The sequence below is a fragment of the Malania oleifera genome, chromosome 12, assembly GCF_029873635.1.
Source record: "Malania oleifera isolate guangnan ecotype guangnan chromosome 12, ASM2987363v1, whole genome shotgun sequence".
In the NCBI taxonomy this organism is placed as follows: domain Eukaryota; kingdom Viridiplantae; phylum Streptophyta; class Magnoliopsida; order Santalales; family Ximeniaceae; genus Malania; species Malania oleifera.
Genome location: NC_080428.1, coordinates 48,911,332 through 48,983,420, shown reverse-complemented (window position 1 = coordinate 48,983,420; position 72,089 = coordinate 48,911,332). Strand labels below are relative to the sequence as shown.

Here is a 72,089-nt window from a genome sequence, read left to right as displayed (position 1 = left end):
AAATCGGGGTTATCCTGGTTATCAGGATAATCAGTTTTACTTCATATGCTAGAAATATAACAAGAGGCATAGGGGTGAATGCTGGTTTGGGACTCCTAATTGTTTTAGGTGTGGTAAATTGGGGCATATCAAGAATAATTGTCAGGAACCATTGCCTGTTATATCTGTACCGAACCAGGACTGGGGGAAGCAGCAAAAACCACTAGGAAGAGGTGGTCCAACACGAGTTTACTCGTTGATTCAGCCTAAGCCTGATAATGCCAGGAACGTAGGTATGGATTTATGTTTAAGGATAATGATGATTTTACTTAGTTATGGATGATGCAAAAGCTTATTTGGTGATATTACTGAACTTTATGAGATATACTAAGTTATTAAATTGTACAAATGTAAACGGATGAATGATTAGTTAAATTTTGAGGACAAAATTTTTTGAAGGAGGGGAGAATGTAAAGACTCGAAAAATTATAATCATTAAATAATTAGGAAAAATAATAAATGGGATAGATAAATAAAGGATAAAAGGAAAAAGGGAAAATTTTGGAAAGAAAACAGCAGATTTTGTTGATTAATATCTTGTCCTCGTCGACAAATAGTTTACATAGGATCCTCGATGAAGTTCAGTCCCTCGTCGATGAAAAGATCCCAGGTGAGCAAATTTTAGATTTTAAGTTTCGTCGATGAATGCACCCTCTCATCAACAAAGTCATTTCTGTGACTTATCAATGAATCCTATCTTCTTGTTGATGAAGCCACATGGCAACATTGAGTATAGAAGATCCAAGGAAGCTTCTTGGCGAAGAAATATCATTTTTCCTCCGTTTTTCTCTCTCTAAAATGCCTCTCTGCCTTCTCTCTTCAAATCCGGCCCGAATTCAGCTCGAATTGACAAATGGAGACCGCTATGGTGTTCTAGGGAAGATTCTTTACACATCTAGTGGAGTAAATTTCTAAACTGGGGCTCTTTGGGAAACACACCAAAGTTGAGATAAGGGTTAAGATTCTTAGTTTTGAGATTTTAAGTATTTATTTTAGGTTTATAAGTTGAGGAAATTCAGAAATAGTAGGTTATTTTAGGTTTATCTGAATAAATTAAGGTTTTTGATTCAGGGTTTGGGTGAGCACCACAGGCATCATTTGGGGTTCTTGTTGGCATAGTTCAAGAAAGCAGGTAAAGGGGAATATATATTAAACCAGATTTTATGAATTAAATGGATAAATGGATTATGTTATGTATATGTGTATATGTTTCCAAATGGGTTTAAAATACCAACCGTTTCTGAGCCTAGGGTTGTTTTATTAGATATGTATTTTTGAAAATGGACTGATGAAAGTGAAAGATTTTGTCAAGATAATTGTGTAGGAAATTAAAGGTATACTTTCAGTATATGAACAATAAATAAGGGTTGGCTTATTTTAGAGAAAATGTTTGAAATATATTGCTAAATTGTGTGGCATGAGTAAAATGGAAATTTTGTGTTGAATTATGTTATATGTATGAAATGCAAGTTATACTGAAAATACAATGAGAATGAAAATGTGTTATGAATTATGTTGCATGTGATTGTTAATATAACCATGGAAACAATTAAACAGCTGAAAGGAGCTGTAGACTAACTGATGAACAGGTTAAAGGAGTTGTAGTAGCATAATAGTGCATATCTATATGGACTAACTGATGTATAGCTAAAAGAAGTTATAGTACGAATGTAGGAAATGAAATGGAAATGAGAATGAAATGAAATATGAATGAAATGGAAATGAAATATGAAATGTGAACAATGTAAAATGGGAAAGAGCCACATGAAGTGAAATGCCATGAAATGTCAAAGCTGAGAAGATATGTATTTATATGGGCGTAGCAAACTCTTCGCCCAAGAGCTTGCTGAGAAAGGCGAATGTCCTAGTCGGTATTAGATTTAGCAATAGGCTACATAATGTATTAGGATAGAGGGAAATTACTTGTATGGGCGGGCAAATTTTCTTAATCTCAGGAGCCTTTTTTGGTAAATCATTATATAAACTGTGTGAGTACGAGATTACTTTTTATCCTAAGGGCTTACTGAGTAAGGTAAATTCCCTCATATGCTTCAGTTGTGACCATTGGTTGCCTAAAGTATCAGAGCAGAGGGGTGCCACTTGTATGAGCAGGTAATCACTTCAATCCTTAGGTATTCTCATGGGTAAAATACCTTGCATGTGTTTGATCAAGTTCAGGAAAGGATTTTAGAAATTATGATAATGAATTGCAAATGATGAATACATATACATATGTTATTTTACAAACCTCATGTTGGCCACACGCTGATTTAATATATTGTTTCTTTCCTTACTAAAATGTGTCTCATTCGAATACAAATTTATCTTTTTCAGAACCTCCACGTGATCGAGCTTAGAGAGCTCAAGGTTGCTATAGCATTTTTGGATATAGAAAGGGAAAGGGTGTAAACTTTGATGATATTTTTGGGATGTATAAGTTTTATGTTTTATGTTTTAATTTTTCTGAGTTGTGAATACTGGAAGTTGTAGATTATGTTTTTGGAGATATGCATATATGTGGATACAAGTGGATGAATAGTTTATTTTGGAATGTAGATAGATGTAGAATACTCTGGTATTATATTGGTTAAAGATTGTAGTTATGTTTTCCACTGTGTAATTGTTAATGGAATAACAGGTACAGGAAAATGGATTACGTGGCACCCGAGTCGCACCAGGCGGGTTGGGGGCACCATGAAGCACGGTTTATTCAGGTATAACGCACAGGACCAAATTTTCGGGTTCGGGGTGTTACAAAGATGGAGTCAAAGAAAGACAAGCATGAAGACTTATGTGCTTAGAATTTCAAAGTCTTTAGAATTCTTTATGTAAGTACTTCAAAGAATTTCAATATGGATGAATGAAGCTCTTCAGTTAATTTCTAGGACCTAGATACCTTTTAAAATACTTGAAAAATATTTTTATAAGGTCAAAAATTATTTCGAAAAGGTTAAAATTATTTTTGGAATGAAAAGCATCAAAATAGGATTTTCCAAATTTTGTTATATTGTCTATATCTACAATAATGTGCATTTTTCTCTATCAAACACTCCTTATCTTAAAGCATGTTTGTTAGGTTTGGTGCAACCCCAGAGTGGGGGTGAATTGGGGATTTAGAAATTATCACCTTCGTCAATCGGTTTAACAATAGTATTACACACCTTAGGGTCAATCTATGCGATCAATAAATAAACATACATGTTCAGTAAAAGTAAAGTGCGGAAAAGTAAGCAATACACGCAATATGTTATCGAGATTCAGCCAAATTGCCTACATTCTCGCCTTGGCTAATAAGCATAAGGATTACCACTATAGGCTCACTTAATGGGTGGAGCGGCACCTAAACAATCAGGTCAATTAGCATAGGGTTGACCTCAACCTTTACAACCAGGTCAATTAACACAAGGCTGACCTCAACCTACACAATCCTTCTGGGCTAGATTACCACCCCTTCAGGCCACGTCTGGAATACAACAGATTTCTCAGTAAAATTTGTGTATAACAAATGTGCTTCTTAACTAAGTAGATATGTACTACAGTATGCACAGTATAATCAATGCACTACAAAAAAATAGGATTTGATAAGTTCAGTGTAGTCTAAGTGTCTACTCTCAAATATTTATGCAAATTATTACAATCACTATGTGAGAGTGTAAATGATATGATCTTTGTGTCAAAATGATAGTTTCAATCGCAATGCACAAACAAAGATCTCAAGCATGCTTCAAATATCCCCAACAAATATTTTTCTCCAAATAAACCACATAAGATATTTGAAATACTTTGTAAAAATTATTTGATCTTTTTGTCAGGATGATATTATCAATCAAAAGGTACAATAACAATGATCTTCACAAGAAAAATATCCCAAAAGCATTTTTCTCAAAAATAAGCACACGAGATATTTGAAAACAGTTCATAAAAAATTATTTCACAAACAAAAAGTAATACAAACTCTTGAGTATTACAATGATGATGCAAAACTCACAAGCTCTACGAAGTTTTCCTATGGAAGACTTATTAATGAAGTCTCCTAGAAAAACTCAAGCTTACTCTCGAATCAAAATGTATCTCAATCAACTAGAACTAACGAGAAGCTTAACCAAAAACTCACAATAGCACTTTTACTTAGCAAGTTTTGCAATGAGGATGAGAAAGAATGAAGAAATGAAGCTTGAATGTGAAAAATAGAGCTTTTGAAAATCAGAGAAAATTTGCTAATTGTTTTTGCTAATGATACACTAATTTTTGCAAATGAGGGGGTATATATAAAGTTCCCCAAAAATATAACTGTTCAGGATATGTAGGGTATTATTAGTATTGTTTTAAACCATTTTAACTCAATTAACCCTGTTTAAATATTTTAAATGTGGTAAAAATAATATGACAACCCAAGAGCACCGGTCAATCGAAGGTGAGATTTGGTTGATCAAGTGTCCAAGTTCGGTCGACCGGGTAGAATTTGAACTGGAAGTTCGGTCAACCGGACTAGGGTTCTTAAAGGCGATTTTTCATTTTAGCGCAGTTTGGTCGACTAGGATACTTTAAACTATGAAGTTCATTCGATCCATATAGTTGGGACATCTCTTGAGGACCTTCAGTCGACTAAGGCGTTGAAGTACTTTTCCTTGTCGGTCGACCGAAAGGTCAAAGTGTTGACTAGGGGAAGTTTGGTCAACTAGCATAATTGAACTAGTCTTGTTCAGTCAACCGAGCCATGGTCAAACTGTTTACCGCTTCCCAGTTCGATTAATCGATTGCTTTTCAAGCATTCAGGTTCGGTCGATCGAACATGCTTTTTTTATGCATATCAGTCCTACGTCCCTTATACCTTAACCCTATTCATATGAGGCTTATTTTTAATGCAATAGGAACATTTTTCATACAGATTTGTGGGTCCTAAGGCCAGTCTAAAACATTTGAGAATTAACCCAAAAATTTGGCATCGGTCGACCGAAGGGTGTTCCCTAAGGTCTAGCTATGGTCATTTGAGCTTATCAATCCTACCATGCAAGTAAGGCATTAATTATTACAGACCATATCCTATTTACTATTACAGACCCGAATAAAAATCAAATTAAATTATAACAAATAAAAGGTCTGGGTCTTTATCTTCTTCAAGCCCATGTGCGTGCACCATATGATACTTCCGATTGGTCCTGCACATAAACTCATCAACCATTAAATATCAAAGTATTTGTCATAATCAAAACAGGATATGACCAATAAGATCAACAGTGTTCAACATGAAAGTTGTGGTATTTTCTCTTAGAATTTTGTTGATACCAAGAACTTCTAATTTGGAGTTGTATAGAAAACTTGATGACCAAAATACTGAAGGGGGGTTGAAGCTGTCAGGCGACTGACCTTGTTTTTTTAAGCACCTAAACAGCAGATATAACAACTTTAGTCAACTGACCCTGTGAGTTCAGATGCCTGATCTTGCACTAACTTCAAAAATACACTGAATTTCAACTTCAGATGACTAACTCGATGAGTTCAGGCGCCTGAACCTCATAACTGCTATTTTTTAACAGCTGATAAAAGTTTTCAAATGTGATTGCTTGGGCACCAAACTTTCTATAAACTTGGGAAACACTCCAAGTCACTTGGGGAACATGAAATAGACTTGATTTCTCATCCATAAAAAACCCCCCAAGGCTAAGGATTAATTACATCAAGAAAATATAGGGATCAAGATTTCTTATTCTCAAAACTCCAAATTCTCTCAAAGCCCTCTTGTGCAATAAATTTTTGAGTTTTACTACTGAGGTTTGTTGTGAATTTCTCACAAAAATTTTAAGCCTACTCCTAATTCTTTCAACCTAGAAAGAAGATTTACAGTGATATCTTCTTGAGCTTCATCTTTCTATATTGTGATTTTGATTAAAGTATAGATTTTAATTATACTAATCTACTCTTTTGAGAGTGTCATTGCACACCAAATTGTTTCTTATTTCTTTTGTAGTTTTTGTCGGTTCAAGGTTTGTTGAATCATTGTACCGAGCATGGGTATCACTTAGAGAGGGGGCTCCACCCTAAAAGAGGGATTGTAATGGTTTGTTCCACCCATAAAGGAATGCTATAGTGGAATCCTTAGGTGGTCTTGCCTAAGGCAAGGACGTAAGCTGGGTGTAATTTGAACCTTGTAAAAACTCTCATCTCACTCTCTTCCCTACTCTCATTTAATTTCTTGTTTATATTAACTACATGGTTGGATTTTAATTTTTGATCATATGTACTACATGGATTGGAAATTAAATAAACCAATGTTTAATTTGGTTTTGGGATTATGGAAACCTGAAAGAGAGTACGTTGGTTAATCAATATAAATTATGGAAACCTTAAAGGGAGTACGTTGATTGGTTAACACCCAAGACTAATTAACTAAAAGTTTATTTAAAGTATGAGTTTTTGGAAAATTTTTGAATGTTTGAATTGTGGTTTACATTGAGAAAATAGGTCCATAAATACAGGGCTTATTATTAGCACGCATTCATTCACAAACTCAACTTTGAATTACTTAAGTGCTGAAACTTGGAAGCATTGCTGAGATTGTGTTATTGTGAATCTTATCTTGGTTACTTTGATTGAATTGGTTTGTTTGATAATTTCTGAAAGAATTCTTGACTAATCCATAAAGCATTCAAAGTAAGCATACTCATTTATTAAGGTTAATAACTAATTTAATCTTCCGATGTACTTATTATTGCAAATAAATTTAACATGTGTAATTGTTAACACTAAAGAGGGTTGAGAAAGAGTTTAATAAAAAGGATTTAAAGAAACTTTTAAAATCCTAATTCACCCCCCCTCTTGGGACTACACCTTAATTTTCATTACCTTTCAATGTTATACCACTCATCCATCTAAGCATTCTCATCTCAACAACTTTTACTTTTTGGATATTATGTTTCTTCATCGCCCAATAGTCCAATCCATATAGCATAGTCGGTATTATAGTTGTCATGTAAAACTTCCTTTTCAATTTTAAGGGTATTCTATGATCACATGGTACACTTGAAGCACTTCTCCATTTTACCCAACCTACTTTAACTCTATGCATTACATCATCTTCAATTTCTCTTTCAACTTGCATAATAGATCCAAGGTATCGAAATCTACACGTGCTATTTATTTCATCATCATCATCAAGTTTAACTTTGTCTTCAATATTCCTCCTATCGTTACTAAAATTACATTTCATATATTTTGTGTAACTTCCTCAAAATTTCTCCATTTTTTTTTAAATATCTATATAGCCATACCTAAGCAGCGGAGACATAAGTCATATAACCACATATACTATACAATATCAGAATTCTGTACATACAGACTATAGCCATAAACATTTCCCTCTGATATCATCTACCTCAAAAATACATCTCTGTGCAAAACTTACCCTACAACTAGGGCAACAAAGTAGTCACTCTATCTGCAAGTCTGCTCTGCTCGCCTAACTGGCTCACTTGAAAAATGGTAAAGTAATAAAGTGAGATGATGCTCAGTAAGTGAAAATATGCTATTACTAGTGTGTGGCGACCGAGTTGTAAAACTATAACATTAATATATAAAACTGCATAATCAGGAAAATCTGTAAAACACATGTATAGTAGTTTAAAACATTTGTATCATATGAACTTTCTATCATTCATATTGTTATATCATACTATATAGGACAAAAACTGTAAAACTATATACATATACATATAAATAACTGTGCTCTTTCCCTAGGACTCTTGTATGTCATGATTTGACCCCTCATGACAGGGTTGTGCGGTCCGTAGGTGGGATTTAACCTGGTCGGCCCTCCAGAAAAGTCACTATACTCTACACTACCTCAGCCCGGCCAAACTGCATACTTTCCTAGGAGCGGGATTGGCTGCTTCTTCTTCAAACTGGCCCCCTCAACCCAGCGAACTGGGGAGTTGCATACTCTCCGAGCACAATTGACAGTACCCACACACTATCTGAGATATGTGGTTGCACTCTATCTATATTAGCATTGGTACCGTGCTCTGTATTCTATATCTGTACTGTATCTGTCTGTAACATTTCCATAGGGATCTAATACTATATACTATACTCTTTATACTGTTTTCATTATGTTTCAAAATAACCATAACACTCTATTTCTGTACTATAAATATTGTAATATCTGTAGCATTTTGATGCTATAACTATGTAATCTATCTGTATACTCTGAGTGTTATGGCATTTAGGAAAACATAACTTTCTATATACACTGTATATACTGTTCTAAATAAATATCCATATACTGCTATATACATCTGTCTGTGTAATCATTTGAATAAAACTATATATGTACACATATTCTATCTGTATAAAATCTGCAAATATCTAACTATATCTGTATAACTTGAAATATTGAAAAACTGCATAAAATTCCATATCAATATCATGTACTTAGGCTACACATACTTTAAAAATTCATATTATGTATAACATCTAGTATGCATGCATATATATATACATAAAATTTCTGATAACATAAGTAAATCTCCTACCATAGCATATTTCCCTTACCTTAAATCTGAAAAGGCTCTCAGTGAACTCTAGCCCTACACCCGCAGGGTTCTTCACTTAACACCCTAAAAATAACGTCCCCCAAAACAAAATATCAGTATTTTCTTACCTATAACATTTCTTATAACTATAAGGAAGACATATTCTGAATAAAATATCTTACCCTGGATTTGGGATGAATTCCAAACCGCTTCCACCAACGATTAGCTCCAGTAGTTTGGCAGAGAACTTCGCTAGGAGCATCATGGTGGCCTCAAATCATCAATCCGGCGAGAAATGGGGCCAGGATCGAAGAGAGAAGGTGAGAGGTGCGTTTTAGAGAGAGAGAGAGAGAGAGAGAAAAAAAAAAAAGAGTTTGTGCTGAATTTTCATAAAAAAAAAAATCTGGGTTTCAACTATTTATAGGGTCTGATTCATCGACGAGTCCTTAAGTAATTTCGTTGACGAACCTAACCTCCTCGTCAACGAAATTCAGACTATCTAAAAACCCCTCTCAGTATCTTCTCATCAATGAGGAGTGGCTTCGTCGACGAGGCCTACTTAGGCGCTCGTCGACGAACTCCCTGTGTTCGTCGATGAGGACTTGTGTGAAAATCTTCTAGGTTATTACATTCAAAGTGCAATGTCGTCGACGAACGTGAAACTTGCCGCCTCCTTCTGTTTCTGTTTCCATTTCCCTCCCTCTTTATTATTTAAATACTATTATTCTTCGGATCGTTACATTCTCCCCTCCTTATAAAATTCCGTCCTCGAAATTTACTATTCATATAACTCATCATTCTTTAAAGGCAAAACAGTCTATTTATTTTATTACTTGCCCTCACTTATGGCGGAGAAATTGTAACGACCTGAAGAATAATGGTATTTAAATAATAAAATAAGGGGAAATGGAAACCAGAAACAGAAGGAGGCAACCGACTTGCGTTCGTCGACGACATTGCATTTTGAAAAGGATAAATCCTAAGAATTTTTTAGCTCCTCGTCGACGAATACAGGGGATTCATCGATGAAAATATAATTGGGCTCGTCGACGAGGAAATACCGAGAGGATGATTTTGGGGTTTTGAATTTCATCAACAAAGGAGAGAATTCATCGACGAATTTTGTATTGACTTCGTCGATGAGGTGACGTGGCTTGTTGATGAAGGCCACAATTTAAATAGGTCTAAAACCCAATTTTGAAATGTTTTGTGCAGATCATTTCTCTCTCCTACCCTTCGGCCCCTCCTCCTTTTCTCTTCCATTTCGGGCCGGATTTCCGCCGATTCAATGATCCGAAGTCACCATGACGCTCCTGGTAAAGTTCTCTACAAATTTACCGGAACGAATCGTCGGTGGGGCTGAAGTGGAAACCATCCCAAATCCAGGGTAAGACTTTCTACTCAATATTTGGATTTGTGACAGTTGTAGAAAGTGTTATAAGCATAGAAATACTAAACTTTAATTTTGGGGAATGTTATTTCCAGGGTGTTGAGTTGGGAACCCTACAGGTACGGGACAGATTTTCTTAGGGGCTTTTCAGGAATCAGGTAAGGGGATAAACTAAGCTAGCTCTTTTTGAGAAAATGTATGTATATATATAGCATTTGATTCCAGGAAAATAAATATGTTCATATATATGATTTATATTTGAGAAAATACTGTTGAAAATGATGGTATGTTGAATATGCGGAAAATCTGTTAGTGTGGCATGAGTATAAAATGTTATGAAATACTGTTTTCTAGAAATGTGATTATGACACAGATTTTTATAATGGAAAACCGGCGTACGGGCCAAGATTTTTATATATGTTTTGCCGGCGTACGGGTCGTGCTATGGATATGATTTGCCAGCGTACGGGTTGTGTTATGATATGATTTACCAGCGTATGGGCCAAGCTATGGGTGTAATTTTCTAGCGTATAGGCTGTACTATGATATGATTTTCCGGCGTACGAGCTGAGCTATGGATGTGATTTGCTAGCGTATGAGCTGTGCTATGATTTTTCGGCGTACAAGCCGAGCTATGATAAAATGTGTAATACCGGCGTACGGACCGATGATTTTCATGACATACATATATATATATATGCAAAATAATGTGATTGATTTGATAATTAATGATATGAGATATCCATGTATCACAGTTTCAGTATATGTTATATGATATCAAAACCTAGTTGGCTTCGTTTAGGCTAGCACTTGCACGGTACTGTTGCTATGTGTCCATGGTCTTCGTGATCATGATATCTGTGTTAACGCCGCTGTACAAAGTGGTGTAAGATTGAATGGTTGATGTGGCTTTTAAGAAGTGTGTGATCACCCCTGGTGTACGGACCAGGTCAAGCAGAACTATCAAACTTACAGACTGTACTTTTGACTTGACAGTGGTCGGCCAACCATTGTCAGGTCCTGCCTTTGGACCACACAACCCAATCATGTAGGGGTAATACATGACAACAGTCAGCTAACCTACCAGGAATGTTTTGTATTATTATGATATGAGATGAAATATGTTTATGAAAATGCAGTATATTCTGCCATGTTTTGATGATATATATATGTTCTCCCAGATTTGATATAACAGTTACTGATTATGTTCTATATGATATATGTATAACATAGAATACTCATGTTGCCACACACTGGTATTAGTTTATTTCCCTTATTAAGAGGTGTCTCACCCCAAATTTTATAAACTTTTCAGGAGCCCCTAATAATAAGCTCCGCTGGTCTAGTACGATAGAGTTGCCCTTCCAGAAGGGTAAGTATTTTGATAGGGTCGGATGTATTTTATGGAAATGGCCCTAAAACATATTTTTGGGTTGAGTATTGTGTTTATATATATACAGTGGTTGTAGTAACTCTGGTATTGTGATGTATGGAATAATGAGATGTATATGATTGATTGTTTCCTACTGCTTAGGCTTCCGCTTTGTGTTCTGATGTATCCTTGGTACCCATGGGTCCAGGTGGATCATGATCTGCTGAGCTGAGATTTGTGATATTGATTTTATTATTATATATTTAAAAAAAATATATGTGGAAATAAGCAGGTCGTCACAGGAATACCGTGGTTACATTTAATATTCTAGGAGATTACACAAATAAAATTAAGAAAAACTACTTACTAACTAAATAGTACATGTACCTACAAAAGAAACATTACCTAACTATTTACATTATCTGATTACTCTTGAAAAAAATGTGGGTATTTCTTTTTAATTTACTCCTCGAGTTCCCATGAGGTTTCTTCCATAGCATGGTTCCTCCACAAAATCTTCACTAGCTAAATTTTTTTAGTGCGCCGTTCTTGTGTCTTTATGTCTAAAATTTGTACTGGCCTCTTTTCATAAGCTAGTGAATCCTTGCGTTCTATCTCTGCATAGCTAATTATGTGGGACAGGTTTGGAACGTATTTCCTTAACATAGAAACATGAAATACGTCATGAATTCGAGCTAAAGCTAGCGGCAAAACTAGCCTATAGGCAATTGACCCTATTCTCTCTAGTATCTCAAAAAGGCCAATATACCTAGGGTTTCAACTTGCCCTTCTTTCCAAATCTTATAACTCCTTTTAGAGGAGCTATCTTCAAAAATACTCGATCTCCCACATCAAAATGTAGCTCTCGGCAACGAGTGTTTGCGTAGCTTTTCTGCCGACTCTGTGTGGTGTTGATTCTTTCCTTAATTAGTCGGACCTTATCACACGCATGCTGTATAATTTCTAGACCCAACACACGCCTTTCACCTACTTCATCCCAGAAGAGAGGAGAATGACATCTCTTGCCATACAGTGCCTCATATAGAGCCATGCCGATACTAGCCCGGTAGCTGTTATTATAGGCAAATTCAACTAATGGTAAAAACTGGGTCCCGCTACCCCTAAAATCCAGCATGCACCCATAGCCTCTTGAAAACTTTTCCAAAATCATGAAGTAAATCGAGGATTTTGGTCTGAGACTATGGATACTAGCACTCCATGAACATAAACTATCTCCTAAACATATATCTCTGCCAGTCTGTCCATGGAATAGGTTACTTTAATCGGAATAAAATGAGCGGTCTTCATCAAACGATCTACAATCGCCCAAATCGCATTCAACCCCTGTTGTGCTGGTGATAATCCCGTAATGAAATCCATCGAAATGTGATCTCATTTCCACTCGGGAATAAACAATGGTTGCAATTGCCCTGCTGGTCTTTAGTGTTCAGCTTTAACCTGCTGGCACGGCAAGTACTTCTTTACAAATTCAACTATCTCTCTCTTCATTCCACTCCATCAGAAGCACTCCCGCAGATCCCAATACATTTTAGTGCTACCTGAATGTACGGTGTATAGGGTTTTGTGAGCCTCCTCCAATACAGTTCTCCTTGTTGGAAGTCCCAACCCGGAGTATATAGTCTAGAGGGGGGGTGAATAGACTCTTTTCGAGGAATACGTATTTTTCTACAAAATAAAAAATCTTGGCAAGATACAAGAAATTATATCGCAATATAAATATAAATCATGCACAAGATATAAAATAAAGAGTGTAAGGGAGAGAAAAAATAACACCGGTATTTTTACGTGGTTCGGCACCAAACCTATGTCCACGCCTTAGCACCAAGCCAAGGATTCTATAATCCACTATAATCGCTCCTTCCACAGTGGAGCAAGCCTTACAAACTTGGGAACAAATCCCTACTGCTCACAAAGAGCCTTTACCGATTGGGTTTACAAAGAACCTTACAACTTGGTTCACAAAGAACCTTTCACAAGAAGATGGAAGATTACAAAGAATGCTCCTTACAATGAGCAAATATGATTTACAACTCAAACCTCACACTATTCTCTCAAGAATTGAATCAAACACAATAAGTGAGCAAGAGAGAATGAGCACATGTAATGAAGAAATAATATGCAATGTGCTAGGTTTTGTATAAAATGATGTTTTTTACTAACAATGATCAAAGACCTTCAAAACCTTGTTAATACAAGTCTAATAGCTTGTATTTATAGCCCAAGAACCTTAGGAGCAGTTAACTAGCTGTTATGGGGAAGAAAAAATATTTTATTTGGCAAACTAGCCGTTTTCCGCCCATTGGAGCGCTTCTGTCCAGAATTCGTCGACGAAATTTGAATTTCGTCAATGAGGTCCCTGAATCAGAAAAAGTCACCTAACTAAAAGTTGTGGAATTTTGTCTTAGATTTCTAGGGACACCAAGATCATCCCATTTGGAATTTTTTAGAAAAAGTTATGCCTAAAATACCGTAAGGTGTTCAGAACTCAAAACTGCACTACGGCAGAGACGATTACTTTGTTTTTCCTTATCAAAAAGTGTTTTAATGACTCAAATCATTCTTGGACAAAATTATATGAAATATATTAAGTCTAATGATGATTAAAACTTGTCCAAATGAGTTTATTTTTGAATATAAAATATTTTAATTAATAGAACACGTTTGAAAACCCATTTTGATATCTTATATGCTTAATATGTCCGTTTGTAAATATACTCTATTTTATTTGAACCTTTAGGACGTTAAACTTGTTTTAACACAATCGAGACTAAGTATAAAAATGTTCTTAAAACTAGGATGTTAAAAACTTGTCCCTTTGAAAACATATTTGAGTTTTAAGATTCATTTGACAAACTCTTGTTTTAACTTAGAAAGTTATGAAAGGTGAGTTTGTGTATATATCTTTAGTGCAATCCTATAAACTCATGTGTCCTAGTATGCTTATGCAAAGGCTCAACTATTACTCAGAAATCATGCAAGATACACATCACAAGAGTTATAATACACACTCACTCACACAACCCTTATTACAATTAATTTATACACTTAAGCTTTCTTTGGTTGTGCTTGGGTCATTCCGAGTACGTGTCCATTTGATCTTTCTTTCTTAACGTCTACTCGGTCTGATCTTTGCCTTTGATCCAATAATTCATGTACAAGTACCTGTACTAAACATGATCTGCAAAGATAGGAAAACACTAGGAACAACATGTAGGTTAATATCATCAAAACACATTAAACAATGATGGTGTAGCCACTAAGGGACACTCCTGATCTTAGTATCTATAGAAACATAGAGACTAGTACGGAACCGCAGGGCCTCGTCATCTGATATGCTGAACTCCTCTCCCTGACCATCCCGCACTCTAGCCATCACCTCTGCCAACTCCGCATCATCACCCTGAGCTACTTTAATCTTATTGTATAGCGTAGACTGAACCACTAGACTAACAATAACTACCCAAGGACACTCCTCTATCAATTCTATACCGAGCCTCTCTAAATCCATATGAATTGAGTGCTGAATCTCCTTAACTGCCAGTACGGGTCCCTTTGATTTCCTGCTTAAAGCATCTGCCACTACATTTGTTTTTCCTGTGTGGTAACTAATGGTGCAATCATAGTCTTTAATAAGCTCTAACCACCTTCTTTGCCTCATATTCAACTCTTTCTGGGTGAAGAAATATTTTAGGCTCTTGTGATCTATGAAAATCTCACACTTTTCACCATATAGGTAATGCCTCCAGATCTTGAGAGTATACACCACCGCAGCAAGCTCTAAATCTTGGACAAGATAATTCCTCTCATACTCTTTAAGCTGTCTAAATGCATACACAATAACCCCGATGTGCTGCATCAACACGCATCCAAGACCCTTTAAAGAGGCATCATTGTATATTACAAACTCACCTCCCCCTGATGGAATAGCTAATACTGGAGCTGAAACTAATTGCGACTTTAACTCCTGAAAACTCTGCTCACAGTCGTCGGTCCAATCAAACTTCACATTTTCCCCGTAAGTCGTGTTAACGGAACAGACAACCTGGAGAAGCCATCCACGAAGCGTCAGTAATAGCCTACCAATACCAGAATACTCCTGACTTCTTGAACATTTCCCGGCCTTTCCCAATTCAGTACTGCTTCTATTTTACTCAGATCAACTGATACTCCTACTTCAGAGATCACAAGGCTGAGAAAAGTAACCTGCCTTAACTAGAACTCACATTTCTTGAATTTTGCATACAATTTTATTTCTCTTAATACCTGCAACACTAGTCTTAAATGATGCTCGTATTCCTCAAAACTTCTCGAATAGACCAGTATATCAACGATGAACACAACCATAAACTGATCTAAGTATTGATGGAACACCCGATTCATCAAATCCATGAATACTGTTGGTGCGTTCGTTAACCCAAATGGCATCACCAAGAACTCGTAATGCCCATATCGGGTTCGAAATGCGATCTTCGAAATATCCTCTGCTCTAACCTTCACCTGATGGTAACCCGACCGCAAGTCAATTTTAGAGTAAACTTGGATCCCCTGCAGCTGATCAAATAAATCATTGATCCGATGGAGAGGATATTTATTCTTGACTGTCAGTTTATTTATCTCCCTATAATCAATACACAACCTCATGGTCCCGTCCTTCTTTTTCACGAACAGAACTAGCGCACCCCAAGGCGACACACTGGGCCTGATGAAACTTTTATCCAACAATTCGTGTAACTTTTCTTTCAATTCCTTTAACTCTACTGGGGCCATACGGTATAGTGCTTTAGATATTGGTACAAATCCCGGTAACAAATCTACAGTAAACTCAATTTCACGATCAGGTGGTAAACCAGAAAATTCTTCTGGAAAGATGTCTAGAAATTCCCTTACTACTGGTATGTCAGCTTGTTTCAATTCTTCTTTCAAAAATTCTTTTATGTATGCGACATACCCCTAGCAACCACCCTATAGCAGTCTCCTCACCTGAATAGCCGACACTAGCTGTGGTGAGGCACGTACACGTGAACCCATGAATTTGTATTCCTGCTTGCCCAGGGGTCTGAAAATAACTTCTTTTTTATGATAATTTATACTGGCATGATGAGTAGCTAGCCAGTCCATACCCAATATTACATCAAAACTCTTTATATCAAGAACCACTAGATCAGCTGATAATATCCTCTCCTAAATATTTATTGGAAAATTTCGAAGTATCCACCTGTATCTCACCGCAGACCCCATTAGCGTACCCACAGACAGTTCTATATCTAATGGTTGTGTCTCTATTCCAGCTATTTTCACATATCCGGCTGATATAAAGGAATGGGTGGCACCAGTATCAAAGAAAACAATAATTGTATATGGTAAAGCAGTAAGGATACTTGCATCCACATCTCCAGCTGTCTTGGCATTTCTCGGCGTCAACGCATATACCCTCGCCGGTGCACTCTTCCTCTGCTGGCCTCCGCGGGGTGCCTGATGACCACCTTGAAATGGCCTAGGAGTCGGTGTGTAATTCGACGGCATCTGACATGATCGAGCCATATAGTCAGGCCTCCCACGATGATAACAGACATTCTCCTCCAGCTGGCACTCACCAGGATGCCTCTTTCCGCATCTAGGACAAATTGCAGGAAGTTGTTTGCCCTAAAATCCCCCATGCTCTACCATTTTCCTCTGGCCTTCACTAGATCCACCTCCTTTCCAAGGGCCTTGACTAGGACCCACCTGAAAACTCAAGGGTGCAGTCCTCTTCTTCTGACTCTGTATCTCAGTCTCTCTCAGCAAACTTTCCTCTGCTATAATAGCCCTGACAACCAACTCTGAGAAATCTTGGATCCTCAGTACTGCCACATGCTTGTAAATATCTCGCCTCAGGTTCCTCTCAAACATTCTCGCCTTCTTCACTTCATCGGGACAATATATGGGCAGAAACGCGAGAGCTCGATAAGTCTCGCAGCATACTACTAGACAGTCACCAACCCCTGGGATAAACTTAGAAACTCCTGTACTCAAGCCTCTCTAATCGGGGCAGGATAATATCTATCGAAGAACACGTACCTGAGTCGTGCCCAGGTCATCGGCACTGGAATCGTCCTCTACTCCTCCAATAGTCTAATGGCTTTCCACCATCTCTCGGCCTCCCCTGCCAGTCTATATGTAGCATATAAAACTCTCTGCTCGTTCGTACAATGAAGTACTGTCAAGATCTTCTCCATTTCCTGCATCTAATTCTTTGCAACTGCAGGGTCAACTGCTCTAGAGAACGCTAACGGGTTCATCTTCATAAATTTTTCTATGGTACATCCCTGAGCTGGAGATGGACCTCCTTGCTCTCTAGAGCTCTGTGCTATCTCAACCATAACTTGCAGAGCCACACAGCGTAGCACAACATCTGAATCTGCACCTCCTACGTCAGAAGGACCTGCTCCATCATCACTACTGGCGTGAGCGCTACTGCCTCCTGGGTCCATCCTGCAAATATATAAAACACCGTTTCAAAATCCTATTTCCATTCAAACCAAACTTATTCAACTAAACTTCAAATCCTCTATTAATCATCCCTCCTAATCTTAATCCAAAATCCAATCCTGTAACCCAAACATACGACTCGTTGATAGTTTACTATGTCTTTCTTGAAATCGTCACCCCAGGAAAAACACAGAAACCACCACGAAATCCTGTATGTAGATCACATAACAAAACTTCAAATTCTTTTCCTATATTCTGGTATTGTTTCCGGCTGCACTCTAAAGTCTACAGAACCTAGCAACCTAGGCTCTGATACCAAAATGTAACATTCTTAAAATTTCTCCATTTTTTTTTTAAATATTTATATAACCATACATAAGCAGCAGAGACATAAGTCATACAATCACATATACTATACAATACCAGAATTCTGTACATACAGACTATAGCCATAAAACATTTCCCTCTGATATCATCTACCTCAAAAATGCATCTCTGTGCAAAACTTACCCTACAACTAGGGCAACAAAGTAGTCACTATATCTGCGAGTCTGCTCTGCTCACCTAGCTGGCTCACCTGAAAAATGGTAAAGTAATAGGGAGAGACGACACTCAGTAAATGGAAATATGCTATTACTAGTGTGTGGCGACCGAGTCGTAAAATTATAACATTAATATATAAAACTGCATAATCTGGCAAATATGTAAAACACATGTATAGTAGCTTATAACATTTATATCATCTAAACTTTCTATCATTCATACTACTATATCATACTATATACGACAAAAAAACTGTAAAATTGTATACATATACATATAAATAACTGTGCTCTTTCCCTGAGATTCTGTATATCATGATTTGACCCCTTATGACAAGGTTGTGCGGCTCGTAGGCGGGACTTAACCTGGTCGGCCCTCCATGAAAGTCATTATACTCTACACTACCTCAACCCGGCCAAACTGCATACTCTCCTAGGCGCGAGACTAACTGCTACCTCGTCAGATTCCAAAGCTTCTTTCCATAATTCTAACTTAGCTTCTACTTCGTTCCTAGTTTCGTCAATTAATACAATATCATCTACAAACAACATACATCACGGAACCTCTTTTTAAATACTCTTAGTCAATTGGTCCATCATTAAAGCAAAAAGATAAGAACTCAAAGCAAATCCTTGATGTACACTTATGGTGATTGGAAATTCTCTAATTTCTCCTTCTATAGTCATTACACTAGTCATTACTCCATCATACATATCCTTAATGACGTCGATATAATTATTACATACACCTTTTTTTTTCTAAAACCCATCATAGAACTTTCTTAGGTATCCTATCATATGCTTTCTCAAGGTCAATAAATATAATATGCAAGTCCCTCTTCTTTTTCCTAAACTTTTTCATTAATCTTTTTAAAAGATAAATAGCTTCCATGTTAGATCTCATAGTTATTAAACCAAATTGATTTTCAGAGACCTTCATTTCTAACCGTAATCTTTATTCAACTACTCTTTCCCATAGTTTTATTGTATGATTCATAAGTTTAATTTCACGATAGTTATTACAATTTTGAATATCTCCTTTATTTTTCTATCGATATTAAAGTGTTTTACCTCCATTCATCTGACATTTTCTAAATTTTTATAATTTATTAAATAAAATAGTTAACTATATAATTCTGTTATCACCTATGCATTTTCAAATTTCAATTGTGATGTTATCTGATTCCATAACTTTCCCATTTTTCATCTTTTTTTAGTGCAAATTAAACTTCGTTAACTCTAATTTTGCGAATAAATCTCGTATTTTTAGTCTTTTCCTCATTTCAAGATACATTTTTTCCCAATCCAAGTGTTGTACAAATCAACTTTGTTCTATGATGGAGTTTAAATTAGAATCTATAACTATATATTAATTTATTCTCATCTTTTATTCTTTAATATTACTTCTCATTTATTATTTAATAATATTTTATTTTCTAACATTAGTTCGAACAATATGTAATTTGGATTAACTCACAAAAGTGCTATGGTAAATCTAAAATCACTAACCTAAAAATGCCCATTAAATAGTAAAATTCAAATTGACCATTACTTGCAACAAAGATGAAAAGTGAATAAAAATAATATAATTTTTTCTCTATATTTAATGCATGCATATATACCAAAATTGGAATACTGAATGTCCTTTGGAGGAGTTATGGCAATGAAGTGAAAGGACGAGGAGGATGCATTTGGAGTTTAGGGCACAAATTTCTAGGGAATTATTGTGTTGGGCATCAAATTTTATAGCCGTTAGAAAACTGATCCACCCGTGACCAAACATTTACTGCAAATTGGCACATACAAAAAATTCATACACAAGCATCAAATAAATTAAGAAACCCCCCAAAAGAATCTCCCTTCATATTCTGAGTGTTTTGTTTTTTTGTTTTTTAGGATTTTTCTTGCCGTTGCCCAAATCAAAATGACACATGTTGCCAAAATTTTAGGTTGTGTTTTTATATTTTTATGTTTTTTAAAATAAAAATTAATTTTGGTAATATTTAAAGTATAATTTTTCAAATTTAGATTTATATAAATTTTAAAAAAGTTAATATAACTTTATATAATTTTTACTTAAATTTACATAAATTTAAATTTAATGTTTGAATTTTATATTCTCGAAAGCAGAGTTAATGTGTGTGTGTGTGTGTGTGTGTGTGTCTATATATATATTTCTTAACATGCTACAATTTGGTAAAAACAATTGAATTAATGAGTATTCGGTATTCCTCCGTCAAAAGTGAGGGTATATTAATAAATAAATGGAGGTGTCGCCCTCTTTTCTTAAAAAAAAAATTGAATTAATGAGTATTGTGACAATATTTTTCTATAAAAAATAAACAAAGTGTAGCGGTATTAAGATAATTTTGGACATTTTATCTTGAATGTTTGATACAAAAAATGGGGGACATGTTTGAAAAAAATTTGTTGCTTTTTATTTATTTATTTTTAATAAATTATACAAATTTTTATTTTTTTATTTTACTTTTTTCAAGATTCATACTCAAATAATAGAAAAAAAAAATCCGTATGCATAAGGCACCATGTTTTGTGAGTTCAGAAAGAAAATCATCACAATGTACGCAATCATACCTTTACTTTTATACGACGTTAGGCAACTCATAACCAACCAATCATAAATGAGCAACCTTACCTTGATTCAAGACCTGCCTCAAAATAATAGAAAATAAAGAGTCTGTTTAAACTTAAATATGCATAGAAATACAAAAAAGACAATTTATTTTTAATTTTCCAAAAATTATATAACTTGTGATAATGGATTTTAGGTTTGGATTTGGAATTGTGCAGATTTGAAAAAAATGAAACTCAATACATATAATCTATCCAAATTAAAGTCTAAGATCCGAATTTTATGCTTGGATATGCAAAGTAAATGTTTAAAAACTAGATGATAATAATAATAAAAAAAAATTTCTAATGTTTCTATATAAACTTGAAAAATTAGAAAACAAAGTGAAAATTTTTAAATTATTTGAAAAATTAGAAATAAAAAATAAAACTATTTTTAGAAGTAAATAATGTCAAAACTTTTTATTTTTATTTTTATTTATTTATTTATTGAATATCGTCGGGTGTCCACGTGCATTTTACGCTCCGTGACTAATCTCATGTCCTGTGGAGCTGGCCCCACAATACCATAAGGAGGGTAAATTCAGGAGCCCAAGGGAAGAATCAAACCCGGGAGGGTTCATCAGCTGACCGTCAAGCGGCACTCCCAGGAAGCGACCTTGCCACCTGAACCACACCCTAGGGGTATTGATTATATTGTTTGATATAATTATATTGAAAAAAAAAATTACTTAATTTTTTTCTTATTTTTAAAAAAAATTAAAATAGAAAATAAAATGACTTTCCACAACTAAACGAACCTTTAATTTTTTAAAAATTTCATGAATATTTTAAAATGATTTGAAATATTTGTACATATGTGATTTAAAACTGTTTGATGATTATTTTTAAAATGATTCATGTACCTTTCTTTTAAGTATTTATCTTTGAGTGTTTGTGGGTAAACTTTGGCAGACCAAAAATATAAACTATTCATCTTTGTAGTATCAACATAAAAATTACAACATTTAAATATTCATCTTTGAGTGTAGTATAAAACGTGTGAGATTATGGGACATAAAAAATAAAATAAAATAAAAAACCATCATTATGTACTTTATTTTTATAAAAAATTCATCTTTTTTTTTTTTTGTGGGAAATTCCTATACTTTTTGAATTACAACAAAAATGGCCACTCTGAATGCCGGTCCCAAAATATATAACATTTTAAACTATGGTACTCTTAATTTTTATTAAAAAAAATCCGTACAAAAATCACTTTTCCCGTTATAAAAGTTCCACTTGACAAAAGTACAAAAATCAAATACTGTAACATAAAAATGCAATGGATAATTTACTTCTAATTTTAATTGTTGCTTTTAATGTTAAAATGTTGCTGTCATTTATATTCAACTAATGGCTCGTTTGTATCGATGAAATAACTATTCCTTAGAATAGGATGAAATATAATATAAATTTTGAAATTTAAAATAATAATAATAATAATAATAATAATAATAATAATAATAATAATAATCTTATTCAACATATAACAAAAAAGACATTCCACAAATTAAACGTCAGATGCAACATTTGTACTATTGTAGGCTAGTTGCATTACTTTATTCCCCATCTCAAATGGATTGGAAGATTCTCAATTCTACATTATATCCTAATTGTTTTTTAAAAAAATTAAGAGCTAATTTTGAGAGTACATTATAAAAAATATAATTCCAAATTTTTTTAACTTTCTAAGCTTCCATTTGAAACTTAGAAAATATGAGGAAAAAGAAAGTAAAATATAGAGGAATTTAATGTCTTAGGTTTGATTATTAAGGAAAGTGAAAAAAAATTAAAAAAAAAATCAAATCAATGAAAATTTTGCTTTTCTATATCATTAACATTTATTTTTAAAATTTTAATCATATCAGAATAAATTTTTGTTTTTAATAATATTTTTCATAGAGAGAAAAATAAAATTAAAAATGGGTTTTCTACTCATTTTCCTTTTTTGATGTTTCCCCATCAAAATCTTTGATCAAATGGATCCTAAGCGTATTATCAAGGTTCAAATTACACAATTCTTTCTTTAAGAAACAAGAAAAACATTTTAAATGTTATATTTTTTAGTTGGTATTATTATTATTTTTTTCGACTCTCCAACATGTTATCTATCAAAAAATTTGAATGGTATACCCAAATATAACGAATTTCATGTCTTTTATCTCTGTATCATATCATGAACTTGCAAATTCTTGTTCGTAGTGATTTGCATAAATTATATTGCTCCTAATCCCAAAATCCAATAAATTAATAAAGGACAATTCTATCAATAAAAAATTATATGAATATTTTTTTATAGAAACTGAAAAATAGGAATTTTTATTATTCACATTATCTGATTTCATACAAATATATTCCTTCACAATCTCCGTGCAATTTGATCCATTTAAAATAATGCACAACTCTTATCTAGTTGCACGGCGAAAATAAAAACCTAAGAGAAAACAATTCATGGAAACCATGCAAAACTAATGGGTGGAAATGACTCACTCAATCATTGGTTGTGATTGAAACTTAGTGAGGATTACACATAATTTGCAAAATAAGCATTCAATTGTTTTCAATCTAAAAAAAAAAAAAAAATACTACAGAGGAATTCTAAATACACAAACTCTCTTCTCACTAGTTATTCACCCTCTCTACACCACACATTACATTACACACACACACACACACACACACATCTATTTATAGCAAAGGATGGATGATAGATAGGATTAAATTCAAACAAGTAGGTTGGTTGATGAAGATAGGTTGCCTACTCTCCACTGCAATTCAACAACAGTGGGCTCGCATTGGTGGAGCTGCCTGTAAGAACCCAAAATATGAAAAATGGGTTTAAATATTAAGAGATGGGCAAATTTGGAAATTTCTGGGTCAAAGGGCTATAAAAGGAAATTTCCTTTGCTTCTTCATTAAGAAATCTCAAATATATATATATATATATATATATATATATATATATATATCTCTCTAAACCTCTCCCTACTCCTTCTCTCTAGAATTCTTCGTCGATCGTTGACGGAATCGGGAAACTGAAGCTACCACGAGGATCATGGAAGGATTCTTTACAACTTCTACGGATCGGAATCTCGTTTCAGAGATTTTCGGGTTTTGGCATAAAATCGAGGTAAGGCTCGGTTTTCAATTCTGATCCGGTAGATTTGTAGGTAACTGTCTTGTGAACATATTCTGTATTGTGATTTTTAGGTTTTGGAACTTGGTTCGCTGTTTAGGGACCTTGGAGTTCAGGATTTGTTTATGGGGTTAAGGTAAGGGGAACTATATTTATATTGGTTATTTTTGAAATCGGACTCAGTGGAACTGTGATCCACGATCCTGTGTGTGTTTTGGTTACTCATTTGGGGGGACCTAACAGGGAAAACTCTAGGTTTTTCACTAGTACAGTTTTGGGAAAAAGGAGGCGACGGGCTGAATCTCGGGTTTTGTTGAAAACCGAGTATATGTGTGATTTATACTATGAAATTGGGATGACTGTGCCTTGACTTTGTTTAAACTGTATTTGTTTGGAAAACGATGATTTAGATTACCAAATGAGTGTGGTTTGTTTGATTATATGAGCATGCATGTGTGTGTGATATGTTGAAATGCTAGTAGGAACCCGGTTCCGAAATTGTCCCAGGTATTGAGAGTGTCCGGCTCTATATCCGAGAGCGTGTTATCACCTGCCATGTAGGCAAGAGTGTTCGGCTCTATATTTGAGGGCGTGAGCCTATTCTGGAAGATCAAGCCGAAGGGTGTGGATCCACCAATTTAGCGCCGGTACGATGCCATGGGAGTCGGGGACTAGCCATGTGCTGGCGAAGCCGTGTTCGCAGGTTGGCTACAGGCCAACGCTAATGTCACGGGCTGGCTTCGGGCCGAAGAGTGTGATGACACTGAGGATTACTGATCATGTGTATGTATTGTGACGGGGCTGCGTATAAATGGTCGTCGTATGTGTGCATGTATGCACTATGCAAATTAGTATTGGAATGCATTTAGCTGCATGTATGTTGTATCATGATAACACTCAAATGCCACACACCGATATAACCTATGTTCTTTCTTACTGAGATGGGTCTCACCCCTACTATATGTACATTTTTACAGGTCCTTCGGGTAACCGGAACTAGCGTCCTGGTGTAGGGAGCGTAGTGGCTGGTGTACTGCGTTAGCGCTTAGGTAAGTGCTAGGACTGTAGTTTTGTTGGGTTGCCATTTTGAGTTGTATTTGGACACCCAGTTTGTTCGTTTTTTTAGAGCCATGTTCTGCTCTTGTATAGACTCTGGTATGGTACTGCATATGTATATAAAAGACCTTTTTCCGTTGCGTATATGATTATGATTGGATGTGTTTAGGGTGCTTGGGAACCCCACGGGGTTGGACCCTCATCCTTTATACTGTATCTGTGATGATTTGTATGATACAGGGACATGTTAGGTTACATGCTCACCCCCGGGTCCCATTTTCGGGTTCAGGGCGTGACACTGCCGCCGTCAAATTTTGTTGCCACTGCCCCACTGTTCTAGTTTAATCTTCAACATCCCTCCTTAAACTTGACTCTCCTAGCTTTGTCATTACGAGCATTGTCTTCAGTCTTGCAAAAACATCATGCCTGAGTGGCTTCATGAAAATATCAGCAATCTGATCATACGTTCTGCAAGACATAAGCTCCACTCCTTTCTTCTTGATATGCTCCTCGATAAAATGATACCGAGTATCAATATGCTTGCTTCTTTCATGGAATACTAGATTGCAAGTGCAATTGCTGATCAATTGTCGATGTAGACTTTTATGGGGTCATCTGTGAGAAATCCCAAATACTTTAGTACATTCTTGATCCATATACCATAACAAGCAGCTAAACTGGCAGCAACATACTCAACTTCATATGATGACAGCGTTACGATGGGTTGCTTCTTCGATGACCATGTAAATGTTGTATCTCATATGAAGAATGTGAATCCGGTCATGTTTTTTCTTTCATAAAGATCTCTTCCCCAATCGCTATTTGAATAGTCGATAAGTTTGCAATCACCTCTTGATGAATAAAACATACCATCGGTGATGGTACCCTTGACATAGCGGAGTATCCTCTTCACTGCATTCAGATGGGACAGGTTAAGAGTCTCCCTGTACCTGCTGACAAGTCCAACTTCATAGAGTATGTCTGGTCTAGTGCACGTCAAATACATCAAGCTTCCAACTAGACTCTTGAAATATGTGGGACATCTCTTTGCTCATTCTTTCTCAACTCCAATCCCGTTTCAACCGGAGTTGTCACAGGATTGCATTTGTCCATCCCAAACTTCTTCAATACTTATTTTGCATAGTGGCTTTGGGAGATGAAGATTTTCGTCTTGCTTTGCACGACTTCTATGCCAAGAAAATGAGCCATCTAGCCAATATCTGTCATTTCGAACTCTTTGACCATGCTCCTCTTGAAAGTGGCAAACATCTCTGGATTGTTGCTGGTGAAGATCAAATCATAAACATATAGGCAGGCAATTAACATGCTTCTGTCTCTCTCCATCATGTATAGCGCATGCTCATAGGGACACTTCTCAAATCCATTCTTTTGGAAATAGTCATCAATCCTCATATTCCACGCATGAGGTGCCTACTTCAAGCCATAAAGTGATTTTTTTAGCTTGTACACTATATCTTCTTTTCCCTTCTTCATATATCCAAGTGGTTGATCGATATAGATCTCTTCTTTTAGAAAACCGTTCAGAAATGTTGATTTCATATCCAACTGGTAAATCTTCCATCCATTTTGTGCTAATAGTGAAATTAGTAATATGATGGTTTCAAGCTTGGCAACCGGGGCAAAGATTTCTCCATAATCAATCCCTTCTTTTTGCTTGTAGCCTTTGGCAACAAGTCTTGTTTTGTATATCTTAACTTATCCTTGAGCGTTCTTTTTGGTCTTGTAAACTCATTTCACACCAATAGTTTTGTGGCACTTACGGAGATTTTCCAACTCTCAAGTCTTGTTCTTCTTGATGGATTGAATCTCTTCATCCATCGCTTTTCTCCATTTGTCTTCTTCGTTAGTCTCCTCAAAGCTAACTGGGCTGCTAGTCAATAATAGATAATATAGTGTAACATACTCTTCTATTGGTTCTATAGTTTTATACAGATTAGCTAGATTATGAGCTCCTTTAAGCCTCATGTATGAGATTTCACATTCAATTGGTGATGAAGATTCATTCCTTTGTGGTGAACTGTGTGAAGGTGTCTGTAGCTCGGGAACTTGTGACTCGATAGCCACTTCTCTTATCTGTGTGGGTTATTCTCCTTCAAGCGTCAATTCCACATCTTTGGAAGATTCAGCTTGGTCCCACTTTTAGGATTCATTTTCTTCAAAAATGACATCCCGATTGTGAATGACTTTCTTATTGATGGGATTGTAGAGTCGATATCTCATGGTACTACCGTTGTATCCAATAAGGATACATTTCTCTCATTTATCTTCCAACTTTGTCCTTTTTGCCTCTGAGATCTTGGCATAGGCAATGGAGTCAAACACTCTAAGATGACTCATACTGGGCTTGTGAGTACTCTAGGCTTCATGTGGTGTCTTTGTATCAAGACTCTTCGTAGGACACCGGTTGAGCAGATAGACTGCATATGACACTACTTCTGCCCAAAATGTCTTGGGCACATTCTTTTCATTTAACATGATCCTGGCTATGTTAAGGATTGTGCGGTTCTTCCTCTCAGTTACATCATTCAAATGGGGATTGTAGGTCAGTGTGAACTATTTTTGAATCCCTTGTTGTCTAAGGAATTCCAAGAAATTCTTGTCCTTGTACTCTCCTCTTTGGTCTGATTGGAGTGACTTGATGCGATAGCCACTCTATTTCTCTACAAGAGTTGTGAACTCTTTGAATTTGTCGAACACCTCTGACTTCTTTTTAAAGAAGTAGACCCAAGTCTTCCTACTGTAATCGTCAATGAAGGTGAGGAAGTATCAGTTCTATCCATTTGAAAACGACCTCAATGGACCACACACGTCTATATGTACTAGCTAAAGCGGCATGGAAGATCTCCAGTTGGCTTACTTTCCAAAGCTATTTCTGTGTTGCTTTCTCAGAACACAGCTTTCACATATCACATTTGGGTGGTGGATGTTGGGTAAGCCTTTCACCATCTTCTTGCTTCCCAACTATTTCAACTTTCAAAATTCAAATGTCCATACCTGAGATGCCATAGCTAGTCTTTGTCTTTGATGATAACACTCAAACACCTTGGTGTAACATGCTAAATGGCGAGTGAAAACATTCGATTCTTTACCATTTGTACTAGAGTAACGAGCTTACCTCGAGCATCTATTATCACCATCTACTTATCTTTAAGGCTAATTCGGTAGCCTTTCTCCACAATGTTGTCCAAGACTAAGTATATTAGTCTTCATGGCTAACATATAGTACATGTTGGAGATAAAAGCATGGTCTCCATCCTTCCTCTTGATTAGGACATTTCCCCTTCCTCGAACTGGGACTTTAGAGAGATCACCAAATGATATCTCTCCCTAAACTTTCTCATCAAATTCCATAAATCGGTTATTTCTTCCAATCATGTGATTGCTGGCTTTAGAGTCAAGGTACCAAACATTTTGATCCGGGTGGGTTGAATTGTGGCTCCAGAGTCAAGGTAACTTTTTTGCAAAGTTAGCATTTTCGTTTACTTCGTGATTTTGGGGATTACCCATGCACTCATTACTGCAGTGTCCGTACTTGTGGTAGTTGTAGCACTGAACGTTTCTTTTGTATACATTCGAACGGTTATTGTATCCCTCTCTTCTTCCTTGTACTTTGCCTCGTGGGACATAGTTCTATTGATTGCGTCCTTCTCTAGTGGGACCTCTGCCACCTTCTTTGGAGTCAAAATTTCCATAATTTCTTCCACGAGATCCTCGACCTCATCCTTTCCTCGCTGTTACGTCCCCCCTTTGTCGTATCTATTTGAAGTGAGGGACAACTTTGTTTGGAGGGCTTGCTCTAGTACTTTATCATCACTCTTTCTGTTGACTTTCTACTCATGGGCTTGGAGTGAACCCACAAGTTCTTCTACAGACATGGTTTCTAGATCTTTTGCTTCTTCCATGGTCACAACTATATAATCAAATTTTGGATCCAAAGATCACAAAATTTTCTCACAAAATTCTCTCGTCATTAAGAGTCTCTCCATTTCTTTTCAATTGATTTGGTACTACCATAACTTGTGTATAGTAATCAACAATAGATTCAGTAAATTTCATTCTTAAAGATTCAAAATCACCTCGCAATGTTTGAAGATGAATCTTCTTTACTTTGTCTGTACCTTTGTGTGTTCGATGGAGAGAGTCCCAAACTTCTTTGGATGTTTTGGCAAAGGCGATGATTTGGAACATGGTGTCATCAAGGCCTTGGTAGATTATGGACTTCGCCTTGTTATCCTTCTTTCGATCGGCTCGCAAGATCGTTCTTTAAGCATTAGACATAAATGCTTCATCTTTTTTTGATGAGGCTTCTCTGTACCCATCTTCAACGATGTCTATGACATCTTGAGAACCTAGTAGGGCTCTCATTTGAATAGACTAGTTGTCATAGTTCTCCCATGTCAACTTTGGAATCATCGCTTGTGTAATACCGTTCAACATTAGATTTAATATATATAAAAAAAAGAGTGATGGAGATAGATTTTGGCAAATTTGATGCCACTAATGTGTTTAGAAGGTCGAAAAACTTTAGGAATCGATTTTGGGCTGCGAACAACTGGTTTAAAAATTACTAAACCGGCCACAAAACAATTCTGGACCGATTTGACTGGGCTAGTTTAACTTAAAGGACGTTAACAGCGTTAGAAATTACCGTTATGGCCACATGGCGGTTTTTGAAAGTGCCGCATGTCGGCGACTGGGTGCGGGTCGGGTCGTGCTCACATGTTAGGATCTAGGTTGCTGGGCCGGGTCACAGATCGGGTTTTCGGGTCGGATCTTACCTTCCGAGCTAGGAAGACATGTGGGGGCATGTGCTGCCTGCGATTAGTGTCCTTGCTAGCGCATGCGGTGCGTGTGGAGGATGTTGTTTCATTTGCCGGCACGTGAGCACGAGTGTGGGGGCCGCCGGACTCCATTTGAAGCATAGTTTTCACCTTTGGAATCGTCTCGATGCGAATTTCAGAATGCTATGCTCAATTTTGGATTTTGAGCAACTTCAAATCTGGGAAAAAAAATTGAATTTCCCTCTGTCTGCATCTGTTTGGCGAATTTCAGCGAACCTGGACGCTTTGATACCACTTATGGGTGGAGAGGACTCACTCAATCACTGGTTGTGATTGAAACTCAGTGAGGATTACACACAATTTGCAAAATAAACACAATTGATTTCGATCTGAAAAAAAAAATATTATAAAGGAATTCTAAATACAAAAACTCTCTTCTTACTGGTTATTCACCCTCTATATAACACACATTACATTACACACATACACTCATCTATTTATAGCAAAGGATGGACGATAGATAGGATTAAATTCAAACAAAAATGCTGGTTGGTGAAGATAGGTTGCCTACTCTCCACTGCAATTCAACAATAGTGGGTTGGGGTTGGTGGAGCTGCCACCGTCAAATTTTGCTGCCACCGTCCTATTGTTCAAGTTTAATCTTCAACAACAAGTAGGAAGGAGCCCAGCTTGTAGCTTGAGGGGAGAATTCAAACCTTCAACTTGTGAATTCCCTTGAACATGTAAAAGTTAAATCGACAAAAACTTGTAAGGAAAGGTTCTTCGATAATAACTGTTGCTATCTGAAAGTCAAACGATCTTCACGAATCATTCCTTGATAACGACCACGTAAAAAAGATCAAACAATAATAGCATGAAGGATCCGAGATGTACTCTGGGGGATCACTACGATGCCTAAGGGACTAATGAGAGGCTTTGAATTGTAATAGTAGAAAGAAATGGATTTTGATGAGATGCTCACCTTTTCTCCAAGTCACCTTGTTATATTGGTGTAAGTTGACCCTCCATCAATCAGGTATTGATGAACATTATTGTACTTGTGGAGTTATAGATGTTTTATGGCCATTTATATAGAGGTTTTAAATATAGTTTTGTAGCCATCCCTCTCATCAATGTGTGTATATTAAAGTTTTCCTGTTGGTTTTCTAAGGAGGTTTAATGGTGCTTTCGAAACCTTTCCCCCTCTTTAATGAGGATATTTTGATGTATATCAATACTTACATTCTATCAATTTCACAGGAAATCATATTATCACTTAGAGTCGTACAAGTAACTGGTATGGTTTAATGTGAAATTCAATAATGTAGGTTCCAAAACACTTTAATAGGAGAAAGACTTGGGAGAAGTAATCCCTCTAAGATTTGGAGACCTTCAATCATTAGATGTCATGTTAGCATTTAAATTTATACAAGAGATATTCCTCTGCATAGGTCCCAATAATAATGTGAGATTCATTTCACTTTAGTGAATTTAAACTTATCTTGTGAAAAGAAGGTTTCAAATCTTACATAGAAGGATTGTCCCTTTTAAGACTTTCTTCTTTAATGAATCCAAATATTGATTATAATCTTGTGATTGATGAATTTTAAATACTATGTGAAGAAACTGTATCGCATATGTTTTTCTCAATCAAAACATTCTTCAAGGGAGAAAATTCATACATTTAATGTACTTGTAAAAAGTAATTTTGTACTTTAGAAGTGTGAACTGACCTACTCCTAAAATTATTTTTAAAATTAAGAGAAATCATAAGTTAGTATCTGTTGAAATCCAGACTATCCTTGGGAATATTGAGTAAATTAGGAAAGTGGGTAAATGTAGAAGATTGTATATTGTTCTATAGGGAGATTGTTTCCTTGTTTAGAATATTTGATTGTATTATATATATTATAGGATTAGGATGTACATGATTCAGAATTCAAGAAATAAAGAAATATCATTCTGTTTTCATGGTATCAGAGCTAGGGTTTCTAAACCTTAGTTAGCAATGGCCGATGGCGCCATCAACAGCAGAGGTTCGTGCTCCTCTGAAACTTTCGACGGTGACTCTGAAGCCACCTCCATCGTGGGGTCTCTCAGATTGGGTCCAACGGAGCCCGCTGTCGGTTCTTGAAACGAGCAACAGTAACAGTATTGGCAGGATGCATTCAAACTCTCACAGGAAGGTAATAGAGATGAGAAAGCTAAAGTAGAGTGAGGTGGTGGCGACGAAGTCTCTGGATATGTCCCCACAGGATAAAGCGACAATAATTGCAAACGATGCTACAATTAAAAATTATGGATGGGAGCCTTTTATTGACGGGAAAATGTTGAGGCAGGGCCTACCTAGTTCGGTGGATCATACCTCGTTTAGTTATTGTACAACTTTGTCTTCCAAAAACATTTTTTTGGGTTCTTTATCCCAAAGAGGTAATTTTTTGCAAGTCTTGAATATAAACCTCTAAATCCAAAACTCCTTGGATTATTGATTTTGTTGCTTTTGACCACATGATCAATGCCTATCATCTTTTCTCATCATATTCACCCTGTGCTGGAAATTTGAAAGTTAAAATTGCAAATGGATCACTCTTGTCTGTCACAGGCAAAGGGATTATCCGACTCTCTAACTCCATCACACTAGAGTCCGTTCTTCATGTTCCTAATTTATCTTGCAACTTACTATCCATTAGCCAGTTAACTAAAAACTCCAATTGTTTTGCTAAATTTCTTCCCTCTCATTGTGTTTTTCAGGACCTATCATTGGGGAAGATAATTGGCAGTGCTAAGGAGTATGAGGGACTCTACTACTTTGAAGAGGCTAATGCAAGTGAACAATGTAAAACTACTATTTGTGATTCTGCATCTGTTTCTAATGATAATGAAATTATGTTATCCAAATTTTCAATATCTAAGACGTTTATTTCCTTCCATTTTTCAAATAAAACATCTTCTGAATTTCAGTGTGAGATTTGTGAACTTGCAAAATATCAGCGTAATTCCTTTCCTAAATCCACGTATAAACCGTCCAAACCCTTTACTATGATTCACTGTGATTTATAGAGACCCTCACGCTCTCTTAATCGCACTCACATGAGATAGTTTGTTAATTTTATTGATGATCATACTCATATTTATTGGGTTCATTTGTTGAAAGATAAAACTGAAGTTCGTTCCATTTTCGCTACTTTCCACTCCATGATTCAAACACAATTCCAAACTCACATTCAAATTCTTCGTACTAATAATGGTACAGAATATTTCAATTATATCTTGGGAGATTATCTTCAAGAAAATGGAATTGTTCATCAAAGTTCCTATGTGGATACCCCTAAACAAAATAGGGCTGCTGAATGTAAAAATAGGCATATTCTTGAAGTAGCTCGGGCATTAATGTTCACTACAAATATGATAAAATATTTTTGGGGTGATGCCATTTTAACAGTTACATATCTCATTAATCGAATGCCTAGTCGAGTTCTTTCTTTTGCAACTCCTCTCCAGAAACTCTAGGAATGGTTTCCTAACACTCAGCTGCACTCCAATCTCTCTCTGAAAATATTTGGATATACTACATTTGTTCATGTTCATGCTTATAATTGACATAAATCGGAACCTCGTGCCATTAAGTGCGTTTTTATTGGTTACTCTCCTACTCAGAAAGACTACAAATGTTATGATCCTATTATGAAAAAGTTGTTTGTTAGCCTTGATGTCATGTTCTTTGAAACCACTCATTACTTCTCAAAGCTTCTCTCTTTAGGGGGAGAAATGGAGTGAATATCGGTTCTTTGATTTCTCTATTGATGAATTTGTGTCATACACTGAGTCTACCATTACATCATTTCTTATGTCTACAATTGCATCATTTCTTGACTTGTCATGCACAAAAGATCACTTAACCTTAAGGGGAGATGCAGAAAAGAAAAACAACACAGAAATACTTGTTTACTCAAGAAAGTCAAATACAAAGAACAGGGAGAATCTCATACCCGAGGCACCAAGAGCATTGGAACTGGTGATAGCTCCGAGCAAACATGAGTTCACGCCCAATCTTGATCAGGTAATAGATGGTCATGAGCTCCCTTCTAATAAGCCTATACCTGATGACATCAATTTACCCATTGCAGTCAGAAAACAAAACAGGTCATGTACTCAATATCCCTAGTTTAAATACATATCTTACAAAAGCTTGTCTATAGGATATCGTGTTTTTTCCTCTAACCTTGATATGATGAAAATTCCAAAGAATATTCAAGAAGCTCTGTAAACTCCTAAATGGAGGGAGGCTGTCATGGAGGAAATGTGGGCCCTAGAGAAAAAATGGAACTTGGGACGTTATGAATTTGCCGAGAGGGAAGAAGCCAGTTAGTTGTAAATGAGTCTTCATAGTGAAATAAAAAGCTGATGGGACAGTTGAACGATGTAAAGCTAGACTCGTTGCAAAAGGATTTACACAGACTTATGGCATTGACCATACGGAGACATTTGCACCAGTGGCAAACTTGAATGCAGTTCGGGTCCTTTTGTCCTTGGAAGCTAACTTAGATTGGCCACTACAACAACTCAACATTAAGAATGCATTTCTAAATGACGAGTTAGAAGAAGAAGTCTACATGAAGATACTGCCAGGTTTTAGTAATAAAAGTGAAGAAAACAGAGTATATAAACTCAAGAAGTCCTTATATGGACTCAAGCAATCTCCCAGAGTATGGTTCGACATATTTGCAAAAGTAATAAAAAACCAAAGATATCAACAAGGGCAATCAGATCACACTATGTTCTTCCAACAGTCTAAAAGTGGTAAGAGAACAATTCTGATAGTGTATGTTGATGATATTATCCTAACTAGGGATGATACAGTAGAGATGGAAAGATTAAAGAAAGTTTTAGCTTTTGAGTTTGAAGTTAAAGACTTGGGAAAATTGCGGTATTTCTTGGGAATGGAAGTTGCTAGATCAAAAAAGGGTATCAGTGTCTCTCAGCGAAAGTATATCACTGATCTCCTAACCGAAACTGGAATTCTTGGATGCAAACCTAGTGAAACCCCGATTGAAGTGGTAAAGAGGGTTGAAGATTGCGGAATACCAATTGAAAAAGAGAGGTATCAGAGATTGGTTGGTAAGCTAATCTACCTATCACATACTAGACCCGATATTGCATTTGCGATAAGTAGGGTAAGCCAACACACGCATTCACCAAAAAAGACTCACCTAAATGTTGTGTACAAGATCCTTAAGTACCTCAAGGGCTCTTCGGGCAAAGGACTCTTCTTCAAGAAATGTGAAACCAATGAAGTAGAAATTTTTACAGATGTAGATTGGGTAGGAACAGTGGAAGATAGAAGGTCTACCACCGAATATTGCACTTTCGTATGGGGAAATTTGGTAACTTAGAGAAGTTAAAAACAAAATGTAGTGGCTCGAAGTAGTGCTGAAGCTGAATTTAGGGCAGTTGCACAAGGAATATGTGAAGGACTATGGTTATGGAAACTCTTGGAAGAACTACAAATTTTGGTGAAATTTCCTATTAAACTCTATTGTGACAACAAAGCGGCCATCAATATCTCCCTCAATCTAGCTCAACATGATAGGACTAAACATGTGGAAGTGGATCGACATTTTATCAAAGAGAATGTTGAAGAAGGAACCATTTGTATGACTTATGTACCTACCAAGGAACAAACTGCAGATATCTTTACTAAATGGTTAACATGACAAAACTTTGATGATTTCATTAGCAAGTTGGAGATGATTAATATCTGTGATCCAACTTGAGGGGGAGTGTTGAAATCCCGAGTATCTTTGGGAATATTGAGTAAATTAGGAAAGTGAGTAAATGTAGAAGATTGTATATTGTTCTGTAGGGAGATTGTTTCTTTGTTTAAAATATTTGATTGTATTATATATTGTACGATTAGGATGTACATGATTTAGAATTCACGAAATAAAGAAATTTCATTTTGTTTTCAGCATCTATACTATTAAATAAAATATATTTTAGTCCTTATACTACTTTTAATTAGTGCAATTAAGGACTGTTACATCGTAATTTCATGCAATTGTTTTGGCATCTTAATTAAATCTAAAATTATTAGTAAATTTGATAAAATTTCTTATGTATATAGAGTGTAGAATAAAAATTACACGTTATATCACTAATATTCTTAATAAAATCTCAAGAAATTTTATTCATCATAAAGTAATTATGATTTTAAATGCATAATTAGTAAAAAAAAAATTTTAAAATAATATTTTATTTTTCATAACTAATAATATACGAGCCTCAAATGAGCAGACTAGTCCTTAATTTCAATACTTCAATACATAATCAATAAATTAGATTAGATGACAATTTTAACTGAATAAAATAATAAGTACAAATCCTTACCTTTCGTATTTTCTTAATAAAAAATCTATTTTTGATCAAAATTCATGCATATGTTGACATTTGTTGAGCAATCACAATAAATACAACTAACAAACCAATTAAATGAACATTAAGGTTGCTATAGACAAAAGGATGATAGTTTGTATTTATCATCTTGATCTTTCTACTCAAAAGGTATCTCATCCTAATCATGTCACCAATAAAAAGAGAGTTAAAAGGAAGAAAAGAAAACAAGAAGAAAAAGGAAGGGGAAAGAAAAAGCAAAAACAAAATGGTAACTTGAAGATAAGTTTGATCCAAGAATATACGAATACCCTTTTTCAGAGGTGGCAGTGCCATATGATTTCAAATCAATGGTGGAGATGCTTTCATAAAAAAAAAAAAAAATATTAAAAGCAAAAAAACCTTTTTGATAGTTAATTTATACATAGGATCATGACACAAGAAAATGCCCATCTTTTTCTGCTTTTGCCTTTCTCTCCTCCCAAGGAGAAAAATAAGGATGGGTAAAGGTTGAAGTTTCTTTCTTTCTACCCCTATTTTAATGGTATCTGCCTGTGTCTTTGGGGTGGGCACTAGCAGTAGCTTATTAAAAAGGTGAACTGTGACAATGAAATTGAATATGGGCTTGGGCAGCAGCATGCCAGCAACGGTCACATCTGGGTTGAAACTTGGAAGATCCTTCAGGGGCAATTTGGGAACTATGAAAAGGTTAACGTTACCCTGTAATTTGAAAGTACCACAGAGATAAAAGAATGCCAAAAACACAAAACACAGTGGGCGGCAGCCGGCAAGTGCATTCCTCCCTTCCCATCTCTCATAGCTGTAGACCCTATTGACTTGTGAGCCTCCCTCTCTCTCTCTCTCTCTCTCTCTCTCTCTCTCTCTCTCTCTTGCTTGTTCTCACACTTGACTTTCTCTTTCAGCTTTTCACTCTGGAGGGATTCTTCACCTTTATTTTGCTTTTTATCGCTCATTGATCCGTCCAAATCCCATTACATTCAGCAGTTGAAGCTCAGAGAATCACTAATTTTTTGCATCAATTAGGATTTAGCAGTGGAGCTTACAGGGTAGTGAACTTGTGAAGAAGGCGTTGGCCATGGCAGCCCCAAAACCAGAGGAGATAACTCATCCAGCAATGGACCAACTTCAAGGCTTCGACTACTGTGTTGACTCAAATCCTTCATGGGGTATGTCCATTTCCCAACCTTTCCTCAACTCACACTCTCTTAATCCTTGACTGATTCATCTTTACTCCACTGTTCTCTCATTTCCGACTTTTACATGTGAAAATAGGAGAGGCCATTGCTCTGGGCTTTCAGCACTATATCTTGGCTTTAGGAACTGCGGTGATGATTCCCACTTTTCTTGTTCCTCTGATGGGAGGATCTGATGTAAGCCAATTCCTCATTATTCTTTTCACTACTTTTGTGGGTTCTAGTATCATTTATTGAATCTACCATAAACCCTTTCCATGTTGGGATGATACGGTATCAGATATGTTCTCCCGACTTGCTCTTACTTTTATGTGCATTTATTGCTATTCTTTGTTTTTTCTAGAAAACTAAGGCTCGATGCTTTTAACCAGTATTTAGTAAAACTTTCTGAATTTGAAATTTTGTTATGGTTTCTGCACCATAATGGGCTAGTTTGAGTCGCATGTTTTGCTGATTTGGTGTTTGGGTTCAGGATGACAAAGTGAGGGTGGTGCAGACTCTGCTTTTTGTTGAAGGAATTAACACACTTTTACAAACACTGTTTGGAACTCGATTACCCACTGTGATTGGTGGATCCTACGCATTCATGGTCCCCATTATCTCCATAATTCACGATTCCAAGTTAATGGGAATCCCTGATCCTCATCTGGTTTGTCTAATTTCCCTAATTTCAGTTTCAGTTATTCTATACATCTTGAACATAATCTGCAACATTAACCAGCTAATGTGGTAGTTTGTGATAGGAACTGAGGGCGCATCTGTTTGGCAGGAAAACAATTTTCACTTTACATTTTTACTTCTCCAAATTATACAAAACTGCCACCTTTTTCTTTTTCTTTTTTTTTTTCTCTTCAATTTTTCAACATTTGCATAGAAAGTTGGGAAAAAAATGGAAAATAATGTGGCATTATGTAATTCTTTAGAAACTAGATATGGATACCAAAAATTGTTTTTCACAACTAAACATGCCCTAAAGTTTTGTAGGATTGGACTGAATTAAATATAATTGGATTGGACATGCGAAAGTTATCACGTCCCAGGAGGATTAGTCATACTCTCTCTCTCTTTTGAAAAAAAAAAGTACCCATAAAGCCTTTTAGCCTTAGAATTTTACAGGATTGGATTTGAATTGAATATAATTGGATTGCATTGGACTGGATTGAATTGAACTCCTTATGATAGTTATGACAACCCATTTTAGCCTATCATCCGTAAGGAACAGGATTGTTTCTACACTTTTTTTTTTAATACTCATAAAGCCTTTGCAGGCCGATGGAGGCTGGCCAGCTCTGTAGTCTGTACATGAGCTAAGGACGCCCTCCTTAGCAATTTCAATCCCTTCTTTTGGTTGTACCAAACATGGGCTATAAGCCTAGAAAGAGCTTACAGCTTATGCAGCCTCCCTTGGCCATAAATCCTAAAGCTAAAAGGCTTTACTTTGAAGAGATGGGGTAATGCCAAATGGATAATGTACTATTTCAGCCAAGGGCTGGATAGACTTAAAAGGCTGGGCTAATGATTGTTTTGCAAACTAGACAAAAACTCCGCAGTCATATACTAGTAGAACTGGTTACAATATTTAACAAAATATTAGACATATAGCTGTTTGCTAAGTTATAGTATATGTTAGAGTGACTTGTGTTTTTATTTTTATTTTTATTTTTTCATATGTCAAAGCAAAAGCTTAACGGCCTTGTATGTCTTTCTAGAGATTCCTCAACACTATGAGGGCAATCCAAGGTGCTCTAATAGTGGCATCCAGCATACAAATTATTCTTGGATACAGTCAGATGTGGGGGATTTGTTCCAGGTTCAGCCATGAAGCTCCTATGGAAGTTTAATTTTCATAATTAGGAAATAAATTTTGAATCAGGATTTGTTTTCTGTTTCAGATTTTTCAGTCCAATTGGTATGGTTCCAGTGATTGCATTAGTTGGCTTTGGCATGTTTGATAGAGGTTTCCCTGTGGTATGGCAGAAGCTCTCAAATAGTGGTTTTGAATCATTTATAAAAAAAGTTTTTTTCTAGGTTCTGCTGTTTCGTTCTTCTTACTAATGCCATTTTTGTCTTTGCTTCCCCAAATTCCTATCAGGTTGGAAGGTGCGTTGAAACTGGCATTCCCATGATAATTTTATTCGTTGCCTTTTCCCAGGTTTTTACCACTATGCTGGATTGGTCTATTTTACTCTTGAATTTTGACCTTTATATTTTAGTATTCTCTAATTGTTGGTTACTCATGAAGTAATTCTTTGAGGTGATTTTTTATTTTATTGTGAAACAAATGTACATTTTCTTGGTAAAATTATTATTATTATTATTATTTTCACTGAACCAACGAACCCAAAGAGAAAGGGTCTTCAGTAGAGGTTTAGCCAACAAAAAATTAACAACCAGGTCCTATCCTAGCAATACTCCAGCAGTAGTACCCTGTGGAGCAAACAACAATGACCAGACAACCAAACCATCACGATAAAAATGAAGAATTCCTCACCATAGCAAGACTACCAACAACGCTCTTAACCTTCGCACACCCATGTTTTTACATGGTTTCCACACTTCTTTAAGATTCTAAAGATCCTACCATTCACCTGCCTCCTTGAATGATATGCTCAGCTTCAAAAGCTGTTTTCTGCTAAACCTTTGAGCATGAGCCCAGGCAACTCAGAATCCCACTCTCCAACTTCTTTGGACATTTTGTTTAAACATTTTGCACAAACTTTCATATACTGTGATGTTAGAATGCTTTTTTTCAAGATTGATTTGCATGTGAGTGACTCTAATGCATAAACTACAGAAAAAAAAAAAAAAAAAACCTATAGCTAGAACAATTTGAATTGAATTTTAATTTGACATGGCATGCAGGCCAGAGTTACAGTTTGTGGGCTACCATGAAGATAAAAATTTTAAAATCCCTATGTTATGCTAGATTTCTTTTTTTTTTTTTCTCCCCCTAACGAGTGAGTCCTAAAATTTGGTTTCATATGACATCTCTAATTCTGTCCTCTGTTTTTTCTGTATACAGTACCTGAAACATTTTCAGGTGAAAGAACTGCCAATACTGGAAAGATTTGCTCTTCTTATTTCCGTCACAGTGATATGGGCATATGCACACCTATTGACTGCCAGTGGTGCATACAAACATCGTCCAGAGTTGACCCAAGTTAACTGCCGAACTGACAAGGCAAACCTCATTTTTTCTGCACCGTGGTTGGTACTCAAGTTAGCTCTGGCCAGTTATACAATATGTAAATATGTGTCACTGACTCACTCTAAAATAAACGCATCTTCACCCTTTCATCAAACTGGCAAAATGATTGTTTTTATGGGTTGGGAGCTTAATGACCCAATCGACCGATTTCAAATATTGCTCGCCCCTCCAATCCATTGAAACATACTGTGCAGGATAAAGATACCATACCCTCTTCAGTGGGGTGCACCTACTTTTGATGCTGGTCATGCTTTTGGAATGATGGCTGCTGTGCTGGTTTCATTGATTGAGGTATAACCTGCTCATGCCACTGTGTTTTTCTAAAATATATTACTAATGAACAGAAAAAGGATGGTGACAATTATATATATATTTGCAGTCAACTGGAGCATATCAGGCTGCAGCTCGTCTAGCAAGTGCCACACCACCTCCCGCTCATGTTCTAAGCCGTGGTATTGGCTGGCAGGTACGCAATCACACATTTTAGTGATGCTCCATAGGTCTAGAGACAGAACCAAACATATAGTTATCAACAGAAATTTTTATGGGTTATTTGCATCTTTTTTCTTGTTCTGTTCAATGAAATTATCAGCGTCTTTAGTACTGATGCCTCAAAGCTTAACTAGGTCCTGTTCTTGAAGCTTGACACAAATGCAGAGTATAGTTAACAGATTTTTGCACTACAGTTAACCAAAGTGCCGCAACACTATTTATTTTTTTCCTTAAGTTTTTCGTATTGTAGTGGTGGAATACTTATTTGGGACAACATTATACAGGGAATAGGGATTTTGTTGGATGGCCTTTTTGGGACATTGACTGGCTCTACAGTCTCTGTGTAAGTATTGATATATTACCCTATTTATTGCTCCTTGCTTTCAAATAAATTGCAACAACCTTTACTAAATAAAAGAAAAACAACAGAGAAAATGTGGGCCTTCTTGGAAGCACCCTTGTTGGAAGTCGCAGGGTTATTCAAATCTCCGCTGGTTTTATGATATTCTTCTCAATGTTGGGTGAGTGACAAATTATTATTATTATTATTATGATTATTATTATTATTATTATTATTATTATTATCATCATATTTTGTTCTAATTATCTACAGGTAAATTTGGAGCTCTGTTTGCATCAATACCTTTCAGTATATTTGCCGCTGTATATTGTGTTTTGTTTGGTCTTGTTGGTAAGCATCATAGTTTCTTTTTCAATAATACTCATTATGTTATGTGACCATCTTCCATGCATATGATTGATGCTTTGTTCTTGTAATCAGCTTCGGTGGGGCTCTCATTTCTGCAATTCACAAACATGAATTCAATGAGGAACCTCTTCATCACAGGTGTTTCCCTCTTCCTAGGTTTATCAGTTCCAGAGTACTTCAGGGAGTACACGGCTGCTGCTCTTCATGGTCCTGCTCATACTACGGCTGGCTGGGTAAGTTTTTCTCTTTGCAACATATAAACAATCCTATTCCAAAGCATCATAAACAGGCTCTTGTGTGTCTTGTCCATAATTCAGTTGAAAACAACTAATGAGTACCACATTGGATTAGTTTTCCAAATGCTTGAACAGCTGATCGTAGCTAGCCTTTATCAATCCTAATAAGAATAGAAACTGCAGGGCACATAGATGCCCGTTCTATGAGATATTGCACCTTGAGATGATTAACATTAAAAAATTGCAATGCAAGATGATCAACATAGCTAAGAAGTGACATACCAAATGCCTTCCCCGCTGATCATATCCATTCAGATCAACATTCAATGTGAATAAGCATATTGATTTAATGATTTTCAATCAAACATTGCATTTAAGATGATTATTCCTCAAGTCCTCATAGATATAAACCACTCAAGAAAATATTGGTGGTCAAACTGGAAGTTTGAAATATTTCTCACATTGATTCGAATGTATTTTGTTTTGGCAGTTCAATGATTTCCTCAACACCATTTTCTTCTCCTCTCCGACTGTTGCTTTAATTGTTGCTGTCTTCTTAGACAACACACTAGACTACAAGGACAGTGCCAGAGACAGAGGGATGCCATGGTGGGCCAACTTTCGAACTTTTAAAGGAGATAGCAGGAATGAAGAGTTCTATACCCTCCCATTCAATCTCAATCGCTTCTTTCCTCCATCTTGAAGTAGTGCTGCAATTACTGAAGGAGGATGTAAGATGAAAATCAACAATTTTCAGATGAAGATTATGATCACAGCCCTTGTGAAGAAGACATCGGGATTTGTATGTTTTGACTCGAGTGAGATGATGCAGCTTCCTTTTTCACTGTTTCTTCCCTCATTATTTTTATGTATATTTTGGTTTGGGTTATTCAGGTTTAATCCAATATAACAAATTATTTATTCGTCGCTCGTGATGATTTGAATCCTTATGATTAAGTTTTTAGAAAAGATAATGTACAGCTCTTGGGTCTATACCCCAACTAAATCTTTGCCAAAAAAAAAAAGAAAAAAGAAAAAAAGAAACTTGTTTTATCACAATATGCAGAAGAAATGTGGCAAAATTGTTGGCAAATATGACAGCTTTGCACATTATGGAATTGGTATGTGTATATTCAAATTGGAAGACTGCAGATATCCAGACTGCATAATTTTTTCCCCTACTGACGGAAAGGTATAATATCTTTTCCAAGCTATGGTCTCATCAGAAACAGACCTATTTCCAAATATGGAGTAAATACAGTGATTCATCAAATATACATTATTCCCAGTACATAATGGAAGAAGGGAGGAAAAAATGAAACAATTCACAGCAAACACCACACCCCACAACCCCCCACCCCCCCCCCTCCCCCCGGGGCGGGGGAAAAAGGAGATATTTACAACTCCACAGCCAAAATGTTACCGTATGTGATATGCCGAGGCTTAAATAAATCAAAAAATTAAATGTTAAATGTCGGCCACTAGCCAACTGCCAACCCATTTGTTCCTGTTGTTAGTATCTGTTTTCTGTTGGAGGTTTAATTGTAGCGCCAAGTTATGGCATGGAAATGGCTGAACAGAAAAAAATACGTTAGAGCTTTGAAATGGTCCGTCATTGCGAGAACATACTAATGAGATTTGCACATGCATTCCAAGCACCTTGGTTGCCGATAAATGCTTCGACCAAATCTCCTTGTGTGCACCCTTTGGCCCTCCTCAATCATCTTTTTGACTCTTCCTTCAAAGTTTTCCCAACCTATTGTGCTATTCTCAGAAAAGATTGCTGCCAGCCTCTTCTTGTTTGGGCGCAAGGTAGGAGCATGGCCACCACCATGGTACGTACGGAAGCCAGACACCAGGGAAGATAGTTGGCTCCCAGAATCAGTCATGGCAAAGACATCAGCAGTGGCACAGGCAATAAAGTCCAGTGCTGCCAGCTGCATACAAAATAACCCTCTCTCTTTTCACTAATCCATTTCAAATATAGGTAACATAATATTAGTATCAAAAAGGTAAACTATCTCCAAATTTCTAACAATCCTGAGAATTGGAAGTAATTACTGATTTGGTGATCCATTATAGCTTAGCTGCCCTATCTTAATAGAACAATCTGGATTGAGATATTGCAGATGAGTCATGAGTAGCTGTGCTGAGATTTTTTTTTTATGGTTTGACAGCATAAGACCACATGGTATTAGTTTATTAGCAGCAGTGGCAAAATTTATATCTGTCTTGGTTCCTGCCATTTAGATCTGACATAAAATGATTGTGTTGTCAAGTTAAAGTACGCAACACCCAGAGTTTCTCTCCCCCCGTTCGGGTTCAATTTTCATGCAATAAGCAATAACAATTAATGAGAAAAGGAATCAATAACTTAACATTCAACCAGAATAGCTTTTTTATTCGCGGTTTTTTTTTTAATCTTCTAAATTTGTATTGCTCTTTTAAATAATTAACGTATTTCTCGTACTTTAGATATGGTTGTCTCTGCATCATACTTTTCAATGTATGATATTTCGAAGTCCGGAGACTAGTGGACTTCTAAACACAAACACTTGCTTGCGCAGCTGCACACAAACTGCTTGCTCTAGATATAATTACTGCATAAGTCAGTTTTAACCAACTTTTATTCAATATGTAATCGCTCTTCCTACTCTTGTGCGCTTACAGCCTAAAATTTTTATTCAAATGGTGCTCCTTTTGTCATAAAATTGCAAGCAACCACTAATAATCATGCTTAAGAAAAAAAAATTTCAAAAAAATAAAAATATTAAAAAAAATTAGAGTTTCGGTGTATAGACCATTTAAATTGCTTATAAAATGACTTTGTCCTACTTCACCAATAGTAACTTTTTTGAAGGATATGGACACGCAAAACAACTTTAGAGTTCTGAAATTCAGTTAATATAATTCCAGTACAATTTATGGAAAGAATGAGAGAAGCAATTAAAATGATTGCAAAAGGAAGCCTTCTCAATGATGTTTACCTGAGAAGAGAAATTCCTGAAAGGTGCAAGTTCACTGGGAGTGAGAAGATCTTCCTTTGAGACCAAATTGGGGTACAGGCTAGTGAAGGGGCGCATCCTAGATTCCCCCCCATATATATGAGACCCAGCTAGGTAGACGTAAGTTCCGTGCTTAAAACCAAGACCAGACAGAACAAGTGCTGCTTCTTCTGGTGTTAATGGACATCTTCCCAATTGTCTCAACTCCCTTGAAGAAACGGGTCTGCAAGTAAGCAATGCATAGGAAACAAGTCAATGAACTGACATGTGTTGATCAAAACATTATTTGAAACAAACACAACCTGAAAAGCCAAGACAGCCAAATACGAACTTTGAGTTCTTCAAGCGCTCAATGAGCAGTGGAAAATGATCTTCTCTATAGGCTTGAAGTTCCTTTTTCTCATTTTCTCCACCTCCAAAATCACATAGCGAGTAGGCTACCATATCCACCTCAAATCTCAAGTGCAATGCAAGATATTTCGATGGGTTTCTTGCAGTATCATGCCCTTTGAAGGGAATGTCAGACATAAAGTTCCCTAGCAGTTGCTTATCTAGCATAGTCCGAGCTCCTTCATATTGTCTTATCCTTCTAACTAATAATGAACCAACTTTTTGAATTTTTGGCACGAACTTCAAAGCATGGAAATTGCATTTACATCTTAACCTCTGCAACATATAAGAAATATCTCTATAAACATAAAGGCATTTGAGTATCTATGAGTTATCTTTGACCATGACACATCATATAGGATTAAAAGAGTTGGTCTTACACCTTGATATGTTCAATGGATTCGAAATTTCTAATTTTAGATGTGTGAAATGTATGTTCAGTAAACTATGAGCAGAAACAATGGAGTCCAGAGATTAATAACAATTTTACTCTCTTGTTCTAGCAATGAATAATAATAAAAGAAGATTAAAGCAAGCATTTGACAAGAATCATAAGGTTGGATAAAACAAAACATGCCTTTTCATGCATTGTGCAATTTTCTTACAGCTATGGGAATGGAGGAAAATTTCAAAAGACAGGTATACAACCAACTGATATTGATAGGAAGCAGAGAAAATCAAGCAAAAACATGTCTAGCAAATTAGCTTAGCTAAAATGTTCATGTTGAGAATTTATAAGGATGAGCAACAAAGTGGGAACAGATTTGGTGTTCTTGCATTTTAAAGGGGAAAAGGAAGATAGGACCAATCTCATTTAGCCACTTCTACAATTACAGAACTTGGCTCCTTTATCCTGTTGGAACCTTGTGTATATATATTATCTGAAAGCATCTTTTACTGTCTGAAGCTTTTCTTATTGTTCTTTTGTATGTTCATCTGGCCTCATGATTTAACATCATTGGCTTGAGGTGTGCAGGGAAGCTTGCTCAGCTAGGTTTGCAATCTATGGTTCCTCTTATTATTCATTTTAATAAGGTGATTTTATTATTTTTCCTCCCTGCTTCAAAGTTAATAACTGAAACTTGATTGTCCTACATGTTGAGTGGGCAAGTTACCAAGGTACCTTGAGTAACTGGTGTGAGTACTGACATACACCATACACAGGTGACTAGCTGCTCATCCCCCTTGCCATTTTAGAGATTATGCTGAACAATTCATGCACTGGGGGAGCTACATGGTCAGGTGGAAAATTGGCTGTTGCTGAGCAGAACATTAAGATAGCTAAATCTTGAGCACAGTTACAAATAGTGATGAATTGTGCATTGAACTAATTTTCTTTAGCATTAAGGCTACTGCAAACAGTGACTAATTAAATTGACATTCAGTAATCCATCAATCAAAACAAAGTAGGTCTGTTAACTTGTGATTCCTAGTTAGCAGGTTATGCTATCGTAGCACTAAAATGTGTACTTTTTACTACTTAATCCTCCTAGAGATGTCCTCAACCTGAAGCCCAAAAGGTACTGGATCAAAACCCAGCCGATTTCCAAATCCTAAGAAGTGAACAACTCCATTCCGTAATAGGATAGGTAGTATGCTTTCAACATACTCTATGGGCCTTGCCTCCTTCACAATATCTGCATCAGTAATCTGAAAAACAGCAAGAAAATGTGAGGATATTATTCTCTTGTGTGCAATATATTCTTAAACAAGTAGTATATTTACTGAGAAAAAAATAACATACTAGACTGCCAATTGCTTCCAAGTCCACTGATTTCAAACGGGAAGGGAGCTCCCTTACAATATTTACATCATCCTTCAAGATATTCATAAAATGTTCCTCTTGATAAATATCACCAAATTGGCTGCAAATCAATCAGGCAAGGTTCAGGTGAGGAATCTGATGAAGAATACTGAATACACACAGATGAGAAAACACTACAAAATTATAAGTCATTATCTGGAGCAATCACTAACTCTTTTGGGTATCAAAGGGAAAAAAAAAGAACTACAACTAGTTATATTGACCAAATCAATATATCACAAGAACATGGAGAATCCAATGAAAAAAAGTGTATAGATTTTGAAAGGTATTCCAAACATTTTATGGTGGTGATATTGATAAAACGGCAGATGAATCATCATCAGATGTAAAGAGATTTAACAAACTATAAAGACCCTACACTGCCCCAAACAGACAGCTTAAGGGAAGGTATGCTTTCATCCTTGACAATGGTACATAATTGAACAGACAGTGATCAATTATGAAGTCTAAGCATATTATCTGTTTTAAGAGCAAAGATTTCCATAATCTTTGGTTTCAGCAGTTCTGCAACAGTAAAATGAACCATTTCAAAATCATTCACCAAGTCTAGCTTCTTTTTGAATTGAACAGATTGCTAAATTTAGACGGCACAATAAGAGAACTGGGACTAAAATGAATACTTTTATGTAGCGCACAATAAATGAAAAAACTGATAAAATTGAACTCTTGAAGAACAACATCAATATCCCACTACTCTTATCACATTTTCATAATTCTTTCAGAATTAGAAGTAGCAAACAACAGAAAGTTGTAAATACAATTTATTGTAGGAATAATGCCAGACACAATTTCTGACCTTGGATCCTTCCATACATTGCTGTATAAAAATGTAGGAAGAACAAGAGTAGCATTAAGTAGAGATGCTACAGCAACAGCATTGCAAATCTGCAGTCATTCATAACAAGTAGATCAGTTATTTTAGGAGTAACTGAAAATACAAAGTTGATGTGGAGCAAAGGGAAGAAAAAAAAAAAAAAAAAAAAAAACCACCCTACTTTAGCTCACAGAAGTGAAGGCCTACAAAACGCATGTCCCTTGAATTAAAATCACATTGAAATTCTAATGCACGATTTGATTATTTCTCATTCGTAGACAGTGACACAAATCAGACTAAATATGGAAACCAATGCATGCTATTATTTATTAAAAAAAGTAATGGGGCCACTCAATAAGGCCTAGCACCAGGCTACAACTGCTACAACATGCTTATACACATACATATATGCATACATATTCATGCGTGTACAAATGTAGATACACACCTGAAACATATTTAAATACATTCTGTGCATGTGCGTGTAAGGCAGCCGGGCTGAACTGCGCACTTCCTCACTCGAGAAAGTTCAGAGTAAAATTAATATTTTTTACAACAAATTAGCATAACTAGTCCCACCAGCTCAGCCTAACAATATAATCCCACTTCATGAATAACTCTGCACATAAGTACACATTTCCTAGCCTCTCAAAAATACCAGAAAATGGTCAAAAGGCAGATGATTTCTAGTGGCTTAAGCCTCCTATTCCAGACCTTCATCCTGCACTGGCTTATACCTAGGATCCAAGACCTAACCATTTTATAACAAATTTTAACAAAAAATTTTTCCTAGGTACAAGGTTGGAGCCTTTCTGAGCTGTACATTCATGCTTCTTGGATTTTTGAGTGTGGTGTTCTGCATTGGGTTTCAGGATATTCTTGCTTCAATTTCTACTGCAGTGAAGTTTCATAATTACATTTTTTTGGCATGTTTCTCTTCTCAAGTAGACACAAAATTAAGAAAAAAAAAAAATTCTCTCATTAAAACTGCAAACTAGAAAATTAGGATAAAATCCTCATCCCGGTCTCAAAGAAATACATGGTTTTGCCAATAAACCCTGGGGATATATCATATGATTTAAACAAGAAGCTTAAGAAAAAGAAAAGAAGACAAATTTTCACTAGAATAGACTTTAATTCTACATCAGACAGTCTAATTTTAGTTGCTCACAGGATGGCAAAAGCTCTGACTAATTCTTATGTATTCATCTTTTGGAAACTTTTGCTTACACAAAAGCCCACAAAACTTACGGCAACTCGTTGTTGATTGAGGCCACCATTTGCACTGACCAATATAAAGCCATTACTTCTGTCAGATTTCCCTGCCCAGAAAAATAGAAATCTAATTACAATGTCAAATGCAGTATAAAGATTTGTTGGATTTCCATTTCAGTCAGATTTCCCTGTCATTATTAGTTATCCAACATTCCCCGTCATTATCAGTTATCCAACAACAAAAGCAAATTTTGCAAGAAGTGGCTAAAAACAAACCTATCTTTGTTGGATCCATTCTGTCTGCACAAGGTTTCCATGAGGCTGCCTGCCGATATGGTTCCTCCCAAAAATTTGATGAATCTTGCTTAAACTCTTTCTGTATCACAATTAATGTTCAAAATATTAAAGAGAGAGGAAAAATTACAAATAATCTGTTCTTTCAAGCTTATGCGAAAAAATATATAAATAAAATAAAATATGAAGCAAACCTCTGCCTGAGTTCCAGAAGCCAAAGCTAGAAGTCGTTCATACATTTGTACTGGTAGCTTTGATTCACTGCGGTAAGCACCCTTATCCTCCTTTGTTTATATGCAGTAAAATAATTACAATTAATTGGTATCAGCTGAAAATTTTAGAAGAAATCAGGAAATAAAATTCACACACTATAGCAAGGCATTTTTTCTCATGCACATTATAAAACTCTATCTAATACCTTATTATGAAGAGGACGCATAAATGAACCTCATGTGCCTATTGGTAGAATATGAGGACCTAAGCCAACATGCAGATGCACCAAAATAGAAAACAAAAAATAAAACTTATTGGCATTCTTTCCATAAGGAAGTTTGCTGACTTAATGGTTGAAAACACAGGTATACATACATAAGGTTGATCCAAGAAGTGGAAATTCCATCTATGTGAATCCAATGCAGAAGAATCAAGGTACTGCAGAGTTCATGTCGGGGGAAAAACATCAAACACTACATAAGATTTATTGAAGAATCACTTACCTAGCTAAAAGTGTAAAGCTCTCATTCAGTGAGGGCCAACAAATAGGTTAACTATCAAACAAAATTGCATTGAATTGGTGCAGTCACCGACTTGTACAAAGGAGAGCAATGTGTCAAGCTGGATGAGTATGTAACAATACGGGGGATCATACCTTCAGCCTGCTTGATAGTTTGCGGGTTGGACTAGAATGAAGATTGGACCAATCAAAAAAAGATACCATAAGTGAATCAAGCACAAAAAGGAAACCCATCAGCCCAACAGCAAATGCAATTGATCTCACATTCTTACGAAACCACACTTGCTTTTTCCCTGCATAGACACTCTTACAAGAGCCAAATTTTGTGGCATCATTCCTCACCCCATGAAGCCAAACAGCTTTGCTGCAATGGTAATCCCCTCCTGATGACATTCTCCTCCCAAGATAAGGATCATTGCCCAGTAGAGCCTCCAAGCCTCTTTTGTGATAATCTTTCATTCCAAATGATGAAACAGGATTAAGAGACTTCGGATGCGTACTTCTCGGTGACCCTTGTTTTCCCATCATATCTCTCTCTCAATACAGCATATTGCCACAATCTCCCATTCCAGAGTATTTCACATTGTCATTTAAACAAATAATGGATGATCACTTTCTAAACATTGTTACAGCAGACACCAGAAGCCTGCAGGAGTTAGAAGCTGTAGTCCTCTCTCTCTCTCTCTCTCTGACCAACTTCCAACCATTCAGAAGGAATGACAAAAAACTAGGTTTGTTGGGGCAGATTGAGAGCTGTGATAAGGAAAATATTGGATGGAAAGGCAACATCTTGAACTGAATTGATGGTGAAGATATGAAGTAGTAGGTGAGTGAAATGCAAGGGAGATTTGAATACTCACATAACACCTCAAACAACAGAGACCCTTTTGCAGAAGCAGGAAAAGCATCACATCCCCAACAGCTACTTCCCACCAAACAGAACCAACGGTTGCTTTTATCTGTTTTTATTTGAGTTTCCATTCTCAGGCCAAAGGGTTTTAACGAAGGAAGAAGAAGAAGAAGAAGAAAAGCCAATGGTTACTACCAGAAGAGATGTAGAGACGAAGCAAACTAGCTATGTATCCTGAAAATTTAAGACTCAGAAGTTTAAAATAAATTTTAAAAATAAAAAAATATACGAAGGAATGCCGGCGGGCCCTTATAAGTTATAACCAACTCTTGAATCCAACCGTCGGGGCTAGTATGTAAATAAGAGAAATTACTTACTTGCTGTCCACGCGAATAACAAAGAGGACAAATGGTTTCTTGAATTTGCAAATTTTTCCCATGGAATTGTTATTATGGTGAGAAAGACCGCATACTTCCTAAATGTTATTCATTAGCCTTCCAAAATTAATCGACCCAAGTAAGTCTATCTTCTTGTTTATATATTCAGGTACCCGCTACATGACTTTCTCCTTTGTTTTTTTGAATGAATGCATATGGGCGCACACTTTTAAAAAAATTATTGTTTAGATCTATTGGAGTACTTGAATTATTCAATGAAATAATGGGTCTATTTCTCTAATTACTCCATTTCACCTAAATATCGAAGTTCATACTCTTATTTTAATTGAAAATTTTTCAATTCAAAGTTTTGAATTTATCCGATAATACTTTGAGGATTTATAGGCACATAACCCTTACAAATTTTGTTTCCAATCTAGGTGCAATATCCATCCCTTAAAAAAGAATATTCTAATAATTTGTTGACACTTGAAACTTTTGTGTCAGAAATTCCAAATTTAACTCTTTGGATGAGATAAGAAATGGAATGACTGAAGGGAGATGGATTACTTCTAATTATGTCATTCGAGCCTTATAGGCATTCAATGAATACTGTTCCCCATGCATGCAGAGGAGGTTGGAAGAAAATGGAACCAAAATTAATGAAGCCCTCAAAATAGAGAGAGAGAGAGAGAGAGAGAGAGAGAGAGAGAGAGATACCTCCTTGATAATGGAGGTGGTGATGGGGATCCAGAGATGAAGCTTTTTCACGTACAGCCATAGCACGAATGCTCCCAGGGTTATGGCTGCACAGATGGCCATTCTCTCCATCTCTCTCCTTAGCCGTTTTTCTCAGTGACACAATCCATGATTTCCAATCAATGAGTACTCAATGCCACATGCATAGCACGATCTTATATCTGTGTACATATTTCATATGACACTGAATGGTTATTTATAGTAATGTAATAATAATGATGTGGGTTACTACTAGTGCTCCCCTCCACTTTGCAAGTTGCCAATCTCCATGACTCCAATTTGCATATCCAATCGGAGATTGAAAATTCATCTCCATATAATTCATGCATTATAGATATAGTGGATTATTGATTTTTATGACACCATCATAATTGAATATTAATATTGTGTTTGGAAGCATATATTTCAAGTCCTAATTTTTTGTATTTGGTATTAAAATATATGTGAATTTGTATTTAGTTTTATTCAATTTCACATAAATTCAAATTAGTCTAATTACATTCCACGATCCTAAATGCATGTAGATTTTTTTTCCATAACTACAAGGAAAATGTGGCATTTGAAAAAAACAAAAAAGAAAAGAAAAGAAAGAACTATACTTCTTTTGTTGGGTCTTCATGCAGGTTTCAACACCTTTTTTTTTTTAAAAATGGTGGTGTAATATTTTATTATTTTATTTGTTGGCTTCTCTAAGAAGTTTGGCTGGAAATTTTTGGTATTCTTGCTCTCATTTTGTGTTCCACAAGTACTTTGCAGCCCCTGGTCTATTCATCAGCAAATTGGGCTTTGGTTGTGCTTACATTTGTGCTCTATTTTGGTTAATTCTTGGAGCTTTGTTCTCAACATTTGGTGAGATCTTTCATATTGTTACATTTGTTATACACTTTTGTGTATTTGTAAGGGTTGTGCCTTTTGTACCCATTTTGTACGAACCTTGGTGATAGTGGATTTGGACCGTCGTGTCCCATGAACGTACCTCGATCTTTGAGGGAAACAAGTTAAATTTCTTGTCTCACTTTATTTATTTATTTATTTATTTATTTGCATTACACCATTGATTTATTTGTGGGAAACACTCTTTTTTTTTTTTCCCAACAAGTGGTATCAGAGCCGTGTTATTTGAACTCATTAGGATTGTGTAAATCATGGATGGTAATGTTGGTCATATGATTAGCTTCAATGGAAGCAATTGGATAACTTGGAAAACAAAAATGCAAGATCTTTTATTTTGCGAAAATTTGGATGGACCTATTGAGGGTGATTGTCAAAAGCCTTAAAACATAAGTGATGATGAGTGGAATAGACTTAATAGAAAAGCCGTTGGTGTCATCCATCAATGGATCGATGAGAGTGTTTTTTTTATCATGTTTCTACCAAAACTTCGGCATATGAATTGTGGAAAAAATTGGAGGGTCTTTATGATAGAAAGTTGGCTACAAATAAAACTTTTATTTTTTGAAAATTGGTGAACTTGAAATATAAAGATGGTGGTCTTATTACTAAGCATTTAAATGAGATGAAAATTATTATCAGTCAACTTGCTACTATGAAAATAATTTTTGATGATGAGTTGCAAGCCCTAATACTTCTTAGCTCTTTGTGAGAAAGTTAGGAGACTTTAGTTATAAAAGTTAGTAATTCGATTCCTGATGGAATTGTTAGTATGGACCAACTAACTAGCTACTTGTTGAATGCAGAAATAAGAAGAAAATTAGCTGGCTTTTCTCATTTAGAGGCACTTGTGACAAGTGGAAGCAAGAGTAGATCTCCTCACTATTATGATAAATCAAAAGGCTGGTCTAACTCAGTTTAAAAAAAAAAAGATATTGAGTGTAACTATTGTCATAAGAAAGGGCATATGAAGCGGGAGTATAGAAAATTGAAATTCAAGGAGAAAAACAAAGAGAAAAATTTTGAGAAAAAGAATGAAGAAACAACTTTTGTTGCATCTAATGGTGATCTTATGGTTGTTTGTGATGAATGTTGCATTAATTTGACAAGTCAAGAGACTTGCGCTATTGACTTCGGTGCGTCATTCCATGTCACTTCTTGGGAAGATTTCTTCACTTCCTATTCCAAAAGAAATTATGGAGTTGTTAGGATGGGAAATGAAGGTTTATAAAAAAAAATTTGGCATGGGAAATGTTTGCTTGGAAACAAATCTTGGATGCAAGTTGGTGCTCAAAGATGTAAGACATGTACTCGACATTCGGCTAAATTTGATATCTACCAGAAAGCTTGATGATGAAGGGTTTTGACAACCATTTTGGTGATGGAAAATGGAAGCTCGCGAAGGGTAATTTGGTGGTGGCTAAAGATAAGAAAACTAGTACACTTTACATAATGCAAGGTAAAATTGGTAATAGTGTTGTGAATACAATTGAGAGTCACTCTTCCACCAATTTGTGGCATAAGCGGCTTGGGCACATGAGTGAAAAAGGAATGCAACTTTTGTTAAAATAAAAAGCATCTACTCGAGATGAAAGGTACCCCTCTTAAAGCTTGTGTTCATTATTTGATCGGTAAGCAACATAAAGCTCCTTTTCGTACAAATTTTGTTACTAAAAAATCCAATGTTCTAGATTTGATACATTCCAATGTATGCAGTCCTTTGAAAGTTAAATCTCATGGTGGTGCACTTTATTTTGTTACTCTTATTGATGACTGTTCAAGAAAAGTTTGGGCTTACACTTTGAAAACTAAAGATCAAGTTTTAGATGTGTTTAAGCATTTTCAAGTCAAAGTTGAAAGGAAGATCGGAAAGAAGATGAAATGTGTGCGCTTGGATAATGGTGGAGAGTACATTGTCCCATTTGATGCATATTGTAATAGCCAAGGCATAATACATCAAAAGACCGTCAAGAAAACCCCTCAATAAAATGGAATTTCTGAAAGGATGAATCGCACCATAGTAGAGAGAATAAGATATATGCTTTTGATCTCATGCGAAGTTGCCAAAATCATTTTGGGTTGAAGCAATGAGGAAGACGGTGGTCTTGATTAATTCGTGTCCTTCAACTCCTCTACTTGGTGAAGTTCTCGAAAAAAATTGGAAAGGTAAGGATGTCACTTATGATCACTTGAAAGTGTTTGGTTGTCGAACATTTGTTCACATTCCAAAAGATGAAAGATCCAAACTTGATGACAAGACAAGAACATGTATTTTTCTTGGCTATGGGCATAATAAATTTGGATATAGATTGTTGGATCCGAGATGACAAGACAAGGAAATGTATTTTTCTTGGCTATGGGCATAATGAATTTGGATATAGATTGTTGGATCTGGTTTACAAGAAAGTTGTTAGAAGCTGGGATGTTGTATTTTTTGAAGATCAAACAATTGAAAATTTTGGCACAGTTGAGCAACCACAACCTAATGGGAATGATTTTGTTGACTTAGAGTCACCTTCTCTGTAAATTCCGGTGTTATCCCAAGAGGGGGGTGAATTGGGTATTTTAAAAAATTAAGTCCTTTAAGTTCTAATTTTGAAAACTATCAATTATAAACTTGTAATCTACTTAATAACTAGCTCAATGTTTCACGTTAATCAATTTAATGTGTGTCTTTGTCAAACATACAATTTTACCCAATTACCCACAATCTTATCAAATGCTCAATTCGTACACAATAATAGATAATTTAAATGCAAGCGGAAATTAAAGGGAGTTAAGGGAAGAGAGAAAACAAACACGATTTTTATGAGATTCGGCCTACCCTAGCCTACGTCCTCACTTTGAGCAACCCACTCAAGGATTCCACTAAAAATCCGCTCCTTTAACTAGGATAGAGCTTTTCTTACAATCCGTTGTTTACAAGAGGCGTAACTTCCTCCTTAACCTCGGTTCATAGCCCGAATTGTGATTACAATATAAAAATTACAATTTCTACAAAACTCAAATTGCTTCTAACCAAGCTAGTGAGTTCAATTGAAATTCTAGTAGATACTCATATGATAAAAGTTTGAAGCTCAATATGTATGTATCAATATGATCTTTATATGAAGAATCAGATGCTTCACAAATCTACCCTCAAACCAATATCTCCCAAAAATTCATATTGCGATCAACTCTCTATTTTGTTTAATATATCTACATGATATTAACACAAGATTCACTCATGATGAGCTAAATGTAGACGTTCATGGTAGTGATGAAAATAAAGAACCCATCAACTCTCTATTTCGAGAAAATAATCAGCCGTTAAGTGGACGAGTATATGATTTCGTTGATATGGAGGACCTAGCAAAGGCGTATATTTACGTTCTCAATAATTGTGATGAAGTTGTTCCATATATCGAGTACATGGTTTCTTTATCCATACTTTGCACTGTACATATGTATATATATACTTAGTTGACATCAACATGTACTATTGTTGCATATAGTGAACATAAAATTAAACTTATAAAGGAAAATGAAAGAAATGTTGATGAAAGACATAAAAAGGAATTTGTCAATTGGTTTAGGAGCCATGTAAGTAACAAATTTTTTAGTGAGTTTAAAGCAATGTAAAGTTTCAATATTGACGGCCAACTCTTCTAAACTTCTTTTTACTAGATGAAAGCCATGTATTAAAAGAGCCAACGACAAGTAAAGATTTGTACGCATTGGTATGTTGTCCCGATCAACGAGTTAACCACTATAGTGGTTGCATTGTCAATGGCTTAAGATTTCATATGAAGTCTCTTGAGCTACATAGAAGAACCCAAAATTATGGGGTTGTCGTGCTAGGCATAGAAAGAGATGAGGATATTGACTACTTTGACATCTTAAATGAAATTATTGAGCTAAACTATGGAGCCAATAGCCTTATCTACTTGTTCAAGTGTGACTGGTGGGACATTAGCCATCAAAAGAGTGGGATAAACATGGATGCCTACTTTACTAGTGTCAATTTTAGTAGGATATGGTATCAAAATGACCCTTTTGTACTAACCATGTAGGCATAACAAGTGTTTTACCTTAAGGACACAAAATTGAAGGGTGAATGGCATGTGCCACAAAACACCCTTTACATATCACGAACCTCATCATCTATCCTTGGGAATTGGTGGTAGATAGCTTGAAATGACTCATTAAAGGCATTGTCACCAGCTTAGCATCAGCTATGTTAAACCTCTCCATTACCTTATCCACATAACCGCCCTGAGACAATCATAGCCTCCATGGAGCTCTGTCCTTATGAATCTTCATGTCTAGTATCCTTTTGGCTACAACTAAGTCTTTCATGTCGAACTCTTTTCCCAATAAAGTTTTCAACCAATTCACCTCGGTCATGTATTTAGTAGCAATTAGCATGTCGTTAACATACAACAGTAGAAAAATGAAAGACTTATCCATAAGTTTCCTCACATAGACCCAACAATTGTACTCACACCTCTTTTAGCCACTATGGGTCATATAGGTGTCAAAGCTCTTGTACCACTGCCTCGAAGACTGCTTTAGCCCATACAATGACTTCTTTAGTTTGCAGACTAAGTGCTCCTATCCAGGTGGCTAAACCCTTCTGGATGTATCATGCAAATAAGCTCCTCTAGGTCACCATGGAGGAACGCAGTCTTTACGTCCATTTGCTCCAAATGGAGATCATGTTGCGTCACTAATCCCAACATTTTCCTAATATAAGCGAGTCTAACTGCAAGGGAGAAATTTCATCATAATCTACTAACTTCCTTTATGAGTACCCCTTCGCTACCAAGAGAGCCTTGTACTTCTCTCTTTCCCTTTCTAAAACTGTATTTTTCTTCTTGTATACCCACTTGCATCCAATTTCCCGCTTCCTAACTAAAAGCTTCACCAAGTCCCACGTTTGGTTCTTATGCAATGACTCCATCTCCTCCACCATAGTGCCCATCCAGCTACTCTTCTCCTGGATGTGCACGGACTCCTGATAGGTAATAGGATCCCCGCTATTGGTGATAAGCGCATAAAACACCAGATCGTCAAAGTCATACCTAGGGGGTGGCCTGACGATGCGTCTAGGTCTATATACAACTATGCTCCGATGCGGCTTCTAGTCATCTGAGCTAGAACTCTCTATCTCTTCTCCTCCCTGAATTTCTGACTCCACTTGCATTGCTGGTTGATCTCTCAGGCTAGGACTCTTTGCACGTTTGCCCTAAGTATCTAACTCCACCTAAAATGCATGCTCATTGCTGCTACAATTTTATGGCATCTATTTCTCTATTTCTTCCTGAGTATTCTGTAACATGGCTTTCTCATCAAAAACCACGTCCCTACTGGTCACCACCTTGTTTGCCACTAGATCCCATAGCTTAAACCCTTTCACGCCTTTCTTATATCCCAGAAAGATGCACTATTTAGACTTCGCCTCAAGTTTAGATCTCTCTTTATCGGGAATGTGCACATAGGTTGGACAATCAAATACTCTAAGTCCAGATTAGTCTACCTTTTCTCTTGTCCACACCTCCTCAGCCGTTTTAAAATTCTATGATGCCCTTGGTGATCTGTTTAACAAGAATCATGTCATACTAACTGCCTCGACCCAGAAATTCATGGCAAACCCAGCATGCAACCTTAGGCATTGAGCCCTTTCAGCTAGGGTTCAGTTCATCTTCTCCACCACACCATTACGCTGCGGTGTCCGGCGTATGATAAATTGCCTCCTTATGACATGATTATCGCATAACTCTTTGAATCTCGAGTTTGAGTACTCAGTTCCATTGTCTGTCTTGAGAAACTTAATCTTTCTTCTAGTCTAATTTTCCACTTCAGTTTTCCATAATTTAAACCTGGTAAATGTTTCTAACTTGTAACGCATGAAGTAAACCCAAACCTTTCATGAGTATTCGTCGACAAAACTCATGAAATACACATGTCCCCCCTAATTATGCCATTCTCACCGGTCCTTAAACGTTTGAATGAATGTAGTCCAGCACCACCTCCGTCTTGTGTGTGGCTGTCATGAGCTGAACTCGGTTCTACTTCCCGAACACATAGTACTTGCAGAACTCTAACTTATATAATTTTACGCCCTTCAGAAGATTTCTCTTGTGAAGTTCCTTCATCCCACGCTCACCCATATGCCCTACATGCATATGCCACAAAATGGTACTATCAGACTTAGACTCTACAGTTGCAGTTCGACTTACAACTGCGGTACCCAACAATATGTATGTATTACCTGGCACTCTCTTCCCCTTCATCATGGTCATAACTCCCTTACTTACCTTCATTACCACACCTTCAGACTTGTAACTAAAACCGTTACAATCTAAGGTGCGTAACGAAACCAGATTCTTCCTCAACTCTGGTATGTGCCTCACATCACACAACATCCGTACTACACTATTGTACATCCTGATTTTGATATCCCCCATCCCAATAACTTTACACGCATCATCATTCTCCATCAGAACGGAACTAGAACTAACCAATTTTTACGTAGTGAACCAGTCCTCGTCAGGCGTTTTATGATACGAACACACCAAGTCCAAGATCCAAGAATCTACGAACTCATCTAACCCCGATGAAACTGATAGCATATCACCATCACTACTCCCAGTCTCCTTATTCTACTACATTCGTCATTGTTGATGAACCTTCTTTCCTTTCAACAGCTCCCTTCCTCCTTTCCAGACACTCAGGATTTATATCCCCTCTTTTCCTGCACTTAAAACACCGCATGTCATTCTTCTTCCTAGACTTGGACCAAGCCTAATGGCTACTCAATCCACCTCAAAAATCACTCCTCCCATGATCCTGATTGAATTTCTCTACAAGCCCTTCAATATGTGACATAGAAAAAGGAAAAACTTCATTCACATTCATTTTTACTCTAGCGACAGTGAAATTTTTCTTCTTATCAATGATGACGCATTCTATATTGTCAAAATGGAGCTTATATCCTTTTTGTAGTAATTTCCCTACACTTAATAAATTTTGAGTTAAATTAGGGATGTAAAGCACAACAGATATAAGTTTAAAGTTACCTCCCTTTGTGAGGACTGCAATTGCTCCTTTTCCAGCAATTTTATGTAACTTGCCATCTCCAAGTTTTACTTCAGAAGAGAATTTGTCATCGAGCTTCAAAAACAAATCTTTTTTGCCTGTCATATGATTACTACAGGCACAATCAATGTGCCAAATGTTCTTGAACTCTAGTAGAGCATTCATATATGAATAAAATAACGGTGTTGTTTCTCTTTCTTCACTTTCTTCTGAATAGTTGGCTTCTTTGTTTTCTTGTTGGTTTTTATTTTCTCCTTATACTCCTTCTGATTTGCTGAAGACCAAGTTGCTCTAATTTCTAGACTCAGTACATCTTCATATCCCTCTTCAATAATATCCCAAAGATCCTAAAAATGAACAATGTCTTCATAAGAGTGCTCCTTTAATTGTAATTTTCATTAACAAAAATTAAAACTTCTTGTTGGGAATAGATGAAAGCAAGATATCTTTAAATTAATTTGTGAGTGAGATATGAAAGTAATAAAGGAGCTAGCTCCAATACCATAAAATTTTGGGTGCTAAAAAAAAAATGAAAGCTATATACAGAAGATATATATAGTCGAACCACTGTACTCACTCATCTATGTCTCTATTTCCAAGTTTATGTGTAGACAAGAAAACATTGAACTCCTCAAATTTATTTTCAAAATTTTTCTCGCAAGTCAAGCTGGGAAATTTGTTTAATTTTTTTTTTTCAGGAGAAGCTTGCTTAGGTTTGTCCTCATCTTTCCCCCTTTTGTTTCAAGTTTCTTCCCCCATTTTTGAGTATGAAATCATAAGGAAAAAAGGTCTTAATATATATTGCCTACCACCTGATTGTTGAAATGTTTAGCTCAATATATGATCAATTATGTTGCCTATTATCCATTGAATTTGGTGGTTGCCAGAGGTTTTCTTCTGCATTGGAGATTATGTAGTTGTCGGAGATTTTCAAAAAATAAAGCTCCAAACAGAGACATGAAATATAAGCAATAGAAAATAAATTTGATAGCTGCTGAAAGTTTTATTCTGCGTTGGAGATTTTGATGGCCGGTGAACATTTTATTTTTCTTTAGAAATTTTATTCTCAAAAAGGAACCTGCTATTGAAAATTTGGAATCTTTCAAAATTTTGTCCCGGTCAGAGATGGACTTCGGGGCCGACATCGCTGACTTCGTCGATGTCGTCAAGACCGAGATGGAGCCTCTGGCGACAGGACAGTGGAGGTTGGGAATTGCAGGAACATTCTATTGATTTTGCTGTGCACTTATCGGCTCTGTATTTTGAATTAACAGCCTTAGCTTTACCTGATTATTTTTCCGGCATGAGCTACGCTTCAGGAATCTAGTAGATGGGCGTGAGGCACGTTGGAGGGACCGGCGCTGGCTATAATTTCCACAAGAGAAATGTATTGGGTGCTATGGGAAAAATAATGGAAGCTGTTTGCGAGATAATATTTATGAATATGAAAAATTATGAATAATGTAAGGAAATATAGGACAAGGAGCTGCTGATTTTCATTGCACTCAATTGAATTTGCATCAACACCTATATAAAGGCATGCCATCTTCATCTTCTACACACTCCACTATTCTACACACTTCTACAGACTTTACCTTCCATACAATTCTACACACTTCCGCACACTTCATCTTTCACACACTTCTACACACTTCATCTTCCACAAAATTCTACACACTTCCACACACTTCATTTTTCACACAATTCTACACACTTACATTGTTTTAATTTACATTAATAAAATTACAAATTACTTTTTAACACCCCCTCTTAATTTGTAATTTTGGCATGATCCTAGAACTCCTTAAATTTTTCTATTGTCATTGCCTTGGTGAATGAATCTGCTAATTGCTTATTAGTGTGTATGAAATGTAAATGAGTTTCTTCTTTTTGGATGAGTTCTTGAATAAAGTGATGACGCAACTCAATATGTTTGGTCCTGCTATAGAATACTGGATTTTTCTTCATAGCAATTGCGGGCATATTGTCACAGTAGATAATTGAACGAGCATCTTCAACTTGTTGCAGGTCCACTAGTAATCTTTGTAACCATAATGCTTCGCATGTAGCGTCTGTTGTTGAAATATATTCATCTTCTGCTGAAGAAAGTGCCACTATTTTTTGCTTTTTGGATCCCCACGAAATTATTTTGGATCCTAAGCAAAACACATAGCCAGAGGTGCTTTTACGAACATTAATCAAACCTGCCCAGTCACTATCGGTGTAACCCACAAGCTTGTTCTCTTTTTATTTCATATATCTAATTCCAAATTTCCTTGTTTCTTGAAGATATCGTAAAATCCTTTTCCGTGCTACATAGTGTAGCTTGCTGGGTTGAAGCATAAATCTTAAAATTAAGCTAACTGGGTAAACAATATCTGGCTTTGTATTGGTTAAGTATATTAAGGATCCAACCAGGCTTCGATATGTTTTTTCATCTACGTTTGATGCGCCATCATTCTACTATAACTTCTCATTTACAACCATTAGAGTATAAATTGGTTTGCAATTATTCATTTGAAATTTTTTCAATAAATCTTCGAGATATTTTTTCTGGAGAAATAAATATCTCACCTTTTAATTGTCAAACTTGAATACGAAGGAAATATTTCCTAAGCCCCAAATCTGTCATCTCATATTCATTCATCATAGCTTGAATTCCTCCACCATTGCTAGATTGGTGCCTATGTAAATTAGATCATCAACATATAAACAAATTAGGAGAAAATCTTTCATAACTCCTTGTAAGTAAATCGAAGGCTCATTTTTACTTCTTTGAAATCCTTTTTGATGGAAGTAGGAATCTATCTTGCTATTCTAGGCTCATGGAGCTTGTTTCAATCCATATAAGGCTTTTCGTAGCCTATATACTTTGTCCTCTCAACCAAGTATAGAATAACCCTCAGGTTGCTCCACATAAACTTCTTCTTCCAATTCTTTATTAAGAAATGCTGATTTGACATCAAGTTGGAAGATTGGTAACTCTAGTTGAACGGCCAAGGCAAGAACTATTCGTATTGTCTCCATACAAGCTACTGGTGCAAACGTTTCATTGAAGTCAATTCCAGGTTGCTGTGAATAGCCTTTTGCAAATAGTCGAAGCTTGTGCTTGTGTATTGAACCATCTTCTTTATACTTGGTCTTGTAGACCCATTTTAGCCTGATTTGTAATGCCCCGACCCTTAATACGGCCCTAGAGTGCTACTATACATACATATCTTGTACAAATCCTAATAACATACATAACTACACGCCCTAAACAGGGACATACGGGTATTTCATAATGATATGTACTCACATATATTACAGAAAACATACACATTCATATGGATTCTATTAGAACATAAATTGTATTACATTCACAAAAAATAAAACATAAATTGTATTACATTCACAAAAAATAAATTGCATTACATTCACAAAAAATAACTATTCCTTACCTACATTCATCCGTACGTAAAACATAAATTGTATTACATTTACAAAAAATAAAACCCATCCTAGCTAAACAACCCAGAACTCATACAAAACTTATGTCAACTAACCAGATGCTACGCTCCAAAGTCTTTCTAGAAGACTAGGATCGATTTCCTATAACTCCTAAAACAAAGGTTGTAAGACTGGGGTGAGACACTTCTCAGTAAGGAGGAAGATATTACATCAGTATGTGATTGTACAGTTATATTCTTGTTTGAAAATGGTTACATAGATTGCACGTTCTCAAGACCGTAATATATATAATACATGTATAAATCCCTGATAATATACAACCAAGCATTATTACAAGTGAGAGTTCCTGAGGTTAGAGGAGGGTACAGACCCAAACACTGTACAATCCCTCCCCTCGGTACTCAGACCCGTGACTCTGCCCATTAAAGCTTTTAAATCAAGTATATGCATATTTAGAACACTGTCAAGCTCGAAACTATCATAACTATGTCAGTAACTCCCTGTGGCAAGGGTTGTGCGATCAGAAAGCACTAATCTAGCCCTGTTTGTGTAGGCATTGTCGTGCATCATAACATACTGCAGTCCAACTTGGCCATCACCACCCTGATCTCTATTGACCAGTGGCCCTTCTTACCAAACCTACTACTAGGTACCCACACTGAATAATAACTATATGTGGTTGCACTGTACCTTTATTTTGGCAACAGTATCGAGCCTACATAATATAAGCTTTTTAAGGCTTCATATACTACTGAGTCAAGTTGCGGTCCCAATATCATATATATAATTTACATTAAAACATAATAACCTGTACAATTCTAGTATTTTCACAATCTCATTCATGCATACTTTCATTCATACTGTGGTAAAATTGGCTCATAACCTCTCGATTTTACCCTTTTCTCATACTTGGCATGATATTTAACCGGCACCTGTTTTCTGCATTTTATGATAATCACTTGGAACCTTAGTCCCCATAGTTCATATACATGCATCTTAAATCTGTATATAATCAATTCATATCATACGTCACACTTATTTGGTCAAATATACATTTCATATAAACCGATTCATAAAATATCATTTATGCTGCTATTAAGAGTTTCAAGCATCTCATACTTTAGTTTTAGTGCAAATAAAGTAGTTTAAGAAATTTGAAGATCATATGCCAAAACCCCATTTTTGTCGAAACCGTAAAATTGTGAAAACTATAAGAATGGACATTTATACCCAGTAAAAATTTTCAAATAAGCAGTCAATAAGTACATATAAACATAAGCTACATATCTTGTTGTTGCTTTTTCTAAAAATGCTGATGAAAACAAATCCTCTTACCTTAATCCTGAAAACTGAAACACAAGCTTATTGATCCAAAACTATGACACAGGATCCTCAAAACCTAAAAATTGAAGAACAATACTTCAATATTAATCAATCTATTACAGATTTATTGAAATGAAAACGAATTCAGATCCTCACCTCGATTTTAGGAAAAATCCTAAAAATCCTCAAAAGGGTGATATGATCCGCTATAACTGTAGAGTTTCCTCCCTTAATCTACGCAGAAACTTTCGATCATAGAAATAGATGTTGAACAATGAAAGATGGTAGAGAGAGAGAGAGAGAGAGAGAGAGAGAGAGAGAGAGAGAGAGCTTTTGGATTTTCTTACCTCTTAAGCAACCAAAAATGATATTTATAGAGCCTTTGACAGAGTCAAATTCGTTAATGAAGTGGCACCTTCGTCGACGAACTAGCCACTTGGTTTGTGGACAAAGCTTTTCCTTTATCGACGAACCAGCCATATAGTTTGTGGACAAAGCTCTTCCTTCATTGACAAATCCCATCCGGATATTTTCTTGGTTTGCTCGATATTTCTTTGTCGACGATGCTCTGAATTTCAACGACGAAGAACTAAAGGGACTTTGTTAATGAACATACTGCCTTGGTTGATAAACCCTACTGTAATTCCCTTTTTACCCTTTTCTTATTTATTTTCCTTATTTACAAGTTCATGTCTCTACAATCTCCCCTCCTTATAAAAATTTCGTCCTCAAAATTTTCTAATCAAAACTACTCATATTCTACACTTACGGCTTAGTCCTACTGAAGAGTTGGCAACCACCCACATAGCAGCTCCAGCCCAAGTTTATTATATACCCTCACATATGATGGAGGAATACCATGGTTACAACATGATGTTTTGGGAGATTACATACAAATACAAAACTCTCCCAAAGACCATACTATTTAATCTGGAATATCTATACTACTATACATACTTACGTACCATAAAATAACTGTGGGTACTTCTGGCGTATCTCTTACTCTAGTTCCCATAAAGCTTCCTCCACTGCATGGCTATGCCATAATACCTTCACTAGCAGTATTTCCTTAGTCCATAACTGTTGAAATTTCAAATCTAATACTTGTACTAGTACCTCCTCATACGATAAAACATCACTAATCTTTATAGGTTTGTAACTCAGCACGTGTGATGGATCTAACAAGTACTTCCTCAACACTGACTCATGGAATAGGTTATGGACTCTAGATAGTGCTGGGGGTAAAACCACTCGATAAGCAAACGAGCCTATCCTTTCCAAGATCTCGAAAGGCCCAATATACCATGGACTTAGCTTCCCCTTATTCCTGAACCTCATCACTCCTTTCATCAGAGCGATCTTCAAGAATACCATACTTCCTACCTCGAACTCTAACTCTTGTCGGCGAGTATCAGCATAATTTTTCTACCGACTCTGAGCTGTCTTAATTCTCTCCTTGATCAACTTGACCTTTGCAGAGATTTGTTGAATCAGTTTCGGACCCAGTATCTGCTGCTCACCTACCTGATCCCAGTACAACGGAGATCGACACCGATGACCATACAATGCCTTATAAGGTACCATCTCGATGATGGCCTGGTAACTGTTGTTATATGCAAACTCAACAAGTGGTAGATCGTCTCCTCTGGGAATGCATTTTAATCTCAAGTTTCATGTTTTTCCAATCGAAAAATAAAAGGTTACTAAACTCAATTCAAATTCGGGGTTTCTAGGATTGGTTGAGATTTCTTTTGACAATTTAAACAAACACGCAAATAAAACCTTAATCCTAACATGCACTGAATTAAACAACGAGAACAGAAATCCTACATTAGCAACCAAACAAAAATTGAAACACGCATTAAACCTCAGAATATAAACTAAAGACAGTAACTTTAACACGTAACTAAAACATGCAATAATGGAGACTCAATCAAACACATACGCAACGATAAAAATCAAATATTAAAAAAATTAAGAAACTAACCTAAATTAAATTGAACACGATAAAAACGACAACTTTAGTAAGACTTGACCTTAAACTAAATCGAGTTTTGACAAAAAAAATTTTAATTTTGAAAAGATCAACTAATCTAATATCTTAAAAACAAAAACACTTTCTTTTTTTGTATTTAATTCTTTTTTTTTCTTTTTCTTTTTTGTCTTTAGAACCAAACCGGGCTTAATTTAATTGATTATATAACTCAACATACTAATTAAATCTACCGCTAATTAAGAGAAAATAATTAAATAAATGAACTGCAATAATAAGAAAACACCCTAAACAATTATTCAAAATCTAAACTTTTCAAATAAACCTTAATAATAAAAAACAGCAATATTCAGTTAACACTAAAAAAATAAGAAAAGAGAAGAGAGAGAGAGAGAGAGAGAGAGAGAGAGAGAGAGAGAGAGAGAGAGAGAGAGAGAGAGAGAAAACTAATTAAATTGCAATATTAATAAATCACTTCAAATAATATTCAGAATTTGAAGTCTTCAAAAAAACTCAATGAAAAAAATAACATTTAACTAACAATAAAAAAGAAAAAGAAAAGAAGAGAGAGAGGGAGAGAGAAAGAAAGAAAGCGTTGTGGATGGTTGTTGTAGTGACCATTTGGGTCTTATGGTGGTTGTTTTGGTGTGTCGTAGGAAGGTGGTGGAGTGGCTGGTGTAGTCTGGAGGTCTCGAGTGTTGCTGAAGCTGGCCGAGAATAGAGGTGTGGCCGTGGGTGGTTGCAGCAGCAGAAGATGGTGGAGAGCCTTCAAGTGGCTGTTGCTGGCAGTTGCAGAGGAGCTCACAGGATGGCTGGTGTGAAGGTCTTCGAGTCTGTGGTGCTTGGCAGTAGCAATAGCTTCGCTGTGGTGGCTAGAAGCAGCTGGGAGTGGTGGTCGGTCATGGAGAGTTGTAGAGAAGGGAAGCGCATCGGACTATGGTGGTTGGAGCAGAGCTGAGGGAATGTAAGAGAGGGAGAGAGTTGAGAGAGGGTAAAGAAGAGAAACTGAGAGAAGGAGAGGGATGCCGAGAGAGTTAGGGGGAGAGAGAGAGAGCAAGGGAGAGAGGAAGGAAAGGGTAAGGGAGAGTAAGAAGGGAAAGGGTGGAGGGTGCCCCAGCAGGCTCGCTGCAAAATAGGGGGAAAAAAAGGAAATAAATAGGGAAGGGGAGGGCTCGCCGTAGCGCACGACCTGGCGATGGAGGAACTCAACTCGACCTGCATAGCCAGGTGACATCAATTTTTTTTTTCGTTCTTCTTCTTTTTATTTGATCTCCGTTTTGACTCTCATGGAGTCCATTTCTCTCAAAGCTCAAAACATAAAATTTGTAGATAATATTCTCATATTTCTCCAAAATTTTGAATCGTCTCGATCGAAGCTCAGATAGGAAAGTTATGCACAAATTACAAACTAATGTCTGTTTTAGCTCCCGATAAATTTTCTGTGATAAAAAAATTCCAAAAGTTCATAAATTGCTCAATAAAACCCAAAGATTATAAATAGGACATTTTATTAAAATATTGACAGTAATCAGACATTTAATTAAAAATAGAAGTCCTAATGCTTAGATTAAAATGCCTAATTACGCAGTTTAAGCGTGTAATCGCACCCTCCAACTATCGTTTTGCTAGTCTCTAGCAAATAACGTGAATGAATTTCAGGGGCAGTATCCACAAATACTAACTCCAGCGAACATGAAATTAATGCACATGTAACACAACCATATCGTTTCATATACAAGAATATAATTGAATTTCGCACAAGCTCGTTCATATTCAATGCACACAACTCCGAAGTGTCACTCATGCAAGTTTCATTGTTATATAGCATTTAAGAATAGTATACTCACATGAAGTTAACCAGCGATTCAATTCATAGTTAATGCAGTCATATAAGTTCAAGTATAAATAGGTGAAATCTCGAGGTGTGTGTGATGTGTGTGACTCATTACATCTAGGATACCAGTGTGGACACTTACAAAACAGTCATTTTGACTTGAACTAACTGGTATACCCTCAAAAACACTCAAAAAGAATGGGTTCACTCGTCATATGTGAGGAGGAGTGTCGTGATCAAACATTCCACATATTGGAACGAACAAACACTAAATATATGGAGTGGACTAGTCTAAAAAGGATTTAGCTTATCTATGAGGTGTCAGGTCCTTCACCCTAGTATCTTCTCACCTACTCACCATGTCCAACCAAGACCACCCTAGATAAACTTATTCACAAACTTATCGTGAATACATTTGAGGCATTAACAGGTTGAAGAATTTTTGTTCGTGGAAAACATGTGTCGTGTCCTTGAATTTTTTTTTTCTTTTTGTGGTGTTTCCGTGGAGCAAGCATTAGCATTTCATTTCATGCGCATTTCTATTTCTTATTCTTTCTTCTGCTCATTCTTCATTTTCTGTCTTTTCTTGATCAGTTAGAACAATCATTACACTTCTTTTGTTATCTTTGTAAGAACCCGAACCGTGATAATGGGTTTATATATATATATATATATATATATATATAAGAGGGACATTTTGGTGAAAGAGCAGATTCGTCGACTAAGCCGGATTTCATCGACGAAGCCCTTGTTCTTCTCGTTAATGAAATTTAGAGACTTGTCGACAAGGAGAAGCCGAGTAGTCTAGGAAAAATCGAAGATGCTAGATTCGTCGACGAGGCCATCGATTCGTCGAAGAAGTCAATGAAGGATTCATCGATGAGAACACCATTTCGTCGACGAATTCCCCCGGGTCAAAGGGCTATAAAAGGAAATTCTCATTACTTCTTCATTAAGAAACTTAGATTTTATCTCTCTCTCTCTCTCTCCCTCTCTCTAAACCTCTCCCTACTCCTTATCTCTAGATTTCTTCACCGATCATTGCTAGAATCGGGAAATGGAAGTTATCATGAGGATCGTGGAAGGATTCTGTACAACTTCTATGGATTGAAATCTCGTTTCAGAGATTTTCGAGGTTCGGTCGAAAAATGAGGTAAGGCTCGGTTTTCATTTCTGATCCTATAGTTTTGTAAGTAACTGTCTTGTGAACATATTATGTACTGTGACTTGTAGGTTTTAGAACTCAATTCACTGTTTAGGGACCTTGGAGTTCAAGATTTGTTATACGGGGTTAAGGTAAAGGGAACTATGTTTATATTGGTTATTTTTGAAATCGGACTCAGTGGAATTGTAGTCCACAGTCCCGTGTGTGTTTTGGCTACTCATTTGGGGGGATCTAATGGGGAAAACTATGGGTTTTTCATTATTACAGTTTTGGGAAAAAAGGGGGCGACGAGTTGAATCCGAGGTTTTAATGAAAACCTATGTATATGTTGATTTATACTGCGTGATTGGGATGGTCGTGCCTTGACTTATTTAAACTATATTTTTTTGGAAAACCATGATTTAGATTACCAAATGGGTGTGGTTTGTTTGGTTATATGAGCATGCATGTGTGTGTGATATGTTGTATTGCTAGTAGGAACTGGGTTCCGAAATGATTCCAGATACTGAGAGTGTCTGGCTCTATATCCGAGGGCATGTGTTTATCGCCTACCACGTAGGCAAGAGTGTCCAGCTCTATATCCGAGGGCATGAGCCTATATCGGTAGATCAGGCTGAAAGGCGTGGATCCACCAGTTAGCACTAGTACGATGCCATGGGCGTCAGGGACTAGCCATGTGCTGGTGGCGCCGTGCTTCGTGGGTAAGCCGGGCCAACGTCGGATGTCGCGGACCAGATTTGGGCCGAAGGGTGTGACAACACTGGGTTTCTGATCATGTGTGTGTGTGCGCGTATGCACTATGTGAATAAGTATTGGATTGCATTCAACTGCGCGTATGTTGTATCATGATAACACTCAAATGCCACACACCAATATAACCTGTGTTCTTCCTTACTAAGAGGTGTCTCACCCCTACTGTACGTACATTTTTTACAGGTCCTTCGGGTAACCAGAACTAGTGTCCTAGTGTAGGGAGCGTAGTGGCCGGTGTACTGCGTTTAGCACTAGGTAAGTGCTAGGATTGTAATTTTTGTGGGTTGGCATTTTGGGATGTGTTGGGCACCCGTTTGTACGTTTTGATAGAGCGTTGTGTCTGCTCTTGTATAGACTTTGGTATGGTACTACATATGTGTTTATAGATGACCTTTTTCCACTGCATATATATTTGTGATTGGATGTTTTTAGGGTGCCTGGGAGCCCCACGGGGTTGGACCCTCAACCATTATACTGTATCTTTGGATGTTTTATCAGATACAGGTACATGTTAGATTACATTCTCACCTCGGGTCCCATTTTCAGGTTCGGTGCATGACAACTTGGTATCAGAGCTAATCAGGTTACTAGATCTTGTAGACTTGGTTAGGCTTAGTTGTGGGTACATACCAAAGTATAGGATGTGGTTATGGGTAGAGTTAGTTGAGGGTTGTTCGGTTGCTAGACCAGGATTTATCGATGGTATTCCGTGTTTTTCCTGGGATGATGATTCTAGTAAAAGCAGGGCAGATCATTGATGACTTTCGTATCAATGTGATAGGACAGATCTTGACCTAACAGGGAATAGTTAACATGATTAGTGTAGATCATTGTGTTAACTGTATGTGTTGTAAGGATATTAATAGTTTCCTATTGTGCTACAGAATGGAGGCCAAGGATAATTACCTGGGAAGTGGCTCCGAGGATAGTGCGAGTGATGAGTCTCCTTCTGTGCTTCAAGGTTTGATGAGGCAGGTGTTATAGGAGATTGGGTGGAGTGTGAGGAGACGCAAGCATTCTCTTATTGCTGCGGGGTGTACCATTGAGAGGTTCACACGCATGCATCCTCCGACGTTCTCTGAAGGACCTGACCCGACGACA

General features: G+C 36.3%; 2 protein-coding genes across 5 annotated transcripts; one reads left to right on the top strand and one right to left on the bottom strand.

The window, feature by feature from the left end:
* Positions 1-36,829: 36,829 nt before the first annotated feature.
* On the top strand, positions 36,830-43,158 carry LOC131144149 (nucleobase-ascorbate transporter 2). 3 transcript variants are annotated; one of them, XM_058092582.1, is made up of 15 exons: positions 36,830-37,217; positions 37,423-37,565; positions 37,672-37,769; positions 38,065-38,241; positions 39,302-39,402; positions 39,485-39,560; positions 39,685-39,744; positions 40,615-40,799; positions 40,995-41,091; positions 41,180-41,266; positions 41,577-41,635; positions 41,722-41,813; positions 41,906-41,983; positions 42,074-42,234; positions 42,728-43,158. In XM_058092582.1, exons 2-15 carry the CDS (start codon positions 37,475-37,477, stop codon positions 42,938-42,940), a joined length of 1,575 nt encoding a protein of 524 aa, XP_057948565.1. In that variant the 5' UTR covers positions 36,830-37,217; positions 37,423-37,474; the 3' UTR covers positions 42,941-43,158. The 3 variants fall into 3 exon arrangements, with proteins under 3 accessions (XP_057948565.1, XP_057948564.1, XP_057948563.1); XM_058092581.1 differs by having other exon boundaries at positions 36,940-37,217; positions 37,302-37,565; XM_058092580.1 differs by having other exon boundaries at positions 37,154-37,565.
* Positions 43,159-43,447: 289 nt separating this feature from the next.
* Positions 43,448-51,261, bottom strand: LOC131144148 (O-fucosyltransferase 8). 2 transcript variants are annotated; one of them, XM_058092577.1, is made up of 11 exons: positions 50,649-51,202; positions 50,369-50,431; positions 49,975-50,064; positions 49,763-49,862; positions 49,523-49,593; positions 48,254-48,342; positions 47,377-47,497; positions 47,139-47,282; positions 45,574-45,908; positions 45,225-45,465; positions 43,448-44,174 (listed from the first exon to the last, which is right to left on the bottom strand). In XM_058092577.1, the coding sequence occupies exons 1-11, from the start codon at positions 51,039-51,041 to the stop codon at positions 43,866-43,868; spliced, it is 1,956 nt and encodes a 651-aa protein (XP_057948560.1). In that variant the 5' UTR covers positions 51,042-51,202; the 3' UTR covers positions 43,448-43,865. The 2 variants fall into 2 exon arrangements, with proteins under 2 accessions (XP_057948560.1, XP_057948562.1); XM_058092579.1 differs by lacking the exon at positions 50,369-50,431 and having other exon boundaries at positions 50,649-51,261.
* Between the last annotated feature and the right edge of the window lie 20,828 nt (positions 51,262-72,089).

Bases quoted from the DNA above. Each gene is read 5' to 3' on its own strand.
- LOC131144149 (XM_058092582.1), top strand. From the start codon at position 37,475: ATGGCAGCCCCAAAACCAGAGGAGATAACTCATCCAGCAATGGACCAA. The intron at 41,984-42,073 runs GTAAGCATCATA...TCTTGTAATCAG, and splicing joins TGTTTTGTTTGGTCTTGTTG to CTTCGGTGGGGCTCTCATTT. The intron at 42,235-42,727 runs GTAAGTTTTTCT...TTGTTTTGGCAG, and splicing joins CTCATACTACGGCTGGCTGG to TTCAATGATTTCCTCAACAC.
- LOC131144148 (XM_058092577.1), bottom strand. From the start codon at position 51,041: ATGATGGGAAAACAAGGGTCACCGAGAAGTACGCATCCGAAGTCTCTT. The intron at 50,432-50,648 runs GTATGATCCCCC...TGAACTCTGCAG, and splicing joins AACTATCAAGCAGGCTGAAG to TACCTTGATTCTTCTGCATT. The intron at 48,343-49,522 runs GTAAGTTTTGTG...GAATGACTGCAG, and splicing joins TCAATCAACAACGAGTTGCC to ATTTGCAATGCTGTTGCTGT.